The following is a 72,089-nucleotide window of genomic DNA, read 5'->3' on the forward strand; positions in this document are numbered from 1 at the left end:
TATCTAAATATAATTAATTTTTGAATAAATCTATTTACTTGAAAGCTATGATTCAAAATAGTTGGTCCGACATTCTACTGACTGACTCAGCATTCGGACCAGGTCTTGAAAAGCATCTAGAACAATACATTATAGTTTGATGTATGGGAAACTGGAACTTATGTGCTAGCTATTTTACGTGATAAAAACCCATGCTTGGTTGCAGAACCGTATTCCTGAATTCAAGTTTATACACATACCACTCATTTGTTCTGAATGTGCGTTTTTTTTTAATAATAAATGTGTTACATGTTATATATTGTTCTATAATTTAATGATATTAGCTCTTCACATTTATTGTTTTTTTAAATGAAACTGTTTGGTGTGATGATAAAAAAAAATGTTTAAAACAAATTCCTTTTCCATTTTTTTGAAAGAAAATTTTATTTTACGTATCGAAATGTGAAACAAGTGATTATTGACACCCCCCACTGGAAGGCCTCTGACAAACCGTCTATTTGCGTAAAATCATTGGTATCGATAGCCGATGACACACAAGTTAAAGGTAAATGATTCGCTATTATTAACAACAAAAGTTTTGGTGTCGTCCACACTGTTACGCGATTGCCTCTATATACACGAAGCTAGTGTGGATGAGTGGACCACATCCAAGTATAGGCTTTTTATTCTATAATCAGCAAATTATCGTACAATTGAGGTCAACATTTATAATCAACTGGAAGATCTATATTTCATATGCAGGCGCTTCTGGAAAGTTGTGGGAATGTCAGTCTTGTTAATGAGACAAATTCGTTTAGGATCAAATATAATTATATAATGCCAAGTACGCTTGATACGCATGACTAATACAATATTCTAGCGTGCCTAAAATAAAGAGTATGAGAGGCCAAACACTCAAGACGTCTGTCTAGAAGCACTTTAACAAAAGGACCAAAATCGTTGATCAGGTCAACCCACCCAAATGAGAATAATCGGTAATGGGACGTAGAACAGGAAATATGTCTGCAACCCACTGTGACACACTTGCCGAGCTATAATTGTAAATAAAACGCGTTAGAGTTAATGAGGTCTTTTATAATAATTCATCGGTGTCACCATTTTGATTCAATGATTTCCCCAGCAGCTATTACTCTGCTTATATACAAAACACTTGGTAACACTAATCGTTCGGGCCATAAGCTTTCATATTTAATAGTTTGTTGATAATTACATCGAATTGAACCATTTTCCAGGAAATAATCGTTAAAAAAATATTCAAAATTGTTATTTTTTTTTGTCTTCGGTGAGGATGTTTCCTTTCGTATTAGACCCTCAGAGGTGTAATTGTCAAAAACACTAAGAACACACTCCTCCTCTTGACCCTTTTTAGTACTTGTAAGTAAACAAAGATGAGCTTGTGTCGATTTGGTTATTCTTTCAGGTCGTATGGTCGTATAGCTCCTCAATTATTCCAGCATTTAATACATCTTTAGCTTTCAAATTTTTGGGTTTAAACTTTCCTGATGAATTTTAATCGAGAAAAGCGCTTCGTACACATTAAACTTATAGTGTTGTTTTTGTTTTGTAATTCATTTGCATCTTTCAATCGCTTTTTCAACCAGAATCGGGAGGATTGAGAAAAGAACCAGCCTGACCATAAGACCTTGGGTGTTTGAGAATAGGTACTGTACGATTCACAAGATCCTGACTAATGCAGTGGTTGTAAACCATTTTGTATATTTTTTCTAGAAAAATGATTTTCATTTCCTAGATATGACTCAGTTCATGATTCAAATGATGTATATTGGTTATTTCTTGCTAGACCTGCTGTCGTTGGAAGACCAAACTTTGTGGTTTAGCTGGGATTTGTCTGCTTTATGTTGCTGACTGGATAAAGACACATTCTCAGAACTTATGGTGGTAAAGTGATCTGCAGTCTGTCCGTGGATAAGATGTATAACACTGGTTTTATCTCATATGACCCAAAGGGCCAAATCACAGGAACTCGGTAAGCAGATTAAAATTTTGCTAATCTATGTTTTTCAATATATTGTTCGTATTTTCCGTCTATTTTTATAACATTATTAACGTATTTAAAGTTGGCATCCATATTTCTTTGTTTTCTAGCAATGTGCAGTTAACTATCCATATCCATTTAATAAAAATCTGAAAGAGATATAAGTCGCCATTTTGAATAGCCTACCCTTCTTTAATTACAAAATAATTGAATTTCTATGTGACTATATACCTTACAAAGGCACCCATGTCCTTCCTAAACGATTCTTCTATCATAAGCAGGGACCTTATTCACAAAGCATCCGTAAAGTTACCGTACCCGTAAACGTTGCGGAATGGTTGCGGAATTGAAAATTTTGAATTCACATAAGCTGCGGAAATTTCGAATCCGTAAACGTTGCGAAATATGTCCGGTAATACCTGAGAATATTTACGGGACGTCATGACTATCCGTAAACGTTGCGGAATCGGGCACTTGTGTAAATTTTAAATCATTTTTACGAAAATATTTGTTTCAGGATAAAAAATAACTTTATAAGTTTTAACAAGTTTTATTTTTACTCCAGTCTATTTCTTTACAATCATTGTTATGAAAGTGGGTACTTTGTGAGATTCTCTAAAAATATAAAAATAAGAAGCTGTGGTATGATTGCCAATGAGACAACTCTCCACAAGAGATTAAATGACACAGAAATTAACAACTATAGGTCACCGTACGGCCTTCAACAATGAAGCATATACCGCATAGTCAGCTTTAAAAGGCCCCGATATGACAAATGTAAAACTATCAAAAGAGAAAACTAACGGCCTGATTTCTGTACAAAATAATGAACGAAAAACAAATATGATATACAGCCAAAAACGACAACCACTAAATTACAGGCTCCTGACTTGGGACAGGCACATACAGAATGTGGCGGGGTTAAACATGTTAGCGGGCGCCCAACCCTTCCTCTAACCTGGGACAGTGGTGTTACAGTACAACATATGAAAAAACTATTAAAATCAGTTGAAAAGGGCTTAACTTATCAGATAGATACAAAACAAAAACAAGTAACAAAAACACTGAGTGGACGTGGCAGGGTACTTATACATCCCCACAACAAAAAGACAATAGGTACAGATTTGAGAATACATTATACTCGCAGTTACTGAAAAAGAGGGGCGAAAGATACCAAAGGGACATTCAAACTCACAAGTCGAAAATAAACTGACAATGGCTATGAAAGAAAAAGACAAACAGACAAACAATAGAACACAAAACACAACATAGAAAACTAAAGACTGAGCAACACGAACCCACCCAAAACTGGGGGTGATCTCAGGTGTTCCGGAAGGGTAAGCAGATCCTGCTCCACATGTGACAACCGTCGTGTTGAAAGCTAGTTCAAAGCCAATAACAACTAATAAAAAAATCATGCATCTAAGACTAAAATATCAATCAGTACACATCCAACATCCAATGTTTTTAGTGTAAAGACGTCATAAACAGTCAGAGAAAAACATGACCTTGTGCAATGCTAAGATACAAGTATCGACAGATTGCAGAGCCATGAATATGCATATGTATATAAAAATAATGTTTAGTTTGATTTTAATTAACTGATAACAAAATTAATATTAATACCAATAAAAACAATATTCAAAAATATAATTACAGTGTTGAATTGGTAACCTTTTAGAATAAGTTTATTTAAAGGATCGATAAGTTTACCCGGATCGTATCTAAATTTCCGGGCTCGGTAAACAAAATATCCGTAAAAATTAGGATGTGCTATGCCGTTTGAAATAAGTTTTCTACAGGTACAACCAAACTTCAAAACCAAATCTATATATCTATGGAAGAATTTAGTAAAGGTTTTAAGTAATTTGTGGTGACGAAATCCCTGACTTAATAATTTACCAGTAATACATAGATCACGTTCATTGAAATCCAAAACGTCACAACAGACACGGGCATAGCGAACGAGTTGTGATATATAATCACCGTAAGATGGTGCCAAAGAAACATCACCGTCGAAAAACGGAAAATAAAGAAAATAGGGAATGAAAAAATCGTCCCTTTTGTCGTAAATTTTATTGTAGAGTTTCCCGTGTGAAACTGAAATATCTAAATCTAGGAAACAGTTATTACCGTTTATATTTGATTTATTTACAGTAAGCTCCTTTGGGTAAATTTCGGCAATATATTTAGAAAATTCTTGATTAATTAATGAAAAAATATCATCAAGATTACGGTAAGTGTTGTTGAATTTATCAATCAAATGCAATTTAGACGGGTTTTTATTGAGTTTGGTCATACACTGTGATTCATAACGGTACACGAACAAGTCTGATATTAAAGGGATGCAATTGGTCCCCATAGGAATACCTACAACCTGTCGATAAACTTTATTGCCGAAACGTACATAAATATCACCAAGAAGAAAATTAACAGCTTCAATCATCTCATCACACCTCTAGTAAGTAAATCTAGCATATTTACCTTTCTCATTAGAGAAGAAGGCTTAAAATGAGTTGCAGCAAATATATTTGCATTCAGATTTACCAAACGACCAGTTATTAAATAGGAAAACTTTTGTTTGATAAGATTGTGTAGAAGTGTAGTGTAAAGAGTTGAAAAGTCAAAACTGTCAACAGAATCAAAAGGACCATCAAAAGCGCGTAATTTGTCTAAAACATCCAAAGAATTTTGTACGCTCCAAAAATAGTTAATTCCACTATTTTCATATATCTGATCTTTAATCATCGTTTTCATCGGAATTCATGCAATACAAATTCAAATTGCAAGATAAAATTTTAAACTGTCAATTCACAAACAGCTGCTGAACGGTAGATTTAAAAATCGCAAAGAATGTCGAATCAATATAACTAAGCTCTATAAAAAGAGGAGAGTTTGGGAAGATGAGACATGTTTAATGTAGTTTACAACAGTTACTGATGAATTATCATTGAGTACCGCTGAAGTCGACGATTGAGACAGTCTTGACTTTGCTTTAAGATGTCAACTATTTATCCATCATTGAATATTTCAAGCAAGTGCCACGATGAAAAACAGCAATACAGATCTTTATCTATGCCTATCCATTCCCATCTTTCAGGAACCTCGGTGGCAGGGTGGTCTGAGTAGTTCATCTACAGTATCATTATCCCTGTCAAAACTAAGGTTGTGTGTTCGAAACCCACATTTGACAAGTGCATTCGACTCAGAGATTGCCAGTTTTCCTGCCGAAGGTCGGTGGTTCTCTCCAGGCACTTCAGCTTTCTCCATCAATAAAAACTATATATCATAAATGTTTTTTTGTTAAACTTCGGCGGAACATGTTTCACGCATACTTAGGATAATCACAAATTATGAAATAGATAAATGATTGAACCATGAGGGTTGACAGGAAACTTTGCTTTATATCAAATCACCTACGGATCACCCGAACATGCTAAAATGGTGGCATTTTGCAAGTACGTCACCAAACGGAAGGAAAGACGGGAACAAATGTATTTCTTAAATTTGAAATAACAAGACATTTTAGTACAGAAATTCCACTTGTGATATCACTTTGATGTTATTAAAAAATATGCTGAAAATTGTTACCTAAAAACTAGACAAACCACGTCACATAATCATGTGCCTGTCCCGAGACTAGAATCTTGTTAAAGGTTGTCTTATGTCATATCTGAATGTATTTTGCTATATTGAAAATTTGGTGTTGATGACAGACCCGGTAATGTTTATGTATACTTAATAATAAATTTTATAGACTCTGGCCTACTTAGAGCTTGCCATATTGTATATTTAACTAACTACTGTTGAAGACTGTGTATTGCTCTCTACATGTCTTCATGTTATTTTTATCGTTGGATTACTGTCTTATTGGCGTATACCCCACATCTCAATTAATTCATATACCTGACCTAAAGTTACCGTATTACGCACAAAAACATTTTTAAAATAGACATGACGGAGAAACTTGACAATGAAATGTACAGACGACACACAGAGGACTCTTTTTAAAACAAGGGTTATATATTTATATATCATATTGTTGGATAAATTTATACCTTACTCTCGGCAAAGGTAGCATTTTTTATCTGAAAAATAATTAAACTAATGACTTTCGAAGTGATGTTTCAATATATTCAACATAGACATAATAACGACGAGGCTGAAAATTGAAGAAAATGTTATTTCTTAGAAAAAGGAACAAAGAAAACAACAGTGTAGACTATGATACTCAAATATGAAATTTATAAGAAATTTTTAGTAAAACTTAATTTAATCAGATTTAGACGTCAAAAGTATTGCGGAAACGTTACGTACATTACCGTACCTTTACGGACGTTTTGTGAATACGGCGTAAACGTTGCGAAGTAGATGCGGAATAAATCCGTAAACCATCCGTAAACTTTCCGCAACTGAAAATTTTACGGAACCTTACTCAGCTATCGTATCATTCAGGTAAAAAAATTCAAGTTTCCCGGCGTAACTGGCAAACATGTCGTTTTTCAACAACATATACGAAATGGGAGATTTGAAAACGTCTCGGTTGATACATTTGTTACAACAATAATCCCTCATAAATATCGAACGCAAATTTCTTCAAAACAATCATTATAAATACCATGCCACGTCCGGTCTGTGTTTATGTTTGATGTTTTTATCTGCTTTGTATCGATCTGATGAGTTAAGCCTTTTTCAACTCATTTTTATAGTTTGTTCTTATGTTGTGCTGTTACACCACTGTCCCAGGTTAGGGGAGGGTTGAGCGCTCACAAACATGGTTAACCCCGCCACATTCTTTATGTGCCTGTCCCAAGTCGGGAGCCTTTAGTTCAGTGGTTGTCGACTCGTTGGTTCATGACTGTCATATTTGTTTTCCGTAAATTGTTTTGTTATAAATTAGGCCGTTAGTTTTCTCAATAGAATGTTTTCATATTTTTCATGTCGGGGCCCTTTATAGCCGACTATACGGTATGGGTTTTCTCATTGTTGAAGGCCTTACGGTTGTCTATAATTGCTTACATCCAACTTTGGTGGATAGTTGTCTCATTGGCAATCATACCACATCTCCCTTTTTTATATTGTGTAGTTCACTCTGTTGCAGAGTCAGATTATTCTCTTATCCCTCAGCCTCTGGGTCAAATAAGCTATTCTCATCACTTGGCGTCTGTTGAACCTCGTCGTCGTCGTCATCCGTTGTTTGTTAACTTTTACCAAAATCTTCTTCTCTGAAACTACTGGGCCAGTCGGGACCAAACTTGTACACAATATTCTCCTTAGGATATCTAGTTTAAAATTGTGTCCGTTGGTCCCGCCAGACAACCAACATGCTGGACATGAAAACTGCTATAGGTGCAGATAATCTGACAAGGCTAAAATGTTCAGAATGTTGTCATCTACCTACTTTCCCTTTACAAAAATCTGTCAGACAATAGGAGTTTTTGCCTTAAGTGCCATTTTTTTCCCTTTTGCTTATAACAATGTATCTCGAAAAGTTCATTGACGTTTTTAGTTCTTTTGTGTTTTGGGCAAAAACTTTAGAAGATAGTCAGAAAATCTAAACAGCAAAAATAACCAGCAATTAAGACAAGAACAACACATATGCCAACAAAGCCAAAATAGTAAGTCCAATTCTCATAAGAGTTACTGCCTTTGAATAATAAATTTTACCAATTTTAGTGTTTTTGGCAACAAAAAAAAACAATAAAAAAATCATCAGCAATACAAGATAAGATTTATATTCTTATCTACAATTTTGTAGAGTAACCATTGTTGAAGATGCACATGGATCCAGGTTCAGTGACACAGGCTCTTTAGAGCCTCTTGTTTTATACTTTTGGTTATGATAGTGTTATTATTATTATTTTATTTTTTTTGGTTTTCTTGGTTTTCTATAAACTCTTGTTTGTAGGCCTGTAGTATTCATTTGTATTTTTCTATGATATACAGCAGGGACGATTACTATGAACTGCAGATTAACTATCCTAAGTGGTTACTGATCACAAACAAAAGTTATTAAGATTACAACACAGGCGGTATGTAGTATAGTGTCATCAGTTTATCTGACAGCGAAATTAAAATTTTCTTAATGACTTTTCTTATGTGATTGGAATTTTACATATATCAATCTGCTTCATTTTATGTTAGACTTTCTGTTATGAGCTGCGCACTATTGATTTGTCTGTTACAACCCAGGTGGTACCTCGCCGTTAAAACTGGTAGAACAAGTCGATGGTTAACATGATTTTGAAATAGTTATTGAAACATATTTGAAAATTTCTTTTGATGTTTTCATCAAGCTTATTCTATTCATTTCTGCCGTATCTAATGGTGTTCTTTAAATGAGAGTTCAATCTAAACGAAGTATTAATCCATTAGGTACTCATTTGGTCTGTTGTAGAATTGTAATGCAAGAGGAAGAAATCAAAATCTTGTTGAAAACTGTTATATTTATTCACGGAAGATAATGGAATAAAGAGGGCGGGGATAGTAAAAGCTTTTTGTATCATTTTCGTTTATGTTCGGTTGCATATCGCCCAGGATTGTGTGTGTGATTGACTTCCTTGATTTGAACTCGTTATGATGTCTCATACGAGGTCATTTCTATATTCCAAATTTTATCCTTATTGTTAGAAGATTATAGTTTGAGATTGTAATACCTTATATGATCAACATCTACTTGTGGAGATCTTCTCGACTAAGGTAGGGGTTCAAAAACTCGCCCTGTCAAATTGGTAGCATGTTTATAATTTGTAGCATTGGCTGTTGTTCTATAATTAGCAATGGTGTGTATCAGAAACGTCATATTCCTCTACCAAATAAAAACCTTCTCTTCCATTTCTAAGCATTGTACATATAAGTTTCATATCTCGAGAGATTGCAAGATCATTCAATATGTAAGGGCCCTTGAAAGAGGTCTGCAGAAAGTTGTATAGAACATATCGAATACTAAGTCTAGACTACTTCACTGACAATACTTGAATGCATAATGCTAGAGAAGACAGTGTTATGGATATGGCGTTGTAGGCTTTAATATTTCATATATCTTGCTCATAAATACGTTCAAAATAAGAAGGTATTGAATGATTACCAATTTGAAAACTGTCCATAAAGATCAAAGGACAAAAATATGAACAAATACAGGTCATTGTATATAGTCTTCAACGATGAGCAAATCCCATACCGTGTAGAAAGGTATACAAGTCCCTCGCATGTCAAAATGTGAAACAGTTGAAAAAAGAAAAGCAACGGCCTGAGTTTTCCTACAACAATAAACGAAAAACTATAATGACAGATAGCAAACCAACAACCACTGAATCTAACCCTATTTTGTCGTTTGGTTGCTGTCTCATTACCGTATATGCCAAAATCTCCGTTTGTTCATCTATCGATAAGACATTACAAAATTAATTTAGTGACATTTTTATTTAAAACTAATTAATTCTATTTCGGCACTTTTTGATTTGATGCTACAGCGCCCTAAGTATAACAAACAATGTTCTGTACAAATGAAGAAAAAATAATAAATAAATAAGCACAAGATATAACAAGTTCAAAACCTATACACTTGCGGCGATAACTTGTTTAAGACAAAATAAACAAAGACAGACAAAATAAACTTTGCTCTTTAGAAAAACGCACGGATAATCTTGACGAAGGATGCATTTTTTACTGACTGACACATTTCTGTTACGTTACGGTGAAATATTGTCTGAAATGATTGTAAAAAGAAATTGTGTAGATTTCGTTTATTAAGACAGTTTTAGAGGTCAAAACTTGTCTCGTTTACTTTGCGTTTTAATCATCAATCAAATCAGTAAAGTAACATTAAGTCAATAAACAAATATAAACAGAGATACTTTTAGGTCAATAATGGGAAGAAAATGAAAGGTGTAGAGTTGAATATTAAGAAAGGTTATTAATCGAAGATTACATTGTCCGATTTTTGAATTTCAGGATTACTGAATGTTGATTTTTTGTATCTGACCGATTATAAACTCTAGTATCATATCAGAATATTTACAAAATGCTGGAAATAAATTAAAACGCATTTACTACAAACGCTACACAAGATAATACTAATTATCGGTTTGTTGTATGAATGCTTAATCAAATTGCTCTGTAATTTTCACTTTGCATAATTATATATATAAAGAATTTCAATAAACTGAGCAGACAAAAAAAAAGAGGACACTCTTACTATTGTGAATTTCAATATTTAGATACTTTATCCAGAATCCACACAATCCTTGCTTGAGATACCACTTGGTTAAGTCATTTTGTTTTTCGTTGCTGATGTAAAACGTTTTAACAACTATATGGCTATGAAGAACTTGATCGTTTTGACATGCTCCTTCTTGTTGTCCTGGTATTACTCATGCAAACTGGATCAAGGCTACATTGTCTTTTGATTAACCCAAGTCCCACTCTATCTAAAGGTCGTTTCACAAGTCCCATGCCAACTCTATCGAAAGGACGTTTCACGAGGCCCATGCCTACTTTATCAAATGGCTTCTTGACCAGACCCATTCCTACTTTATCAAAAGGCTTCTTTACTAGTCCCATTCCAACTTTATCAAAAGGTCTTTTCACTAATCCCATTCCAACTTTATCAAACGGTCTCTTTACCAATCCCATTCCAACTCTATCGAATGGTCGCTTTACTAATCCCATTCCAACTCTGTCGAATGGTCGCTTTACTAAACCCATTCCAACTCTGTCGAATGGTCGTTTCACTAATCCCATTCCTACTCTGTCGAACGGTCGTTTCACTAATCCCATTCCAACTCTGTCAAACGGTCGCTTCACTAATCCCATTCCTACTCTGTCGAATGGCCGTTTTACTAATCCCATTCCAACTCTGTCGAACGGTCGCTTCACTAATCCCATTCCTACTCTGTCGAATGGTCGTTTAACTAATCCCATTCCTACTCTGTCGAACGGTCGTTTCACTAATCCCATTCCAACTTTGTCGAATGGTCGCTTTACTAATCCCATTCCTACTCTATCGAACGGTCGTTTCACTAATCCCATTCCAACTTTGTCGAAAGGCCTTTTAACTAATCCCATTCCAACTTTGTCGAATGGTCGCTTTACCAAACCCATTCCAACCTTATCAAATGGTCGTTTCCGTATCAAACCCATTCCTATTCTATCAAGTGGTCTTTTTCGTATTAACCCTGATCCAACTTTATCGAGGCGTTTTTCGTCATTGTCTGGTAAATATTCTAAAAAATTTGGATAGACTTCACCGACAGTATCACCGTCGTTATATCTTTTAATTAGTCCACTACCAATACGATCAATGTAACGCTTTTCCTCTTCAATTTGGTCATCTTCTGTATTTTGATCGTCTTGACTTTGGGCATTTAGTAAACTGAAAACAGGAATAAAGATAAAATATTAATGTTTATCTTTCCGATTTTCTATTTTTAATGAAAGTTTTCGTAATAAAATTAACACTGGTTCGTGGAATTGGAAGAGTGAAAAATCTAATAAGTACTGTTAATATAAATTGTTTTTTTAGTCATTGATACTAGGTAGTAGGTAGTAAGGATACCGATTTGATATTTGTGATCACAGAGTACTGCATCATCAACTATTGGGTGGATGATGGTTGGGGAAAAAAGCGGATGTTATAGATATATGATACACGTTATACTCATCCTATTGGTGACTCCAAATACAACGCATAAAGAGATGATTTCCGACAGGTTAAAAAAACTCCCTTTTTGATAGGCTATTTTTGTAAATACGAGAAACCTTTAGAACTTGTCTGAACTTCGCGCACCTAAAGCTACGCATATCACTGCTTTGAGCATAAAAATATATTTGTACGAGCAAGAACGAATTCAAAACAGGAAAAGATGCTGAAATAATATAGTAATGTTATTCAAAATATCAGTTTAACTGAAATTATTAAAATGTGATTTATGCCCCTAAAAGCCTGTGCCTTCAGTATCGTATCTTTTAACCCTATCATTTCTGATCGTATATCTTGAAGTGATGCGTGAAGTGCAATGTTGCTTGCTCTTTTGTTCATCTTGTTTCACAGCTTCGTCTGTGATGTTTTTTTCCAGAAAATGGATTATAAAGAAATGCCGTCCATTTCGTATTGTTTTTTAATGAGTAAAAGAGAAGTTGGTAAAGTTAAATCTGACAGCAACCGAAAATTGATAAAACCAAGAAAGACAATCATATATACGTCAACATTCAACGATAAAAAAAGTGTACATACTATGTACAAAAGCTCTAAATCATCTCGGTTCAGGACAGATTGTATATGAATAAACAGAGATGGAAGAACAAACAACACATTGTTTGAATACGTCATAGTCGGAAATTTTCGCAATATTTAAAAAATCTATCTATTAAAAAATGATCAGAAATATAGCTTATATCTATTCTAATGTTAATTGGACAAAAATAAATTCGGAAGCAAAGACAGCCACTTACGATAGCCTTAAATTGACACTGACACAATACACGTGGCTGGTTATATACAAATCTTACACGTATTCAACCTTCCCCTTCGATCACGAACAAAACGCACAGTAAAAAGTTACCATAGTTATCAGTCAAGGAACTAGCTTATTCCTCAACAAAAACCGTGTTACATATGACAAAATAACAGATGCAATATCTTAAGAAAGTTCTATATAATAAGAAAGTTCTATATAATAGCGTGTCAAAGTATTCATGCAGATACTGAAGGCAAGATCAAAGAACTCATAATATATTAATCATGCCTACTTTCACTAAAATATCGACCACTGTACTTATAAAAAGATTTCATAAGGGAAAGGTCGTAAATAATGCTGGAATCACGAGGTTGAACCTATAACATTTTTTCCCACAAAAGTACATGTCAAAAGAATAAAAAACGGAAGAAAATGTTAAGTATCATTCAAACCATAAATGAGCAAATCGTAGTAATATTAGTAAAATAAGAACATCAAACTCAGTTATTTAAATATACCAACGTTATGTAGCCTTTTTCAATCAGGCTTTAAAAATGATATTTTAAGCAAGTCTACATGGCATTAGACACCAAATATTATTGCAAGTTTTATTGGCAGTATTGTAAATGAATAACAGGTATTTATTGAACTAAATACAGAAGTACATTACTGATGGTCAACAACACTTAAGGTGTCTATCGCTAATTGCATATAATCGGATGACCACTTCCGAACTGCTTAATTGGTAAATTCTATATTAAGTGATTAATTTGTTTATGGTCTGAAGAACATAAAAACGTAGAATGTAACTGCACTTGAGAATTGTTTATGAATGTTGTGTAAGGTGAAGAAAAAACTGTGATTTTGTATAACCTTATTTTGTTTTGCTGTTTGACAAGACAGAAAATGCAGAGGAAATACCCGCACAACAATATTTAAGCCCTAAAATTCAAATCATACTAATAATAATGTACCAAATTAGCGGTTATTATAACATTTTAAACACATTTCAGTATTCAAATATTTCTTCCACTTAAAGTTCATTTATACAAGTCTTAATTGTATGCAGAAGAAAACCACTCATTGATATTTTCCTCTGGGTGTGATCTTTAGAAAACATTGGTCGATTATTCCCCCTTTATAATAATATTTATAACAATAATACTAGAATTTCTCAAGATAATCGGCTATTCAAAATTTGTGACAAACGGGATGACTTTTCCTTAAAAAGTTTATTAAACTTCAATTTTCTTTCCTTGATATTGTTCCTTTAGTATCTTTATATATAGTGTACATTTCTGTATTGTTTTGATGTGTGCGTGCCGGCAGTGATGTCTCCGACGTCAACGAACGCCGGTCAAATAACATAAATTGGTCAAACAGTTTACTTAATGTTAGCAAAATTGAATTAATTTTAGTGGAAGTATGACCACACTTGCAGAATTTAATAACAAGTGGTAGTCACTCTGAAAATTCTATGATTTATTTTTATTTATGAAGCAAATTGCCCTTAAATCGTCTCTTAAAATATTAGTTGACTTATTAAAAAGGATTATAATGAAACTGCTGTTGTTATGTAACTGTGTATTTTTTAGTCATTTCAATTCGCTCATTTACAATTAATGGGAGGTTAAGCTAGCTATAAAACCAGGTTTAAACCACAATTTTCGTCGTAAAATACCTGTACCAAGTCAGGAATATGGCAGTTGTTTTTCACTTGTTCCGTTGATTGATAGCACTTGTTTTTTCCCCAGTTTTTATGGACTTCCCCTTTTTGAATTTGCCTAAGAATTCTGTATTTTTGTTATACAGTTTGAAAAATGACTTACATGTTTGTTTTGTCTTGTAATTTTGAACAAGTTTGTTTTGGACATTGCGCCTAACTGTGTCTTCATGCATTGATCATGACTTTGATATATGAAATTATCTCCAAAGTACAGCAGCAATATTTAAGTACTTTCTCCTAAGCACTTCTGATTAAAGGGGGAGTATAGTGGTCATGTAACTAAATTAAACCTGGATATGTTCATGAGCCTGTCCAAGCCAGGAACATCGTCAGTTGATGTCTTATGTAAATATCTTAATGACTTTTCCCTTTTTCCTTTAAGGTATTGTATGTTTTATATTAGCAGCTCTTCAACAGTTGGTAGTTTTTTTTATGTATACAGATATTCTAGATTCGATCTATTCAGAGCTTTGACGCATATCATACATACATTTGTCTATAGTTACAGTTAGTTAATATTTTTTTTTGTAATTTTTGTTAGTCGTTCTCAACCTGGGTTGCTGCCTCGAGCTCATTGACTTATACCCACATTTTTTATTCCTATACATGTATAAGATATATGTACAAGATTTAATTGAATTTTAAAGGGGACCAGTTTCAATTCTACATTAAAAGAAAGCTTTATGTTACTTATGTTTCTTAGATTAATAAATTATGTTTCTTATTTAGATGCATGTAACTACTAGTATCGAAAACAGATAAAAGGGAAGGTAAAATATTGTGAGCGAAAACCAAGATATTTAAAAAGACTCATCAAAAGGACAATCTTACATTTTTTTTTATTTAGGCTGAGGATTCCAAGCCGACAGGGAAATTTATGTAAGATGCCATTTGTACAGTCGGAAAGTTTATATACATCGAACATAAGCAGCATCTAGTCTTTGCATACATTTTTGTTTATTTGTGTGGTCTATACAATGTGATTTCATTTGGTTTGACGATGAAAAGGCTTTTAGAAATAGAATGAGAATAAAAGAAGATACCGAAAACAAGTAGTAATAACGTGTATTTAATGTAGCTCAATATCTAGTGGTTAGTCAACCAATTATCACTTTTTTTCAGAATAACGTCAACACAGCTATAACATCATTACTAAAGGCACAAAAGAATGATATATTATGGAACGCCACAGCTGTCTTATGTGGAATATTATGGATAGCTAGTCACGATTAATCATTTGCGCAAGGTACTGTGGATTTACAATATATAATGTATAATACACGTATACTATAGTATAAATTCAATCATAAAAAATTATAATGTTGATATATTTATGTAGATAAACGTTCGAGGTACAAAACTACAGTAAATGCTAAGCAATTTCAAAGCTTTTACAATCAGTCTAAAAGTTTTTCAACATTACGAGACCCACTTTCAGGATCTTAAATATGTGTCATAAAGTTAAAGGATGAAATTCGGTTAATCATATCAAATCAATTTGGTTGTAAATATAAAAAAAACCGCTTATCAGTAGTTGAAAATAAATAATGGCAAACTCCAAGAAATACAGTTCACATATGAAAGTGAATGGAATAGAAAAATTAAATCGGATCGTCGTAAACCGGAGTTCTTCTGAAACAATGTACTATAAAGTTAACTGAACAATGCATATTGGAATAGATCTTTTTCATCTTAATTAAAATCCACTTAAATTTGACTGAAGTATTCTTCTCTTAACAAATGCATCTTCATTCTACAGATTTTAATTTGAAGAAGATGTCAACATTTGTGTAATTAGTTATTTCCATTACGGGAGTTTGCTTTCACCAACAAATGGAATTGACATTTTATTAACAGAAACGTGTAACCTCAGCACAAAGGCACTAAATAATATTTCTCTTGAACCTGATTGTTTCATAAATGACTTACAAATTCATAGTTACTTTGAAAATTATATTTTCAGGATACTGAACTAGAAAAAAATACGCTTTATCAAATTCTTTAAATCTTAATTTATTTCAACATTTTATGAATAAACAATACTAGATTGATAAAGCCATTTCCCGAAAAGCATCAAATTTCATTGAAAACTTCATTTCTTGGGTCTTTAATTGCTTTTAGAGATTTTAGAATGGATAAAAAAATGAACGTGTAGATCGGTTTGCTCTTAGATTTTAATTCTTGCCCTTTTTTCTAATTTTGCTATAACATCATAAAAAGGCGATTATGCCTGATGACGTCTAATAGAAAGAATACATTTTTGAAAAGGAATCTTAAAATTTGTCTTCCTATCGTCTAAAATTTATTTGAGACAAACAAATAACCACCGTATTTCGTGCTTGACGATATTGCTCCACTATAGCCAGACAAACTTTCAATAATCAAAACGCTTGGCAAGCCTGCATTTGAAATTTGAAAATTCTTATGTCCCGAAAGATATTATTTAATGACACTTGATGAAGACTTTTGTCGTATTTTTTGAAAATCCTCAATTGCTTGTTAAAAATAGATAAAATTAGTAATAAGTAAACCTGGTTTAAAGGATACCAAAGGGACATTCACACTCATAAGTCGAAAAATAAACTGACAACGCCATGGCTAAAAAAAAACCAAAAACAAACAAACAAACAACAGCACACAAAACACAACATATAAAATCCAAAGAATGAGCAACACGAACCCCACCAATTTGTGCAGAAGTTTAAATGACATGCTGTTCTTGTAATCAATTTTGTTTTGCAGATTTTGATAAAATATATTTTTTTTCTGAAGATTAAATATTGATACATATTTTTTCCGTTCATAACTATATATGATTGTTATGTTATATTTGAAAACAAATCATGTGGATATTATTAATAAACCAGTAAAATGCACTGATTACAAAGATAGAAATATACAAAGTGGATAATCAAAATTATATGTCAAAGTAACTAAAAGGAAACAGTAATTTACCGATGTTAAAATCTCTTAAATCCTTTTGGAAGACAGAAACACCATGATCAAAACTTGACGAATAAAAAAATACAAGACCACAAAACACAACCACACAGTAAACAAAATATTATGCTGCAAATCCAACAAACCATGGTTTAAACTTAAGTTAAAAAGAGCGAAAAGTAAACCAGATAAATCATTAATGGAACTGAAGTCACTGAAAATAAATTCTGGATGACTATGGCGTTACGCATTGTTGCTGTAATGTTTATCAAAGATAACGTTTTAAATTTTGCATTTATACACCAGTCATATCAGACACAACCAATCCTCAAAATTTGAACGCTGAAATTAAATAGTACTGTAATTTAAGCCCATTTGAGATCATACAGGCCTTGTAATATATAAAATTGTGCCAATTTGGGTAACAACTGCAGTTAATAAAGTGTAATAAAACAACTTTATTGGAGCTCATCAACACTAAAAAAGTTTTCTACTCGGAAACACAATTTTCTTCGTGCTTGATTTTTAGCTAAATTGCATACTGAATATCGTGGTAAAGAAATGTATACACTACATAGTGATAAAACGTCTGTCATCTTACTGCAAGGATGTAAAACACTGGGTTTTATCAGTTGTCTTCAAGTTAAACTTGAATGTTTATGTATAACGTATTTTGTATCCAGTCGATTTAAATAAATCATTGGGTTACCAATGGATCCACGTTAATTTCACCTTTACAGTAAAAAATACATGAAACAAACTTTTGTTGCTCCGTGTTGAAGGCCTCACTATGACTTTGAGATGAAGAACAGCAATAAAAGCGCTGTTCCTTTGCTTTTGTGTGTTTTTGTGCTGTGCATGTACTGACTGTGTGTCATGAATGAATACCCCATATCCTTTGTTTTTTCTATTAAAGATAGATTAACCAAAAACCCGTCCTCTTTTCCTAGATTGTAACATCCCCGAATGAGACTTATCAAGGAAGTGTATTTACCATGAAGGTTGCTACTAGTGGAACAGGATTTGTTGCTCCTTCCAGAGCACAAGGGATCAGGCCCGGTTTATGGTGGATTTCATGTTGCTCAATCTTGAGTTTTATGTAGTGTTTTGTGGACTTATTTAGCTTTTTCGTCGTCTTTCGTTTTTACCATGGCGTTCTGTTTAGAACACTATAGAATGAAAATAACATTATAAAACTTTCATTCGTAAAAAGCTGGATTATCCTTCACCAGGAACGCTCAAACTCAAAAAGTCCTAAGCAAAGGATGTATGAATACCCAATTACACGATAAGATATATAGCCAAAAGGTATGTTCTAGAATGTGATGAATAAACTATAAATCGATTTTTTTTGTTTGACAATATGACATCAACTACGAAGTAGAATCTGAATTTAAAATTATGGTCCAATTTTATGTGTTAGTCAGTTAGCACTCCTATGTTTTGATTCGAGCGCCGTTGAGGAGTCTTGTAAATTGGGCTTATGCCGTACTACATTGAGAGCCTGGTATCTTTCATGGGTTTTGCAACCACTAGATCGATACCACTGCTGGTGCACGTTTTGTTGCTGATGGTTTATCTGCCCAGTAGTTAATTCATTGATACGTTCATTTTCGGTACATTTACTGTTTATAAAACTTAAAAATCATTCAAAACGCTATGGTTAATCTATCCAAGGCATAGATTAGTCAGATTTTGCACAACATTTTGGACTTTTGTGTTTTAATGATCTTCAACTCCTTATGGATTTAACCTTCCAACAGTTTTGATTCGAGCGTCTGACGTACTAACTTCTAAAATGAGTTTTTACTATTGACAAATATTTTAATGAACTCTACTTCACAAGAGCAAATCTGAAGTTAATTCCCCAGAAATTGTCTGTTGGAACACAATCAACACAGATAATTGTCAATACAAATGCTGCAATCTAAGAATTTGTACATATTAGTTTGTTTTACCTCTTGCACATTTATTAAAGGAGTGAATGTTTGACATGATACGGGATTTCTGTCCGAAAATATATATCCCATCTTTTTCAATAAAAAGACACTTATCTATTAAACTTGCTTTTGGTCGTCTCTTAATTTATAACGATAGATAAACGTGTTAATCACTGAGAATCAAATATTCAAGAGTTCAGAAGGAAGATTGTCAAAGATTTGGAAAGCAAACAAAATCAATGTACTGCTGTTTGTTTTGTTTCCAATGAAAGGGAAGGAGAACATTTTTATCGTTTGTGACATGTGGTTCAACTAAAGACAATAAGATGTGATATTCGAGTTTTTTTCTCTTTTGATATAGTTATAGTAATATATGTAGCGTTATTTAACGTAGTGCCAATACCTTATTCAAAGATGCAGTTAATATATCGGTTTTGCACATTTAAATAGATACTAATTAAGCCTAATCAGCTGAAATATCCAAATATTTGTCATGGTGGTATTGCAATCTCCTACACACCCGAAAGTCTTCAAAAAGTATCGAGTTCTAGAGCTGACAATTGGCACACTCCAATTCCTTTCATATTCACCACTTAATCGATGTTATTCAATTTGAGAGGCTTTCAGTATCGCATTTATTCCGTTTTAATAGATATTTTTGGATGTTTTTTGACAGTTAAACATCGTTGTTGATTTCACCATATGCAATATCATTTAACAATCTAATACGATTGAATTACTTGATATTATACAAATTCTCCAGTGTCCGATATTAAGGGAATACACATCTAGTTTCCTCGTTTCAACAACCGTTCAAATGCATCAGTTGATGTGTTATGTCTTTCTAATGCACTTAATGTACACGCAATCATTCCATATAAAATAAAAACTGGATTCCAAAGAAAATTTATGTGTACGTTAGCTTACATTTTGTTTTGACAGATAAAATTGAGAATGGAAACGGGGAATGCGTCAAAGAGACAACAATCCGACCAAAGAGCAGAAAACAGCTCAAGACCACCAATGGGTCTTCAACACAGCGAGAAAATCCCGCACCCGGAGGCGGGCTTCAGCTGGCCCCTAAACAATAATGTATACAAGTTCAGCGAAAATGGACGTCTTACTAAACTTCGAAACATATAAATGAACCAAAATTTTAAAAAAAATACAAGACTAATAAAGGCCAGAGGTGCCTGACTTATGACAGGAGCAAATATGCGACGGGGTTAAACATGTTTTTTGAGATCTCACACCCCCTAATACCTCTAGCCAATGTGGAATAAACAAACACACAGCAATACGCACAGTAAAATTCAGTTTAAAAGAAGAACGAGTCCAATATTAGAATAGGTAACAGAAGAAACTGAGCAAAATGACAATAATCAACATAAATTAACAAAGGACTACTAGCAGTTACTAACATGTCAGTTCCAGACCTCAATTCAACTGATTGAAAGATTGCGTCTTCATAAAAAAATCAAGCACAATCCCTCCCGTTAAGGGTTTAGTATCATACCATCATAAAATATACGATATAAGAACATAACCCGTATCATGCCAACAACTGGTTTTAAAATAAATGTGTTTATTTCCGATGCAAAGACCCTATGAGTGAATCAATATTAATTACAAAAAATGACATCTTTAATGACCTGAAAACAGTATCTTAACTATATCCCTTCAGAATAAGTTTGTTTAAAGGTTTGGTAAGCTTTTGAGGTGAATGACGACATGTTTCAAAATGTAGAATACTATATACGATTTTCAAGTTTCAGGACTTTATTACAATTGACCAATGACGTTAGAAAAGCACGTTGTTATGCATATTCATTATGTTTCTGACGCACAAATAAAACGCTGAAAATGTTTATTGCCTGGTATCGCTGACAAACTACAAAAAGTAATATTAAAAGTAAAATAACAAAAATACCGAACTCCAAGGAAAATTCAAAACGGAAAGTCCATTATCAAATGGCGAAATCAAAAGTTCAAACACATTAAACGAATGGAGAACAAATGTCATATTCCACCTGAATTGGTACAGGCATTTCCTTATGTAGAAAATGGTGGATTATACCTAATTTTATAGCTACCTAAACCTCTCAATTGCATGACAGTCGCATAAAATTCCATTATATTAACAACACTGTGTGAGCAAAACAAACAGATATAATAGTTAAAAATGTCAAAAATTGGAGTACAGCAGTCAACATTGTGGTATAATCTTAATCATTATAAAAACAAACAACTATGCCAACAAACAAAAAAAACCAAAATGTTATATTGGCACTCTATAGACAAAGCACATGAGCAAAATGAAAGACAAGAAAAAAAAATGACCATAACACAACAAAACAATGGCGGGATGTATAAATACCGAACCACGCCAAAAGGATATTACCAAAAAATGGACTAAACATTAAAGGCAATGTGTTAGGAAAACAAACAGACATCATAGGTTAAAATGTCAAAAATTGGGGTACAGTAGTCAACATTGTGTAATAATCTTAATCATTATAAAAACAAACAACTATGCCAACAAAGAAAAACAAAATGGTATATAGGCACTATAAAGACAAAGCACATAAGCAAACCGGAAAGACAAGAATACAAAAAACGAAGGACAAGAATACAAGAAAAACCAAGACTCAAAACTTTCACTTCATAGATTTCTTTTACCGTAATTTGTAGAAAGTTATCAGTTTTAAGCATTTTTAGATCTGTAAATGCTTCACATCACGATTTAAAGCTTTTTGTTTCACACAATATTCACGCCATTTTGAAATTTTTACTTCGCAAAATGTCGGTGCTGATCGGTTGCCTTATGAAGTGACTGAGGTTTTTTTCGCTTGTTTTTTGTATCAGCAGCGAGAACAGATCCCAGGCGAAGGTTCTTTTGGCTTAAATGAGATATAGAATTGGGAACATGTCACGCACAGGAGAAGATATTAAATACGGAAGAAAAGAAATAAAATTACAGTATTATTCAAGACCCGATCAACAATTATTGCTTCATGTTGACGTAATTTATGATATTGCGAAGCAATCCGTACCTTTTTAGAAAGGTTGAATTTTTCCTTACAAGATTTGCTAATATTGTCTTCGTTGGACTGATGAACTTTTGATAGGATACACAATTTACTGAAACTAACTTATTTATGCCCAGTAAATTCAAATGTTACTTTGTTTTTTTCAGCACTTAAAATTGCACTTTTCAGTTTGCTTTCACAAATACATTGTCGACTTAAACGATTACTAAGGTCACATTTTATATGCTGACATGCAATCTGCACCCTAATTTAGTTTTGTATTTCAATATATATTTACAAGAACAATTTGTTCAGGAAATTATCGGAAAGGAAATGTGCTTGCGTAAAAATAGAATAATGCAGTTGAAATAATTATCGATTAAAAAATACATTTGTATACTCCATAGTTTTATTACATTAATCATTCCATCAACAAGTGAGTCAGTTTTCAATTAAATTAGTTTTGATATAAAAAGTAGTAAAATAACCAGATGATCAAATTTATTTAAGTAAAAGTTTAAATCAAAACTTTTAAAATAAAATGTTAGATATTAATGAACCAAATAAACAGTTACCGAGAAAATGGCCTATGATATTAAAAATCGGATTCCAGTCAGTAAAGAAATACGGTAACTCAAAATTAAACTTTACTGAAACCACTTAGAAGATTGGAGGGTACGTACAACATAAGTAATTACCAATACCAACTATAACAGCTATAAATCATGTGTATTATTTTTCTTAAAGAGCTTCCTAATAAAAATATAATTTGTTCGATCTATCTCATTATCTAGTTATCAAGCATGGATCACGATATATCAGCAACTAAAGATATCGACATGTATGAAAAAATAAAGGCTTTGCGTTTAAATATTTGCATTAAATATTTATATTACATAACAATCAATGCTTGTTTATCGATTTGGTGAGGTTTTTAATACTGAAACCTTATTTTTCTGAGAAGTGTTTTGTGAACTTGAATTTTGCTTTTAGGTCATGATGTCTGTTTTTCTTCAGCTTATGTTTTTGATTGTCCCTTTTTCCTTGGTAGTTTTCAAAGTTTCTATGTAAAATGCATACTTTCAATAATGTCAGGAGATAAAGAGACAGGCCTGGATTCAATAACACAAAATAACGAAAAAGGTTATTTTAAATTGAAACACTAACGCTTAACTACTTTAGTCACTGAGTGATAGACATCTAATAGGTACGCTCTATAATATCGCAAATACATAGAAATAACACTATATACCTGGTGAGTCAGGAGAGCTTATCTGGTTTAAACTTCAGTAGGAACCATCACAACAGCGAATAATTAACACCAAGTATGTATAAATACTTGAAGAGCAACAAGACCAAAAGGAATCTTAATTAAAAAAAAAGCCGAATTCCAAGGTAATTCATAAAGTGAGAATTCCATAAAAACTTACAAAATTAAACGTTATCAAACAACGGAACAAGTGAAAAACAGCTGTCATATTCCTGACTTCGTACAGGCGTTATCAGATGAAAATGTTGGGGCAAACCTGGTTTCATAGCCAAACCTCCCACTTGTATGACAGTTGTTTATAGTTCTGTTATATTGACAAAACTGGGTGAGCAACTCAAATAAACACTATAGATTAATGTGACAATAATACGGATCCAGCAGCCAAAACACACATCACAGACATACAACACAACTGACTAAAAAATTTCAAACAAACATACAAATGAATTCAAGGAAGATGCCAAAAAAAGTTGAAGTTGATAGTAAATTTGATAAAACATACTAGTTTTTGCAGTAATTTCTTATTTTACCGGCGGAAAATTTATGCTAAGTATTTAATCAGTCTTGTCAGTTCCAAAGCAGTGTCTACTGGGCTGATGATACCTTCGGGGGGGGGGGGGGATAAAAGTCTACCAAAACGATGTCGACCCAGTGTAAAAAAAATAAGTATAACGCTTCACAAATTTGTTGTGTTCGAAGCGCTTTTTGAATATACGATCCTCATGACCGTTCAAAATAAAAATTAAAAAATTAAAGGAAAGTGCGAAACAAATTTACTAGAGTTAAATGTATTTTTTCTTTCTATTTTTGACTTAAAGGGAATACAAAAGTAAGAAGCAAGCCTTATTGTATCTGTAGTGTCCCTTGTTCCAGGTTCAGTCGTAATCTTTGATTGTGTTCAGTACTGTTCTCACGGAATCAACCAGCCTGGTAACTTAACTGCCTACCAAATAGTATTTCATGAGGTTTTAACAAAAGAAATATACTGTAGCTTAAAGAAAATCAGTCTAATATGACATAATCTATTCAGCGGAATATGAAATTTAAGAATGCAGCTGACTTAATAAATGTGTTCTTCAAGAAAGCTACGCAAGTATATGGTAATCACAAACAGATAAACATAGTTATGTAGTAACAGTTCAATGAAGTAATATCTAGTGCAATGAAATATTTACTTAATGCTAGAATTATGCCAGAACTCTTAGAAATACGAGTATATTGTAGTGTTGGTAAATTATTCAACGATGCATCTGCCTAAACTTTGACCCACCATCCATTAAATTGAATAAACTTCTTAAAGTCTGTTGCAAGTTCAACACTGGAAATGGCATGAAATACATGTGGATTCTTACCAACAAACTTATATTTATGTTGCAGTTCACAAAGCAATTTTATATATTTGTTCCATGCGATTGATAAAGTGAAGTTAAAAAGTTTGATGTACTTATGGATCTTCAAAAGAAAACAAAAGAAGCTCAAAAAGATTAAAACGCATTCTGTTTCGGTTCTAAATGATTAAAATAGACAGTTCTCTTTGAAAGACACTGTTTATATACTTGACATCTTAAGTGTGTTTTTCTTCCGTGGAATTTAGGACGATTTTTTTCAAAAGATACAGTCAGTTGGAAATAAATTGACATTCATTGTTCACCACTCTTTCCATATTGGTGTGATTCAAAGCACATCCAAGATCCTTAAAAGAAGAAGGGGAAATTGTGACCCTTATGCTTTATAATACCGATATAATGTATCTAAATAATTATTGATTTTAATATAACCAGCATATTATCTAGTCCAGTGATATAGAAAAATATAACACTTATATAATCGGACAGCTTCATACCTTAAGTAATACTTAACGATTGTAACATGGTTGCCTCGATACTCTTTCAGTGACACGGTAGAGCTTATATTGCAGTGCTTATGAATGTCCATAAAAGAAATATTACAATCATTAAAATACGCACAAAACAGAATTATTCCTTAGAAGCCAGGTGGTAGCGACATATTTCCACTTTATTTAATATTCTCCTCAAAAGTGCTTGTTAAATGCCGTTGTTCTTTTAGCAAAAAATTAAATACAATTTTAGTTTCTATCTAAATGGCTAAAAAGGTTGTTATGATAGTTATTTTCAGTTGAGTAAACTTATGTATTTTCAATCAATTCATTAGTAAGTTAGTATCCTCAATCCGAGACAAATTGATTATTTGTTCGTTCTCTAAGAATGTAGCAGAAAAAAACAAGTAAACATATTGTAAATCATCAGACTATGAACAAGCCTGATGATTAAGATTTATTAGATGATTAAAAAATTTATCCATAATAATGCAAAGAATATATCTATTACAAAAAAGAAACGAACGTGATAACACCAAATTAATTTTTTTCAAAAGTATCATTAAATGCATTTTTTTCTAAAGTAGGATATAAATAGGTATTGTAATATAAAAAAGTTATCGAGACAACAAAAACAACTTTAAAGTAATTTCATTGAAAAAAGTAAAATAACAAAAATACCGAACTCCGAGGAAAAATCTAAACGGAAAGTCCCTAAGCAAATGGCAAAATCAAAAGCTCAAACACATCAAACGAATGGATAACAACTGTCATATGCCTGACTTGTTCATTACTTGTTTACTATCATCAAAGCATGACAAATTGATCACTCATTCGCTTTCTCAGAATTTGGTAACAAAAATGAATACATGAAAAATTTATAATTCGAAGAAATACAACATCATGGTGAAAAAGAAAGACGACAAAAAAAAACACAAAACAGTTTACAAAGACTACAAAGAAAATAAAAAAAAAAAACAGCAAAACGAACCCAAACAAAACCCAAGGGCGATCTCAGGTGCTCCAGAACGGTACACAGATCGTGCTCAACTAGTGGATGGCTGCTCATGGCAGGTAAAATTCAATTATAGTAGCATTTGGTGCTGTCATCATCGATGGAAAGAGGACGGGATTGAAGTTTTTGGAACATGTCCATATAAAAATAAGGAGACAATGAGACAACTATCCACAAAAGTCCAAATGAAGTGAATGTAGGCAATTATAGGCAACCGTACGGCCTTCAACAGTGAGATGAACCCATATCGTATAGTCGGCTTTAAAAGGCCCCGTCAACCATAACATGATTGCGACCTTAAAACTTTTGAAGAGATGATTTTAACTCTATCAATGAGAACCTTTGTTAAAAAAAGCTTTCTTGTAAGCAGCAACCCTCTATCAAGAAATCATGATATCAAACAGGCAAAATACTCTTTAAAAATGGCATTCAGAAAGATAAATGGAGAATTCAGTAATAATAAATGGAAATAGAAAAAGAAATTTGCAAAGCGATCAGGTAGAAAGTCATTAAAATTAGCAGTCATATGTAGAGCAGGATCTGTTTACCTTACCGGAGTATCTGAGCTCACCCAAGTATTTTGGTTGGGAATGTGCTGCCTGGTCTTTAGTTTTCTATGTAGTGTATTGTAGATTCTCGTTTATCATTTCGTCGTTAATCGTTTTGTGCCATGGTTTTGTTAGTTACACTTCGACTTATGATTTGTTATTGTCCCTTTTGTATCTCCCGCCTCTGTTTTATCTATTAACTAGATTCACCAGTGACACTCGAATTAAAAAAGTTGGGGGGACTAAATCAATAACGAAATTGAAGATCACTGAAAACAAAAAAATCCCAAAGTTTTGCCAATAGTAAATTAGAAGAAAAAAGAATAGATCACTATCAACTTAAAGATTTTCAAAAAAGGTAGATGTTTGTTAATGACAGCGAGCGATGGCTATTACTACATGAGGAACTTTTCCGACAATAAGTAAGATAACTGACGACTTGTAATGATGACTTGTTTTTGGGTAATGCACAATATTAATTTGATATTTCATCTTGCATATGCCCTTTTGGTGTGAAGGTCAAACAAACAATTGCATAAACATTTAACGGAAAAAAATATTAGTTACTGTGAAAGATTATCATTATGTTGTGCACATAATTCGTTATTAAGTAAACCATGACAAACAACTTGTCAACTTCTAACTAGCATTAATATTTCATAACATAATTGGCCGTTAACAACTTTTACTCTCAAAGACCCAATTAGCTGCTACCCAAAGTTCATTTGAATAGAAAAAGACTAAACCAAATAATGATAGAAATGTAAATGTTACAAAACAGCCTCGTCGTTCATTGGAAAGATAAATGACACGTGATATAAGGCTAATACGCAAAGACATTATATCTGTCATTTAAACGAATAGTGTTCTTTCCGACAAACAATTATCTCATTGAATATAATACGTATTTATGCTTAAAAATTGGCTATTAAAACTATTATGAAAACGCTGGTTTAATTCGCAACCATTTACCAGTGAACCTACGGATTCAGTTTTACATTATCATAAATTTGGTAATTTAAATTATAATGCAGTTGGCGCGCAACAAATAAACAGTCAGTGTCTGGAAATTATCCTCCATTTGGGAAATATAGCTTTACTTAAACAGGCAAATATAAATAATGGTCAATTTAGGTCTATGTTTGAAGGGTAAATAGACGTCTCTCATAATAAATGGGAATGTCAACACCAAAGTAGCCTTACAGCAAACACCAGCTTCTGTATCTTGAAAACTTCTTTTTTATCACAAACTTGACAGTTGTTATGCGATAAAGAATACAATCAGATAATTCTATTTTAAAATTACGTAGACACCTTCGCTTATATCAGAATGATTCTTGAATAAATAACACAAATATTCATTTTTATTATCCTCCCAAGACTCTGTTTTACGTGAATCACGCTTTCCAGTTGTTTTTTTTAACTACGAACTCACATAAAAAAAGTTCTTATAATTCAGCATCTCGTTTCCCATGCTTTTGCAATAAACAGATTAAAGGAACTTTGCAATACTTTTAGCACACTTTGCGGTTATCTTACTAAAATAACACTCTAAACAAAGGTGAGTATCTTAAACTACAATCTTAAACTACAATCTACTACCAATTTTCAACAATGAGTATGGGTTGCATTAACGTTCAAATCATCTAAATCGCAGAACCTAGGGTATGATTTAAACAATTTAAAATTCATACATAAATGATATGTTTTCTTTTGATAGACACCAATTATTTATTATATATCTAGGTCCCATGGTTGAATATAAGCATTTTTATGCGTGTACATAGTTTAAAAGCTTATCTGACAGAAAACGTTGTTGTTTCAAGATAATATTCACAAAAAAATAAGCAACAGGAAAATAATTGCATAATATTTTAAATAATTATCGCATTGAGCCTTCATTTTAGGAACTTACTTAAAGGCACATAAACTAACAAACACAAGATGCAAAAAAAAACGAGTGTAAATATCTCATTTCGTATGCAAGTTGTGTTATTGTTCGGATAAGTATTCAGAAATGAAATTTTATGTTTTTACATGACATCTGCAAATTCCAAACTGAAAATTTCGATAAGTAAGATTATGACGTATATCTATTTACATATTTCGATAGTGCATATCAGGTTGACTTCGTGTCAAATTAAAAAAAAATCAACAAGAGATCTTTTCTTTATATTGTATACCTATAAGGAATAGTGAGAGCTGATGACAATATGATATTATATCGTAACAGAATTCTGACATGCCAATCATTTCCATAAATGTTCACAAAAAATCTTGGCATTCTAGTCAATGCATTTCAATGTTTTAGCCATAACTGTCGTGTTTATTTTTATTGTGTTCCCATAAGGTTTTTCTTTTCAGTTAAGTGCATGCTGTATAATATTCCTATTTCATGGGAAATCATATTTGTTTATAAAGTCACTTGAAATTATACATTTTGACATTTAATATCAGAAGTGCATTATATTTGGCAAATATTTCATAAAATTAACATAGGGTCCATAAAACTCGTATTAAAACATAAATCATTACATGCAAAATTTAAAGTTATCAAACAAATCCCTGAAATAATGACAATATTTCGCATCAAGTTCAAGAGAGCTTCCATTAATGATGCGTCCATTGAAGATCAGATACATTATCTTCCTAATGACTAAAAATCTGATATGAATTAATTCCTGACGGCGTAATTGAATGTAAAGTTACATTTAACAAATATAAAAGAATTAGGGTATTAATCAACTGATCTAAGTAACGATATGACTAGTTATTACACTCACGCGACATGCATTCCGGTTTTGCTGTAAAACGTGAACAGGTTAGGGAATCAGAGTAGGAAAATAAAACAGTAAATATTTGCAGCATTATGCATAAAAGCAAACTAACATGAGATAACAGTCATCCAGTTCATAAAAATTACACACAATTTCGGTCAATAAAGCCCGACTTGATTCAAATATCACACGGGCGGGCGGGGGGTTTAACTTAACTTCCTAATATTGGGTATACGGGGATGTGCCAAAGATATGGATCATAATTTTGCGAGATTTTATATAAAAATTACCCTCCTTTTTAATGACATCCTATATTAAAATGCATTTACGTTTGATAACTGTATATTGATTTGGGCAATGATCTACATATCATATATAAATATGCTATTGAGAATCTTACATTATTAATGGTCAATTATTATATTAAATTAAATCAATTCATTTGAAAGTTCACCTTTCAAATAAGTTCCAAAATGAACCCCGGAAATTAGTCTCCTGATTTGATCTCCAGTAACGCATGAGTCATATTTTATATATTGTATATATATATAAAATTGAGAATGGAAATGGGAAATGTGTCAAAGAGACAACAACCCGACCAAAGAGCAGACAACAGCCGAAGGCCACAAATGGGTCTTCAACACAGCGAGAAAATCCAGCACCCGGAAGCGGGCTTCAGCTGGCCCCTTAACAAAATGTGTACTAGTTCAATGAAAATGGACGTCACACCAAATCCAAAACATATAAATGAACTAAAATTAAAAAAACATACAAGACTAACAAAGGCCAGAGGCTTCTTACTTGGGACAGGCGCGAAAATGCGGCGGGGTTAAACATGTTTTGTGAGATCTCAACCCTCCCCCTATACCTCTAGCCAATGTAGAATAAACAAACACACAGTAATACGCACAGTAAAACTCAGTTTTGAAAGAAGTCCGAGTCCGATGTCAGAATAGGTAACAATAGAAACTAAGCAAAATGACAATGCTACATAAATTAACAAGGGACTACTAGCAGTTACTGACATGCCAGCTCCAGACTTCAATTTAACTGATTGAAAGGTTATGTCTTCATCATATGAAAATTAAGCACAATTCCTCCCGTTAGGGGTTTAGTATCATACCATCATGCAATATATGAGAAGAACATAACCCGTATCATGCCAACAACTGGTTTTAGAATAAATGCGTTTATTTTCCGATGCAAAGACCCTATGAGTGAATCAATATTAATACCAAAATATGCCATCTTTAATGATCTGACAACTGTATCTTAACTATATCCCTTCTGAATAAGTCTGTTTAAAGGTTTGGTTAGCTTTTGAGGTGAATGTCGATATTTTTGTGTTTTGTATAGAATATTACCATAAAAGATTGGATGTGAAATACCTAAACGTATAAGATGTCTGCATGTTGATTTATATTATTATATATATGTATAGGTCATTCTTTCTTAAATATTTATATAACTATAGGTACTGAATTTCAGTGAATGTTATATTAAAATGGGTACGTTTTTGGAGGCAAAAATGGAACACCCCTACCATAAAAATATCGAAGTTACCCCCCCCCCCCCCCCCCCCCCCGAAATATCATCTAACACACTACCAAGAAATTACTTGTTTCTGTAATTATCGATAAACAATGGTAAAAATTAAAGATGTATCTAATGTCAAACCTGTAATAAGAGTTGACCATGGGGACTGGCCTTTCATGGAATACTCAACATTTAATGGAGTATATAGACATTTTTATGTTGTGTAAGATAGAAAAGTTAATAGAAAAGGTCAAACATTGTTGCTTTACATTCAACTACATAATTACCAAGGATACAGATATTCAAGAACTGAAGACCATAATAAAGCGTCGGGATGATTTGCTTTACCTACAAATAATCGAATTCTAATTACCACTTACATCTTGAAAATATTATAAGAAGCGTTACCAACATTTTTTTTCTTGAAATTTGATATGAATTGAAACTAAAGACAACTTTGAATATAAGGGCAAAGGCACGTAACTTTTGTTAAAAAATGTCATTCATTTTTATTTCGTTTTGGGCGAGAAAAAAATATCGGTCTCTTGAGAAGGCAATGACGTCTTTAGTTAACTAGTTGATTTTCGAATTTTAGGTTCGATGTGGTGGGATTAAACTAATTTGAAGGCGCCAGCCCTCCCCCTAACATGGGACAGTGGTGTAGCCTTATTTGATGATGTCACATTCGAGGAAATGACGGGATGTTTCGATACTGGCAACAACCATAAACGAAAGGTGATTTGTGGAAATATTTAGTACTGTCTTTGTATTTGTTCACAGTATTGTTCTCATAGTGTTGTGTGATGTTATAAATTCCTATTTGATAGTGATCGTGACGATAATTCCATTACAACTGTAACTAACTTTACAGAAAATCTCATTAAAGATACCAGACTTGTGTCTACGATAGACGCGCATGTCGTCTTCATAAGACTTATCAGGGGCGCTCGAATCAAAATAGTTGGAAGGCTAAATATAATTCGATGTTGAAGAGCACCTCAAATACAGATGAAGCATGAGCACTCTTAAATGTTAAGCAGAAGGCACAGGGATGATGTCAATTAGCATTAATATTAAAATTAAAGAATACCTCAAATACTAATAACATGTGTGTTTTCATCTATTCATCTTGATGATAACTTAAAATTCAAAAATATTAAGAGTAAAATATCTAAACAAGGGAAAACAAAAACCCAAAGTTTCAATACAAATTGATTGATTGATTGATTGATTGATTGATCGATTGTTTGATTGATTGATGCATAGCTAAGACGAGAACAAAAACATTGAATATTTGAGTATTTATCCATCCAGGGGCTTAGCTCTTTAAGTATGAAGGCATGTTACTAGAAAAATGTCTTGCTGTGACAAAAACATACGAACGCATTTTCGTCAATGTCTCTGCTGAAAAGAGTGCAGTTGTCAGTTCTCATTTACAATCAATAATTGAAGACTTTTTGTTTTGTTTACAAAACCAGATGAAATAGTGCAAGTGATAAATATTTTATCACACCACGGAATAAATCAATACTTAAGACGAATTAAACTGGGGTTCAAAATATGACTCGTGAAGCAGCATTTTAAATTTTACAAATAAGGCAACAAAGTTTATCAGTGTTACAATCTCCTAAAATCATTAATCAGATACAAATCAAGGCACAAAAAATCTCATGAACTCCAACAGGAGCGAGACCGGATGTGTTGACAGGGTAGAGTCTTCTACTATGCATACATCACCTTACATGCGATACCACACTCAGTCAGAATGTCACAATAGGGAATATGTCTAGAACACAATCGGTAAATTTACCAATCAGACTACTAAAACCTTATTTTAGATAAAAAAACTTGGTACAATAACATTCATGAAAATGTCCACTTTAGAAATGTTAAATTATTGTAGATCTGAAGATTATAGTGTATTTTCGGTTCTATTACTTAATTCATTCGAAGCCAAAATGTAAGTGGACAACAGTCTAGATATGTTTTACTTTGGTCAATGTTGTGTAAGGAAACAGATCAATGAAGTGATGACGATGGACGAAATATGGACTCGAAAAATTAGCTTAAATTATAACCATATCTTTGATTTGAAAATATCATTTACATATATAATTTTTTTTCACAGAAATGCGTTTTACCTCTTCTTGTCTAGGTAATGAAGCAGTCGATCTACAATAAAATATCAGAATCTGTACAGACTTTCTTAGGTTAAAACTACACAACTGCTCATTTTATCCTCTTTCATTGGAGGTGTCTCATAGACAACCCTACCACATTGTCTATATTTCATTTCTTTTTCTCCAAAAATTAGACTAATGCTCAGTGTATCAGTTTAGAACCAAACTGTAAATGTAAATATGTCTCTAGACATTTTTCATATGTTTTACCAAAAATAAAACTTGCTATACTATGTTTAGGTATGTATTAAGGTTTTCAGAACTTTAATTTGGTTTACCGAGTCCATTATTCAGACCAAAAAAAAATTTGATATTAAACATCTTGTATCCAGAGCCCTTCTATTATTTCTTTTATTATTTTTCAATTGTATCACAGAACTGCTTGTATTAAAAATATGTAGTTAGGGTTTTTGAAGTTTAAATTTAACTAATAAGGATCAATTTTTATTTTGCAAAGGTACATTTTATCTCGAAGAACTCCTGTTTCAAATTCGATTGCATATCTTTCATTGTAACATTAAACTGTTCTTTCCAATATGTGAGTGTGTAATAAGGTTGGTAAATTAAGCGTTTATCCTTACTAGAGGATACATTTTTTGAATGAAAAATACAAAATTAAAATTGAGGACCTCTCTAGTATTGTTATTTTTTTCCTTAAAACATTTCGATGCTAATAGAACTTTTAATTTCAGTGTGGAAAAAAGCAATAGTTATATAGCAAGCGTCAAGTTTATGAAAAACTTGGATAGTCGTAGTTTTTATTAAGTCTCCAAACATAAACTTCACAAACATATATAAACATGAAAATTAACAGTAAAATAACATTAGCTTTTAGCTTAATCAATTAAACATATACAAGTGTCATGTAATAATGAAGAATTATTGTTTACATTAATACTATACATTATCAATATATATTATCTAAGATTGTATAACTCTTATAAGATACATGAAATATTAACGAAAGTATTAACAACTAACAGTTAAGTGTGAACACGGCCTAACTGTATCATAACATTTCTAGTTATCAATTGTTAATACTAAATTGGCAAAAGTCATACTTTTTTGGTGGGAGAATTGGATTAGTAATTAGTTTTAAGGGACATATACATTCTACAGCAGTCAAAAGTGGCTTGTAACCGTTTGTAAGGAATGCATTTCCTTGAAATTTGTCCTGTGAGGAAAAGACCATGACTATATTTTTTTCAATCGATAAATTGTTACTAACAATGCTTTGATTTCGCTTTCAATTTCTTTTCCTATTAACTTATAAATCGTCAGAATTCATATGAAGAAAACTTCAATATAATCATCACAACTGTAAATTATTCATTTAATTTTGTATAATATTGTCACACTTGAATATTCCATTAAACCCAATCAGTAGTTTATGTTTACAAAGCCAATTCAAGAAACAGCTGATATTAGTGTTATAGTTATCCTAACCGGTTGATAGATACTATGATATTAGCATAGAAGTCATAATGACCATCAATATTTAATGAAATATACGAAAATATTACTTGTTTAAGAATTTGTTGCGTGTAATGAATTAATAAACAACGTCTTTTCCAGATTACTATAAAGCAAAAGTCGAATTACATCATATTAAGAAATAGATAGGGCTTAAAAAAGATAAAAAGGAGATAATGTTGAGTACTTTTTGCGTATTAATTGCATGAGTTCAAAAGACCTGCAATGGATATTTGAGCAAGGAAGGGTATATATGTAAAATCGAAAAGTAAAGTTTTACTTGAACATGAAATGAATAAAAAACAACTAAAATTATAATACGAATACAAAAGCATAATATCAACGCAAAGGGGTTCGCTCCGTTTAGAGTTCCTGCGCTTTTCTCGGTTTGTATATTCCACATGAAGTTATGAAGTTTACGAGTTAAGAACATCGGTCAACTAAGGCTGCCTCTTATCAATGTGACTAGTATGAACACAAGATGGCTTAATTTTACTTGGTACGTGATCATTCTAACGAACCGGAAACGAAATGTTTTATGTTGAACTTTTTAGTATTTTGTGAATAAAAGGAAATGTTAAATATACATCAATGAGACAATAACCCAAACAAGACAGCCAACCAAAACCAAAGAAGGAAACCAGGAGAATATCTTATAAAGGATGTTAATTTACCACACTACAAACATTTTAGTGTATTTAGAATGTAGTGTAGTTGTACATTCTTGTTCCTGTAGTGCACTCTTGTTCTTCTTCAAAATGTAACAATATCAAGACTTTTATATTAAAGTTCAGCAGCTAATTTTGATCTAACAAATAAATTGCAAGAAATATAACTGATCTGTCCCGTGAAATCATTATTATCTGCTAATTACGGTCAATCTAATTCATAAAAATTTCTACTTTTAAAGAAGTTATGAGGACAACAATTCTAAATAACTACTTCCAATGGCTGCGATATCGACTTAAAATGTGTAACAAAAAGCTTGAATGAATAAAAAAAAATTGTTTAGTTTATAAAATAGTTACATAAAAATTGCAAAAAATATATCCGGAAAACCAGATACAAAGTATCTAATTATCTTACCGTTGACTGCATGTTTCTCTCATTACTTCCTTATAATCTGTATCATAAATTTGATGCTTACAATTAATTTCGATTGCTAGTAGTAAGAGGATTTGCATTTTCATGTTTAAATAATGTGATTCTTCAGGGATAGTATTACCTTGAAGCCAAGGAATTTCATATTCAAGCATAAACATGGTCGCAATATGAAAACAAGATTGTTCTTGGTGAAACGTAAAGCGGTGATGTGTTCAAAATTATGAAAAAATACTTCGGTATGCTTTACTGGGGTTACGACGGTTAAAAGAAAATAAACAAAATATCTCTTCATATAATTCAAACGTAGCCACTACTCACAGACCAAAATATGCACTTAGAATATTGTAAGAATTGTGTAATAAAGCAAACAGTTTCAAAGATGCATTAACACCATTTTTCTTTATTTTTTCTTTGTTTTAATCTTAAATGTATAGGTCAGTATTTGAGATCGGTGTTAACAAGAACATCACTATTTATTCTCGTCAATGGACATATAATTAAATACCATAATGATAGTGAAACAAGATTATACAACAGTTTTGGGTGTGTAATGAAAATACATCTGCAGTAATGGAATTCTACTGCAATATTTACGATTCATTTAACACTAAAACTCTTTTTGCATCGTACAAAAGAGACACGTGCTTTAGTATTTCCGATTCATTTCATATCGTATTTTATTTGACGATGATAAAGAACGGCATAAGACAATGAATCAAAATAAGATATCTTGTACTTGAAATTATGTTTCTGTTGTAATTTACTAATATTGTAGACAAACAAAATTTTTCGAGTCAATCTTTCATTCAAAATGCTGCATTTTTAAGATTTGGAAGTTTGGAAATGTGAAATCTCCGCATATGGAATTTTGAATAAAAAAGTATTGAGATTAGAATTATCTTTCCACACTTTCAAATGAACATTTAGGCAACGAAACAAGCATAGAAAAATTAAGAACATATGAAACATCTAATACTGTGAATGAATGAAATAAATCATACGATGTGGGTAGTTATCTATCGTTGAAGACCTTTGATTGTTTGTTTTTCGTTACCTTCTGTTTTTAGGTAGCTGTCTCGTTTATCTTTATCCCAATAGTGTATTTCCATGATACCGATGACAATATATCTCTTCAACTCTTTATCTACGGATAGACTTGACAGGTAAAGAACTTTGAGCTTGATTGCAGTGACTTTAAGTTTGTTTGTACCTGTATTTATTTTTTATTCATCGGTTATATTGTTATTATGTAAATTGAAAGATTTTTTGGTTAATTGATCCTGTTGTGAAAAATATTCTTGGAAAACAATCGCTTCCTCTTTTCTTTAAAAATAAGATAATTTTTCCAGATAGTTGGTTGCATGATTTTGATGTTTGGATAAGTACAAAATAAATCGATAAATATATTTCTGTCAAAAATCCTTCTTCTTTCATCGGCAATATATTGTTTATGAATTTTTTTTAAGGATGTTCGCTACTCTGTTTCAAAATAACAAGACTTTTAAAAGACTGATATAAATTGATAGTGTACAAATAAAGAAACTAAAAAAAGCAGAAAAAAATGAAGGGTCCGTGTGCTTGTTTTCGAGATATAAGCCATTGAAAATTTTGCGGGAAATAATTATCTCTAGATTTTTCATACATTTATCATTGGCACCTTTTTTCTTTCAAAAACGATGAAAAAATAACAAGGATTTTATAAGATTTTCAAAGATGACATTTTAAACTATATGTAATCAAATTATGGAAAGAAAAGTAGGGGTTAATGGGCAAATTTTTTTAATGGCACTTCATGGGTAAAACCAGAGGATTCCGAACATCTGACAAAAATTCAAAAACCCAGAGGAGCGAACATCCTTAATCTATATTGATAGAAACTATACTGAATTTACCATACACAAAGTATGAATAAAGTTGATTTTCGTTTGTTCATGACCGTTAAGCGAGTTGTATGAAGGGCTCTTCTGTCATTATATACTTGTTGAGACGTTCGCTAGAGAAATGTGTTACAGTTTGTTTGCCATCCCAAGAGCAACGCGTTACCGTTGGTTCGCGTACCCTAGAGCAACAAGTTGATGTTGGATTGAGTACCATAGTGAAAGGCGTACCAGTTTTTGACGTTGCCTATAATAACGCGTTACAGTTCCTTCGCGTGTCTATATTTTTTATTTTGTCATAGGGGTGAAAGGTTTTGGTATGATACATGTTACCTATAAGTATCTGCTAAGCGTCAACGCGTTACTCTTTGATATGTGAACTAGCTGTTATGCGTTTCTCTAGCGTACGCTAACTAACTCTTACGCGTTGACCTGGGGTACGGGAACCAACATCAATCTAGGGTACGCAAACAAACTGCAATGCATTTCTATAGCGGACGTGTAAAAAGTTGTATTTTGACCTGAACGGCCCTTCATACTACAGCAACTCGTTGCTCCAGGTTACGCGAACATTATGAACGCGTTTCTCTAGTGAACGTGTAAAAAGTTGCATTGAGACCCGGAGTTTAACTCATCATAATTTTACTCGACTTCAATCAAATAAAATCCCAAAACATGTATTTTTCTTCCTTTAGAAAACCACACAAGAACATACTCAAGATTAATTTTCATTTGCCTGAAACGCTCCAATATTTGATGCATCTATACCATACAGACGCCTCGTTTCCTGTTATTCATATATATCCGTATGTTTGTTTTTCCACAGTAGAAAAGTACTAAAGCTCTGGCGAAAGAAAGGCCAAAGAATATCAAACGCATAGTTGGATCCACAAATCGAAGGAAAAATAGACAAAATCAAAATGAAATGAGAATAAAGAGCATGAAATCCAAAAGGAACAAGACCAACTTATAGCCTTCTGCTATGAGAAGCGTCATCGACTGTGTGGATCCAAAAATAAATCCAGTTTAGGTCAAATTTAGGACGCACTCAAAAGTTGGACAGTGTGCTATAGAAGTATCGATTATCTATTTCTCCTTATAAGGTTATGGGTTAGACTAAAAAATTCAATAGTTGAGTAAATCAAGCATTCTTTCTTCAGCATTTTTCTTACCCGTTATATTATTGTGCTTTTGTTTGTTTTTTGTTTTTTAAATTAAGTTTTGTGTTTTAGTATAGGCTCATAACTTTATTCGAAAACAAAAGCATTAAGGAGGATATGTGCGTCATAACATACATAGCCATCACACTGTTGTACGCAGTTCCATGATCAATGTTTGTCCAAAATTCAAAGCTTTACAAACCACCTAGACTTAACCAACAAATAAAGTAAGGCAATGAAATATTCAAGTCAAAATTAAATGTGGTAATGTTGACATTATCGATATAAAGATTCCATTGATACGAAATTTTATGAAGATATTTTCATCCTTAGATTACCACGAATTTAAGCCAAGACTTACGTAAATGCTATTCCATTTTTTTTTTGTTGAAAAAAATTGATGAAAATTATTAAGAACTGCTCTTAATTTTCACCACATAATCATATATTTGATATTGATCAAGTAATGCCTTGTAGTCTTACATTATGTCTATATATTGTCAAGACATACGACACGATCACTTTATTCCTAACAAGTAAATGATAACAACAATTGCAATATAGAAAAGTAATTCAATAATCCTCTTGAAAGCGAAAACGTTTTGCTTTGAAAACAGAAGTTGTTCTGTAATTTTCAGGGTAATTTGAACATCTTGAGCATATAAATTGATTTGCAACTTTCGAGTATTAGTTTTTAGTATAATTGTAACTCTTTCCCAAAAAGAGAGGAGAAAAAGATTGTGTGAACGTGTATTTTACTTCTAACTGATTTATAACAAACCTTTCTCTAAAATTGGCCGCATCTAAATTTTGAAATTATAAAGAAACTAAGGTTTCAACTCCATCAGGCAAAGTTGGCCTTAGATAGATTTGGCTATTTTTTAGATTCTTTTTAGTTATATAGCACTTCAACTGTTTCGGCTCTTATACATCCTTGGCTTTCAAATATTCGGCTTTGAGCGTTCTTGATGAAGGTAAATCCAGAAAATCGCTTCGGACGCATGAAATTTATAACGTGTTGTTTTCATTTTTTTTTCATTAACACAGGATATCAAACAATAGCATCATTAAATTACGACAGATATGGTTACTGGCTTTAATGATTAGAAAACTAAGCAATCAAGCAACCCAAGTCCGTACTTCGCTTCCACAAGGAAAAGACCGGAAATTATCAATTTGTTGTGGTAGCCTATATTGTACCTTATGTAGGACGGGGTCAGGTGATAGTTAGTATCGAATGAAATGAAGAGTTTTATTATACAGAATGAAATGAACATGTACAGAATCAAATTGGAAAGCCTCAATATACGACTTTAAATTTAGTCGTGGCTAAAAAGTAAAAAGTGATACTTAAAGAACGCCCATTTCACACAACTAAAAAATAAAAAGTGATACTTAAAGAACGCCCATTTCACACAGCTAAAAAAAGAAAAAAATGAGACGTAAATAAATCTCATTTCATAGGCTTCTAGCATATCATATCCTGGTCAATTCCCTCTTATGGTTCTGCTGAAATTTTATTTGGATAACACTTTTCTTATTATTATGATAAAATGAATTCATATATATCAGTGAACTAAGTTTGTTGAACTTTTTCCAATGAATGTGTCAACAGGCTGCTGCAGAACTTTTTCATCTGTGTGTGTATGGTTTCAAGCACAAGGCTTCTGTGTGTTCTGCATTGCTTCGATTTAATTACGATAAAAGTTAATAAAAAAATTACTATCGTAGGAGAACGTATTTACGTCAATTGGTATTGTATACATTTAGAGGCAGTGATTAAAAATCTTAGTCATATTAAATACTTTGTGCCTTTTGGCAATGCACAATTTTTCCAATGAATGTGTCAACGGCTTACTGTGTTTGCCAGGCACATCGGAATTACTTTGTTGGTAGTAATTTAACCACAATTATATAATTCGATATTGACTTTTTTTAAGTTGTCATTTCTATTTAAATAAAAAAAAAAAAGAATAGTTAAAAGTATCTATTAACTACATTTCGCATTCTTTTTTTCTTCTTCCTATTTTTAATAGATACAAGACCTGAATTGTTAATAAATATCTTCCAGGAAAACAGAAATCAATAAAAAGTTGTAAAATAGTATATCCGAGGAGATTTCTTCTGTCACTTGACATTTCATAACATTGTTACAAGCATCTTGTTACATTTGATGAATGTGGATACAATACAATCAGTGTAAAACAAGTCAATGAAGTGAAAAAATAAAACGTTAGTATGAAAGGAAAACTAGCCTTGATAATAAGTATATTTCACATATCTGGTTTGGTATGAACAGTGTCATCATTCAAGAAATAACAAAATTTATCAGGAATTGTAATCAGGCTTAGCTTTAGTAGATGTCCCAAATATTTTTATTTTATGTCTACTACTAATCGAAGGTTTTGCAGGTAAACCTGATATGCCATGCGAAGGATGACAATTTATGCTTATGCAACTGTTTGATTTTGTAGGGAGTTCGAATTGCCTAAGTCTTTCTTATTGGCTATACGTAAACATACGTTTTGGTATTGTAAAATCTGTCTCGTTGCTTTTTATTTGTCTCGTTTGTTTACTGCCTCCTGAATTAGATTTTCTCATTCCCTCCTAAGCATTGGTATAATTAGTATGTTGTGTGTATAATTTAGTCAAAGTTCACTAAGCAAATTTATATAAGACCTTCCTTTCTTATCTGAAAGTTGAATTTGATAAGTTATGAACTGATATACAATATATATTTACTTTTTATAAGAACAATGACTGAAAGCAAATCAAAATAGTATAGTCGAGTACTTTAGTATATTGGAAGCTTCTTTTTATACTACCAATATTTTCTAGCTTTGTTAACCATGCATAAAGTGTTAATATTAATGTAAAAAGTAGTAAATAAATATAAGAAGATGTGGTATAAATGTATATATGTTGCTTGTTATTTGCACTGGATTGTTTGAAGAATAAAATGTTTAGGTGTCAACACATTATTCTTATATATTATTGCCGTAACATAAGCAGACTTAGTATTTTGAAGAATTTCTTGTAGTTACATTCAGATGGAGATTTAATGCAGGAGGTCGTGCATCATTAAGTCATTGTTCTTCTGAAGGCTATCAAAATGATAGTTTTAAACATATACTCAAATTTAAATACGTCGGATATCTCTTTTAAAGATAGTTCTTGTTTATTTATAAATGTTGGACTGCAGCGTTATAAAACCATGCAGTTGTTATCTTTTGAATTAATTAAATTACTGCAAGTAAACTTACTTCTTCTGTATTTACTATATATATATAAAAATATTAATTTTTGCGAACCATTTAGGTCACGGAAATTCCATTTTTTGCCATCAGTAAGGAGAGTTGTACAAATAATGTGAATACACAGAACCCCGATCAAATTCATCTTTTGCTAAAAATATTTATCATTTTCTGTTTTATATCTCCTAACATCATTCCATTTTTCTCTAATTTCGATTAAAATATGCCAAAACCTGCAGTAAAAATAGATGTATGCCCCAAATAAACATTCCCCGATTGGTTGAACTACCATGGCGTCAATGTAAAGCAACGCAAGCCTCGATGTAAAGCACACGCTTCCCAAGAGTAAGGAGAGTTGTACAAATAATGTGAATTCACAGACCCCCGATCCAATTTATCTTTTGCTAAAAGTGTTCATCATTTTCTGTTTTGTATCTACCAACAACATTCCATTTTTCTATAATCCCGATTTAAACATGTCGAAACCTGCAGTAAAAATAGATGTATGCCCCAAGTAAACATTCCCCGATTGGTTGAAAAGCTGTGGCCTCGATCTAAAGCAACGCAAGCACACGCAAAAATTTTCGTTGATATGTTGAACTTCGACCCCGGGATTCAGCCGATTCACAAAGAGATTTTCTTGCGCTCAAATGTAATTCTAAGTGAAGTATACTGGTAAAGTAAAATTATATTCTTTTACAGAAATATTTACACATTTTATCATTAATGTATTGTCATGCTTCTGCATATTTACGCTGAGCTTTAGTAAACTATAATTCTATACAAATTTTGTTACGTCAAGCATTAAGAGTAAGAATATATGTCGCGCCAAAACAAGAAAATAATCTGTGTCACCAAATAAGTTTATCAGCATCTTTCTCAAATTTTCCAACAGAAAATAGCGTTATTTATAGAGAAATTTTGGTGAGTATTACTTATTAATGTTAAGGTTCTCCAGAGGTGGTTCTCTACACCTTCTTGGCGGTCAATTTAATCCCATTTATCAATTATCCCCGATGGCGATGACACCCAGTCAATTTTAATTTGTGTCATGAGTGAAAATCTTATCTATTTGATGAAATAACTTCTTCATTACCTGTACATGCAATATTTTTGTAGTTTTTGATAACCGTGCACATTTCCATTGCATGTCCGCAAGATAAATGGGATATGCATTTGTGAATTGTGCAAGTACAGTAATATTGTGTAATAAGAATAATGACGGAGGATAAAAATGTGACGGTCAGTGCGTGATCACGTGACATTATTATTTGTAAACAAACGGGCTCCCCATGTAACACGTGTCGGAACTATCCATACAAGGTGCAATCAATCTTATATTTCACTATTTGATGATATTTCTGTGTCTGTTTGTAGGTTTTGCAGATCAGATGTCATAGTGTAGTTTCATAGACAAAAAAGTACCATGATTGTTCCTGTTCAGTAGTTGTGATTTTTTTTTATAAAATTAGAAGGTAAGTCTATATTAGTCATTATTTAAATTAGGTCTGAAAAAAATGACTCAACTCTCCCCAATTTTTCCCCAATTTTTGAAACATGCATAATTTAAAGAGCATTTGCTTCCCTTGAACCCTCCCCCCTACAAATTGCCTAAAACTCATACTCATAGTCCGAGATTACTCTGATGTCCAACATCTGTATTTGCGATTCCGGCATTTTAACTCTTTATTTTCAAATTGAACACACTCAGCCATTCAGCTTATTTGCATCATAAATGAACGAGGTGTTAGATTATGTTTTCCTATTGAATAAGGGTCATTTTCATAAATCAGCTCTCATAATGCATTGTAAATTACTTTTTCTGTTGGTCATATCACAATCTTTTAAAGTTAAAGTAAAAATGCCAGTATTGATGTGTCAATGTGAAAACTGTCCAAATATGAGAAAATAGCGGGTGGCAGGTCGATTAAACTTACTTAAATGGAGAGAAAAATGAACTAATTGAGGCTCGATTTATATAGATTATGTTTTCCTATTGAATAAGGGTCATTTGCATAAATCAGTTCCCATAATGTTGGTCATGTGACATTCTTATAAAGTGAAAGTTAAAATGATCTGGTAATGGGGGTACTTTCATGACGAATAACGGTAAAAAATCTTGCCAAATGACGTTAACGGTAATTTTTGATGCATGACGATAAAATGAAGACTTTCTTCAAGACGATAAAAAAATCGACAGATTTTGACGAATCACGTTAATTTTTTGCCAAAAATAACGGTAACAATAATTATTTGAGACCTCTGACGAATCACGATAAGGATATGTTAACATATTTGACGCTAACGGTAGCCGAAAATGACCGTTAGACGCCTGACGGTAAAGGGCATTCATACCCTCTAAAATGTCAGTATTGATGGCAGAGGCGGATTTAGGGGGGCCCAGGGGGGGGGGCAGGGGGCCGGGCCCCCCTTTTGTGGGCAAAATTTGGTTGATTATATAGGGAATCACTGAAGCATGACTGGAGCGGCCCCCTATTAGGCAGTTAGTGGGCCCCCTCTTATGAAAATTTCTGGATCCGCCACTGGATGGATCAATGTGAAAACTGTCCAAATATGAGAAGATAACGGGTGGCAGGTTGATCAAACTTACTTAAATGAAGAGAAAAATGAATAAATTGAGGCTTGATTTATATGGATCCAGTCGCAAGAAAATCAACTTGTCCGAACTCTAAACTCACTTGTCCGAATTCAAAATTGAAAATCTTACATATTGAAGGTATGTACCAATAACACTTGAGCTTTGATCGTACCTAATGAAGCCAGGGAGCAATTTGCTATGTTATATGAATTTATTTGTAACTAAATAAAGAATACCACATCAAAATTCATTTTATTATTTCAGAATTTATTTAAAGATGTATTATCTTACACATTAACTAGAAATGTTTTACAATTCTACCAGAAAAAAACGTAAGATATAAAACGTATACATCTTGAAGAATTGAAACTTTTAATTTGAAATTCAAGGTTTTATATATGTAATATAAAGATAAGAAGATGTGGTATGATTGCCAATAAGACAACTCTCCACCAGAGACTAATTTCCATAAAAGTTAACAACTATAAGTCCCTGTACGGCCTTCAACAATGAGCAAAACTCATATCGCATAGTCAGCTATAAAAGGCACAAAATGACAAATATAAAACAATTCAAACGAGAAAACCAACGGATTGATTTATGTTCAAAACAATGAATGAAAAACAAATATAATATACAGCAACAAAAAACATTCACTTAATTACAGGCTCATGACTTGAGACAAGTACATACAGAATGTGGCGGAGTAAAACTAGTTTGCTGGTGACAACCCCCCTCCCCTTAACATGGGACTGTGGTGTTTTGTTTCCATATTTAGAATACATGAAGAAATATAATTTTACCTAATGTAACATGGAATAGTGATATGATACAATCGTATATTCCCAAATGTTTAGCAATACTTATGGAAAAATTAATTGAATAATAATCAAGGATCAACTATCAGGCGAGATTGCTTCACTGATAAATAAAAGTTTTACAATTAATAGGTTCGTGTTATGCTATTCCACTATTCTTAAATATACATGAATATCGACAATCTATTTGCATTATAGAAAACATGACGTACACTCATCCTACAAGTTCCGCCAACAAAACTTACAAATTTTTACGACATTTTTTAATTACCAAATAAACAGCTAACTCAACGGGATACATTCGAGAAAAAATATAATTTTTCAAGATAACGACCGTGTCGTAAAAGCAATGTTACCCACTAGCTTTCAAAACTTCCAATTTAAATATGTTCTTCGGTTTACAATGCCAAGGGAATATAAAATTTGATATTTTAATGGTATAACTTGTGCATAACAAAGCAGGGGGTGCTGAATACCTCAATATACAGACTCATTTAGCGTCTACATCATATTATATATTCTATGATAGAGGGGATAAGTTTTTACAAAACCATTACTTAAAAAGTTGGCTTGAATATCAAATTTAATGAAGACATAAGTTTTAATAGTTCATTGATTTCCTCCACAATTCAATATGTATCTAAAGCACAAACTTGTATATAATATTTACTGAAATAAGAAATAGGTTGATGATATCTTCCTCTTGACTTTCATAGCTCTTTCAATATAACTTGTTTTGAAAGCCTTTCTTTTGCATTGATATATCTAAAACCTATTAAGATATATCTGGAACATATCTACCATCTTCATATTGAAGCATACAACCTTAAGATTTCCCCCTGTTTAATATCTTTATACCCATATATACAAATTATACACACATAAATAAAATTAAGAAAAATTCATAAAGAAACTTGGATTTTATGGCTTACAATTTAAGCTGACTTTGTATTGTATGTATCTTACAACGACCTTCTTTTTACTTTATAGAAAACCGAGGCGATCTATTGTCTGCTGTATTCTTATTCGTACTTATTTAGGGAAACCACTTTTTTTAGTAAGGAAATATGACATTTGTTTTCTATTAGTTATGTTGGTTGATACAGTCTAACGTTTGATATCGTCAGTTTTTATGGACTTTCCCTTTTTGAATCTAACTTCGAGTTCGATATTTTTGTTATAACAAAATGACCCTGCTTTTTATGATAATTGTATTATAAGAGAGGCGAAGGATACCAAAGGGAAATTCAAACTCATAAGTCGAAAAGAAACTGACAACGCCCTGACTAAAAAAGAAAAAGACAAACAGACAAACAACAGTACACAAAACAACATAGAAAACCAAAGACTGAGCAACACGAATTCCACCAACAACAGGGGTGATCTCAGGTGATCCGGTAAGCAGATCCTGCTCCACATGTGGGAACACGTTATCATGAGGTACATTTTTATAATTAGAAAATAATTTCGTCTTGTATTTAGGGGTACTACTATCGATTAACTTATAAAGTTTGAATCACAACAAAAAGGTTCACTTATTCTATATATATTTATTGTCAGTACTAAAATTGTGTACATTGAAGCCTATCATGCTATACGTGAATGCCCGTCTATCCAAGCTGCATCGGTGGTCTCGTGTGAGCGTGCTCGCCTTGAGTCCGGGAGGTCATTGGTTCGATCCCCGGCCGGATCAAATCAAATACTTCAAAACTGTAATTTGCTGCTTCTCTGCTATAAGCAGGCAGAATTAAGGAGTAAGATCAAAGACTTGTTGGGCTCGAAGTCAGAATAATGTGTCCCAGTATGTTGACATGTCTTCCTGCGGACTGTTATCTTAGGAATTAGCACGTTAAAAATCTGGCACAATGTGTCATTCTACACACAACAGGGTTCATATTATTATCGCATTAACAGTTTTTGTCCTAAATATGCATTTATATATGTTGCCACTTGGAATTAACATCCATCCCTTCTATCCATTCTACAGAAACATATAATTCCAAATGTTACTGCTAGGAATAACAAAAACAAATGTTGATAAAAAAGAATTAATATTTTTTGTTGGAACTTTGACTCCCCGAGAATATCATCAATGTAGTAGTCATAGCTTTGGAACTTAAATGAGTTAGTGCATTTATTAAAAGAAATGATTAGTCATATAAGTGTTAACCTTTATCTTCTAAAGATTAAGAATTCAACTCTGGGAGGGAGAAAAGCTTACTTTGGACGGCTTTTGCCTGTCCCTTATCTGTCCCTTCGTTTTATTACTTTCAATACTTTATGTTTCTTTTGCTTTCCAAACGTTTTGGTTTCAAAGTTTACGTGAGCGTTTCGAACACCACAAAAAGATATTTGTTGTTGTTTGCTACCTCTACGTACACGTGTCTATGGATACCACTGCTGGTGGACCACCAGACCCTAAGTTTGTTATAGCAGTAGTCCTACGACACTGACATCAATAATAACATTTCTTCTTAAAGTTCGCTCCTCAAACTTTAACCTCAGGGAGTTTTATGCTGTTCGTTTTACACCCATATGACTTAGTTGCCTTCAATATGACTTTGAGCATTCCTGTTATATTTTAATCTATAAAAATGTTTCGAATATTAGAAATTATATATTAGATTTATTTTTACAATTTTGGATTTTTAGTTTCATCTTTACTTTTTTGTTAGCTATAGACTTAGAAAAATATCATAAGGCGTTGTGTTGTACAAAACCATTTCAGATTGCATGGTTTGTTTGCTCACATTAGTGTTTTCTTACTGAAATTATTTATATTTGAATAAAGTTATCTGTTGCTTTGATTTATTTACCGAGAAGAAACATTCCGGAAAAATCACTCCTTCATGAATTAATAAAATGTGTGTTCTACCAATATCGTCCTGGTTCATTTATGGACATGTTAGATCATTAATAAACGCCTTCATTTAAAAACATCTTTATATCGTTGCGAATCATTGAGGTTTGCGTGTATAAAGTATAACACGAATTCATTTGTTCTACTGAATATATTCTTTAACTAAACGGAATAGTAAAAAATAGTAAAAGAAACAAACGCGTTATAGAAGTACAGTATATTCAATATTCAGCTGAAAATTTGAGTTATTATATAATTAAAAAGTAGAAGCGTAAAGACACTAACAGCAACTGAATTACAAAGCTATGTATCGAACAATCTTTAACCGTCTTCAGTAATTTTTGCTTGGGGAAAAAACGAAGTTAAAAACTTTAAATGTGTGTAAACAATACATATAGGAAGCCAAATATACCCTCAGGGACCATAGATAAATGTTAATCATTCTGTATTTTCTTTCTGAATCAACCTTCATCGGTTACTCAAATAGCGGAAGTTTGTTAAGATTTGATGCATACAGAACCAGGTACACCAATTTGGTTACGAAGCAAAACAATATTGTTTAAAAACAAATTTTCTAATATCAAAATGATGGAATGGGATACATTGGTTATATTTTAAGAGAAGAATTTACTGTGAAGTTGAATTTGTTTGCATAAATTAATACGTTTAATGGCAATTTCTTTTACATCTTCTAGATATGTTAAACAAATTTAGATAGTAGATACTTGGTTCGTGCAAAAAGAACCACGATGGCCATGTATACTTCTTAATAAGTAAATGTATCTCAATATCTAAGTACATTTAATTCAAACGAAAGATTTTGTTAAATCTCAGTCACACTGACTTGATGACTTAGACAAAGCTTTACTATCAGAGCGTCATTTACAATCACCGTGAAATGGCGAAGTGATTCGTTACCCAAACTAGTGAAAATGTGATCTTAAACGTAAACAAAACACACTGAGTCTTATATAACAGGCTTAATGTGAGTTTTGCAATTGCACTGTGTACATCTAGCAATTAAATGATCATGACTTTGTCTTTGGATTACACCTGATATATTTTTGCTTTTTCCTAATCAGTAGATCTTTATAATTGACGTTTTGTAGTTTGTTTAACGTTCACAAGTAAATGTTTGTGGACAAACAGTTTTTTTTTTCTATAGTACCGACATATTTGAAATACTATGTGTTAAAGAAATGGAATATATACTTCTTTCGCGAAAAAAAGTGCAAAGTTTATATAACACGCTTTATTGCAATCGTGACCTGAAGATGTCATTTTATATCATGATGATGATATTTTGTTGATGACTATCTTAACCCCCTCCCCAATTCTGTTCTTTTCATATATCACAATTCGGGATTCATTGTGTTAATTATTATATTCTATTTTAAAGAAGGATATACGTACTTTGAATGAATATAAGTCCATTCATCGAGATTTAGAAGGGAGGAGTTATTTTCTTAAAAACAAGTTTACCTAAACCTTCCACATATGCATGTGAAGGCAACAGTAGTATACCGGTGTTCAAAAGTCATAAATCGATTGAGAGGAAACAAATCCGGGTTACTAACTAAAACCGAGGGAAACACATCAACTATACGAGGAAAACAAAGGAACAACAGGAACACTGAAGTGCAACAAAAACAAACAACAACATACATAGAAACGAACTATTTGATAACAACTGCCATATTCATGACTTGGTACAGGACATTTTAAGAAAAAATAGTGGGTTGAACCTGGTTTAATGGCTAGCCATGTGCCTGCCCCAGAAACGTCGTCAGTTGTTGTCATGTGGCACATTTTAAAGTTTTTGTTATTTGGAGAATTTTATTTATCAAATTTGTTTGCATATCTTTGATGATATAGTTTATTCCCAGCTTTAATAGACCCAGAACGCTTTAGAGTTTTGCATTTTGTACAGACACATGTTTGTTCCTTAAGACTGTTTGCCTTCTAGACGCCTTTTGGTTCGTTTTGTCGTTCGGTTAATGTCTAATTAATCTATATTCCGAAATTCATTAAACGTCGTTAAGTTTTTTCTTGAAATTTCATATTTTCTTGTAAAATAAAAGAGTCAGATCATCAGATAATTTGATATGTGAGTTAAGCAGTAAGGGTTTTCTCAAGCACATCATAACAATTTTTTGGGGGAAACATGAGAAATGTACTATCGTTCTATCATTTTGTTTGTTTAGGATAGGACTTGCCTATTATTACCGAATGGTTTTCTTTTAATAACATAGTATAAAAAAAAATTGCAGTTAAAATAAAAAATATATAAAAAAAGGAAAAAGGTTTAAATATTTTATTTGATTAAAAACAGCTTTACTTATTGTATAAGGACAAGAGGACAATATGAAGCATATTCTAGTGAAACATAGACCAAACGTCATAAGTTTCGATACGCATAGTTTTGAAATAATTCTAAACACCCCAGGTTTGCAATAGAACGTTTTGTATGTTTTCAGTTAATGAATCCTATTGCTTTTAGTCTAATTTGACTTAATTCATATCAGTAACTGAAAATTTATATCTAAGCATCTAAAATTCCAACATAATCTAAGATATTTTTTTGTTTCACGGTTCTGGCTGCTGTTTTAGGTACTTCTTGTAAAAAAGTCATTCCACAATCACGTTACATGCACTGAAATCGCTAACATACGCCTATTCATGGGCAAAGTTATCGACAATTACAAATTAATTCTCTGATCATGAGTTTTTATTTCCTTAATAAACATTAAAAATTTAGATCCACAGCTGCAGTGTTTGATGTTCTGTTTAAATATTAACAAGCAGCGCTGTATATTGATAGTTTAAAACATGGTATCCACTTCAATATCTCTTGAACTTATTGTAGTTTCGAATAAATTCAACATAGATAACAGGATTTAATGTTGGTATACCAGACGCGCATTTCGTCTTCAAAAGACTCATCATTGAAAGAGAGGCGAAAGATACCAATGGCACATTCAAACTCATAATTCGAAAATAAACTGACAACGCCATGGCAAAAAATGAAGAAAACCAAAAGAGAGACAACATTTCACAAAAACATAACATAGAAAACTAAAGACTGAGCAACACGAACCCCACCTCATTCGAATAAAAAGTAAAAAAGGCCAAATAAAGTACGAAGTCTAAGAACATTGAAGACCGAAATGATCTTTATCCGTTTTAGTTATAATTATAACATTTTTTTTAAATATCGATTTCACTGTATTTTCATATTTGAAACAAATCCATTCTAATATGAATAAAAAGAAATATTGGGTAATCTTCAATGGAACGACAACCATAAAACTCAATAGAACCAGAAAAGGACATCCCAAGGCAACATACCATTGCTAAATTGAATTTGTTTTGAAAAGATGCATATATATTACCATTGAATTAAGACAAATGTATTTATATATATCTTTCTTTTTCAAACAAATGGAAAATACCTCAAAAATGAAATATGATAAATTGGTACAGTGTACCACTAATGCATATACAAAATACAATTATCATTAGACTGTACCATATTGATAAAACATAGCATATTCAATACAGGCAAATAAGAATTATTCAGAAATGAATCCTACCATTAATTATCAACTTCACTAATTTGTAATTCTTAGTAGTTCAAATTTCAAAATGAGATGAGCATTAGAAATGTGAACCAATAAGTCTTTTGTAGAAACAAAAAAAAACATAGTGTTTGATATCCTATACTACAAAATAAGATATTATTAGAAATAAATTCTAAACAACTTTAAACTATAACATACCTTAAACTAGACAACAAGCCTAAATAAACGGTGAAAAATTCTGCCAATCTTTTCATGCTATTTCCTAACCGGTTCCAATGTTTCGTTAAATAAGAGTTGTTTAAAAGTGAATGACTTACGGAAACTGTCTCTTTTTATAAATACGCGCAAAGATTCATTTATCGGCAATCTGTCAATCACTTCATATACAAACCATATTTGTATGAAATAACACTCCCACTTGTATGCTCGTTATTCTGTAACTACCGTTTTGATCATTCTCATCCTAATTAATAAGTTCCCAAGAGATGCATTAGGAGGACTGTCGTTTATTGCTTTAACTGTCCCACAAATTGATTAAAGTGAAAACTCAGTTAATGATTTTACCTACCTGTTGCCAATATTGTATTTACATATTTTCTTCTGATTTATATCAATTTTAAATGATTTCTTTTCATTTAAAAGCCCAAAATTGCTTATTTAAAGTCTTGTTTATTTCAATTGTCTACTTGTAGTTCGAAATTGATTTTTAATTCCTTTTCCATTCATTTCAATTTGTGCTGTCAAAAATAATTATAGTTTCTTGGAATGTGAATATTATTAAGAAATAGGTGCTTTAAAAACAAATGAATGATTTTTAAAAACAAATGAATGATTTCTTTTGACACAAGTATAATAAATGAATATCAAATTATATACTAAAGTAACAAAACGGAACTGTATTCATAAAGACCTTTTGATTTTAATACAATAAACTATAGTGTTTTTACGGTTTTTTCCCTCTTTTCTTTGAAAGTGTGGTAATCATATGTAATCCTTATTCATTTGTGTATTTCATTATGTTTTTTTTATAATACAAGGATTTATCTAATGTGCATATCACCGGATAACTGCTAGGATGAAAAAGGCTTATATAGAATTCAGAAAAGAATAAAACTGATTCTTGTTTTACATCATAACTATAAATGTTCAAATGAAAGTACACGATCAAGGAACACAGGATGTTTCGTCAAAATGGCCTTTTTCATTAGATGACTATGGATAAAAGATTATGGGTTGTTTATTTCTGTCAAATATCGACCCAGAAACATAAAAACAAAGCCATCTAGAGCAGTACAATTGCATAATTGACATGTCGTATGATATAAACGTAAGATTCCATTTTGTGTTTTGCCTGCAATTGCTGCTGTCAGTATGAAAAGGTTATGTTGATTGACAAATAACTAAGTCCTTTTATCAATAAAATACGGAAAAATGAAGAAAAAAAATCCAAATTTTGTTGTGGACATAATAACATTCACGGTGCCTACTGCACCAGAGGCGAATTTCGACAATTAATTTCTCTTCAGTGATGCTCGAGGCCAAAATATTTGAATTTCCAAAACATATACAAAAATTAAAGAGTTGATAAAACTAAAAAAAGGAAATGTACTCCTTAATTTAATAAAAAAATTGAAATTTTGTAACAGACATGTCTTTTGATCATAAAAAAAGCTGTTGTCCAATTTTCGTTTTTTAATAACAGACTGAACCTTAATGTTGATGCTGCCGACAACGGCATATAAGATCACAATGTCTCGCTTCTGCTAACAAAATGCGTAGGCTTCACAGAAAAACACTCTAATACAAAAAAAATCACTAAAACGAGCGTCACTAAGATTATCTTATTGACAACATGTTTATTACGTTTGGAGGACGAGTTTTTCAACGACAATCAGCATTCTTATGTAAACCAACTAGGCTCCTATTCTTGTCTTCTTTTTTGGGAGACTTCATATTCCGCTGTAAAGATTACACCCTTTCACTGAATAATTAAAAGTCTTTTCGTCGTTTTTCCTTCGTCTTGGTGTTACGATTTTTCTCGACTTACGATTTTCGATTGTCCCTTTGCTATTGTTTGTGTGTCTCTTTCGAAAAGTTCTTTAATTTTCACTTTCAGATATATATTGATGATGTCATGTTATTCATATTTTAGTTATTTCTTGCAACTCATATATCCCAGTGAACATGATGTTAAGGATACTGCAGAAACTAAATGTCTGCTTCATATCACGATCTTTACCTTGATATTAACACAGAAGGACGACTTCAAACTAGAATTTATGACAAACGTGACAATTTAAACTGGCCAATTGTCAACAACCTATTTCTCAGAAGTAAAATATCCTCTGCCCCATCGTGTTGTGTTTACCTATCTCAATTGTTACGTCACGCTTGTCTATATTCACATTATACAAACTTCATTAGCAGAGGTGTGCTTCTTACACAAAAACTGTTCCAAAAGAGTTATGAGAAACACGACTGAAATCGACACTACATAAGTTTTACGGTCAACATCACAAATTGGTTGTCTGATAAGATATTCCTCGTCTCATCGCACCAGCGACATGTTTTCTCAATTATTGTGTGTTACCTTGGTTTGTCTTCTTGATATACTTTAAAAACTTGTACATCGGTAAACTAATGTTGCCTTAATTTAAGGTTGAATAATAAATGTACAATCTCTGGGACCGCTGATAGTGTCCGATACATGTATGATACTGTTAAGTGTTTCAAAAGAACAACTGCCAGTTTGCAATTGAAATAAAAATAGGAGTTACTAAATAACGTTCTTATGTTTTTGTTACTATGCAAATGAATCTCGGAAATGAGAGGCAAACAGCTATCTGTGCTGCTTTTTACCTCTGAAATACTTGTTATTGTTGTTTGCTCTTTCGTCGTTTTTATTTTTGGCTATGGCGTTTTCTCTTATTATTGGACTTGTAGATTTTTATCACTTCCCCCTTGGTGTGTTTTTTCTGTTTTTCAATAGAAATAAATCTTTAAACTAATAAACAGAAAAGTCATTTTTTTTATGTCAACTTTATATGTGAGAATGAACAAAAAAATGTAAAAGATTACAAGGGACAATCAATATGGATTTGATGGTCTAAAATACAGTGTTACATTGTTCGAAATACTAATTTTCTACCCTCGGAATAGATTACCTAAGCTCTATTTGGTTAAACCTTTAGGAATTGTTTGGTCCTGAATGCTCTTCAACTTCGTTCTGTATTTTTTTGCCTTTTAACTTTTCATTCGAACTTCATTTGAAGACGAAACGCGCGTAAACATTTATAAGCCTTGATTCTTTGATGAGCTTTTTTACTGAGCTGATCAGCTACAACAAAACAAATTTGCAGCTGTCAAATTTCCATTAGACGGCGGTTACTCTCTACCAATGGGTCATTGGTGGACAACTAGTGCCAAATAGTGCTAGAAACCTATTAACTATTGCTATGATTTGAATTATACATACTGGCTCTAATATTTTAGATAAAAATTATGCAATGTACTAGAACTTCAAAAATTATTACATGACATAGGAAACACCGTTGTGTAATTTTTAAAATTTGAATTTAAAAAGTGATAGTTTGAATAGGTTATGGTTTGTAACCCTGATTTGAATAGGTTTTGGTTTGTAACTCGGATTTGTTTTTTCTCAATAGATTTATGACTTTTGATCACCGGTATACTACTGTTGCCTTTATTTATGGGAAGATATTAGAGACAACATTTGAATCTCCTCATAACCTATTCAAACTGTCACCTTTTCAATTCATATTAACTTAGACACTAGGCGAAGTCTTAACTTTAAGATTTTTTCAACTCAGCCATTTTGTTTTGGTCTAACCGTCGTGTAATTTTTAAAATTTGATTTGAAAACGTGACAGTTTGAATAAGTTATGAAAAGAAATTAGAGACAACAGTAGCGAGACCGGTCATGGTCAAATTCTTTTGCAATGAATGCATCATCCGCCATGCAAATCCACACTCTGTCAAAATGTCACATTCGGAAAAAAGGATACAACCGATAAATTTACAGATCATACAGATTACAGATTATTCTTTTATCTGTAGATCTTAGACTGCGAAAACATGTCGCTAGTGAGTTTAGGAACAGATGCATCGTATAGGTTAACAATTCGTCATGATAACCGTAAAACTTATGAAGTGTTGATTTCAGTCGTTTTCCTCGTTCCTCTGTCGGATCAGTGTTTGTGTCACACCCCTGTTAATGAAGTTAGTATAGTGTTACCATGTCGGAGCGTAACGTATTTATTGAGATATGTATACGTCATACGATGGGCGTTGAGGGTATGCTATTGTTGAGAGAGAAGAGGTAAAAAAACATGCCCTAATTGTACTTTTTTTTGTGTGTACCTTTGCCTTTTCAAAACATTTTTTACCTCTTAAAGATTTGAGGTTTAAAGTCTGGAAAAACAAACTACAAATTTTGAAGTTAAGTGTCTACCGCGAAAATATATAAGATTAGATCCTTCGAAAATTTCTCGATACCCTGTATAGACAAGTGAAAACTCTGCCAATCTTCCTATAAGAATGACAGCTCAAGAGTAAACTTTCATCTGATAATGACTTTTCAATAGTGTTTCTAGATGCTGTTTTGTTTATATCTAATAAGCGAACCCAACCGAAAGCTTCACCAAAGGTAATGAAGCATGAAATATAGAAAAGGTTGCCTTTCTTTCGACAGGACGCCCTACTTTCGACAGGATGCTCAAAGATTCTGCTAGAGTATAATTCCGTTCACATACCAAGGTATGTGGCTGATGCAAAATATCCAAGAAGTTAAGTCTGATGCAAAACTAATAAATTTTTAACTCTAAGTCTTATAAATAGTCAGTAAATAGAACCATACGATAATGAAGGGATTATCTATCACTCACATGTACCATTGTTGCTTAGAAATAAACATCTTATACAAAGGATTATTGCAGTCAACATTGCATATTTGTTTTTTAATCAATGCAAGTGTTAAATCCAATGCTTGACAAAAAAAGATCAATATATAGTTCATTGAACGCCATCAAATGAAATAAAACATAAATCTCAGAGTTTTCAGATAAATAACTTTCAGTGAAAACAATAAAACACTTAATATATAAAAGATCAAACCATTAACATCCAATTAAGTCTTTTAAATTTTAACAACTCATATGTTTTCTTTCACGAACCAAGTTTTTTAAATTTTCTATTTCTATTAAACTTTGTTTTTTGTTTTTGTTTTTAAAAATCCCACTGAGAATATCATTTGCTTTGTTGTTCGCACGTATTATTGACTAGGTAAGTTTATAGCCAGTAATGGGTCAGTGATCAGATAATTCACACGCTATTCACACGAGTTACCTATGTTAATTGGCAATCAATTTCAATGTAGGGATCAAAATCTAGCCTGTATTTACTGATGTCTAGCATGCATGAAGAAGCTGTCCAACATATCCAGCTGTCCAACATATCCAATTGTATTTGCCATAGAGCACCCAAACTTTCGAATAGTTTTAGCTGGAAATCAATTTTAAGAATCTGATTTGTTGAAGTAAATGAGTAAATCTTTACTTCAACGTGTTCTTTTATGAAAACTAGTGATGATCTTTTTTTCTATTATAAGTGTGAATGCTTTCAAAAAATTAGGAGAAACCCATATTGGTATATTCTTTGATGGAAGCTTCAGTGTCTGAAGTGGCAAAAAAAAGGTTCTGCACATCGTTCATAATAACATACAAGAAATTCAAAAATGTAAGAAGTGAAATTTCTTCCATAATCATTAAATGTTAGAAATATAAAACTTAACAATTCAATACTTTACGAGTCTATAAACAGACGGACAGACAAAGGAACCATTTATTTGCAGGTCATAATCGTTACAGACAGAACATAAAATGGATAACAAATTACATTGCTTAAAATTTCATATACATAATAAAAAAGCAAAAATATCTGTATAGCGAAAGTACTCTAGTATCATTTTAGATAATAAAGTATAACGAAGGAATATCACATACTTTTTTCGATACTTGCAATTGCAGTGTATGAAGAAGGCGAAAATTGTTATCGTGTTTGAAATTGGTTATTAATGTATCGTAAGCTCATTAAGTTAATAACTAATGTGATTGACGATGTATATGTTACAGGCATTTTCTAAATTTAGGCATTTTGTAAAATGACTGAATTTTCAGCCAATTTATAAAATGCACAATCTTGACAGGCATTATATAAAATGACTAAAAATACCTAGTCATTTTGTGAAATGACTGAATTTTGAAACAAAATCCAACAAATTGCCTGTTCAGTTTCAGGTAATTTGTAGAAAAGGGATATCATTGAGATGCATATGACAAAAAGTAGACAACATCTTGCAAAGAAAATAACTAATGGTTCGGTAGAATTAATTTATTCTTCAAACACCAGCTGGGAAATTTTGTATGTCATACGATATGTTCTTTTTATTGAAACTACGTTAAGTATGTACTCACTATGTATTTTTAGATAGTAAATTTATGATTATTTTGTCAAAATGGCAGAAGGGCAAATTGTTCTTTTAATAGAACAAAATTTACAAACGAATTTTAGAAAATCCAGATTCAAAACAGTGAAGTGAAACATATGAAGCAGAGAAAAAGAAGGTTGTTTTAATTGACTGATTGGTTTGTTTGCTTTCAGTAGCAAATATTTCACACATTTTTAAGACGAGAACCATTTGGTTATAATTCATATGGGTTATTTCTGCAGTGGATTAACCTTGATAAAGGACAAGAATTTCGACTGCCGCTTGAAATGAAGGTATTTTGGATACGGACAGAAAATTCCACCTGCATAACGAGAGTTCTAAACGTGCAGAGAGTGTTGCACTTTACTAACATGCGGCAATATATTCTATGTCCCCATTCAGAAAGAATGAAAATTTATACATCCACATCCAAACACCCTTCTATAACATGAGTTTCGCCATACAAGGCCGTGTTTGGTTGTGATGCAAAGATATGAGTATCTTCGTCTTCACTGCCTCAAGGACATTCCGGGGTCTTTGCAATCTGATGAATTAATGAGACAGTAGTTAACTGTGGTTAAAATCTCAGACCAAGAAGAGACAAATAATGCTGCATTAACAGGGTGGGGGTCTCCCGTTATAGCTACATCACCCGTCATGGGCAGATCTGCTTCAGTCCGTTTACAGCTATAAGCCAAAAGATACAAGTCAAACTAATCATGATAATGTACTTTGAATCTTTTGGGAACATATGAAAAATCAAAGTACTGAAGTACTGAACATCGGATGACCGCAAGTTCTGGTGAATGGTCACGTCACAAGCACTTGTCTCAGAAAAATCACATTTCTATACCTGAAAGTAAGGTTAAGGTACATAGATATATTTTTTGAGACAAGTTCCTGTGTGGATGATGAATAAATGACAGGGAATTCAACCTCACCGTAATAATTATTATATTGTAGTGATATAATGATTTGTTATAGTATACACTGGTTTGTTGTTGATATTATATTAATATTTGTATACCAGTTATATATATATATAGCAGATCATCTTAATAACTCTTCTGTAATAATTCGTTTTTCTAATAGATTGGGTTTGAGTAGGCATGCATATTTTCCCGTTTTTGTTGCAAAACGTTCTCTAGATATTCTTCCGCATGCGTTAACACAAATTTTCGGTATCAATGATTTGTTTTTGATATATATATTTCTCACGACAAAACATTTTCATACATTTATCTATGTTCCTAAAAATTATTTTCATGAATATATATTGATGAAATTAATGTATAACAAGCCATGAGGAATGTTATTTTACACTCGATAATATCCGCGTAATTATACGAAATACGTTCGGTTATCAGTCAAACGGCAAGGAAATTTCTGCGGAAACATAACACCGGTATGACCTCTCAAGGTCACATCCGATGTAAGAAGATATGCATGTGTGACTTGTGTGTTTATTGCGAAACCATATGTTGTCGAACGTTAAGTGTTTTATCATGCAGAAAAGGTAATGAAAGAGCTAAATATGTCATGATCCAGGTTTCTCCATATGTGGTCAAAGTGCTAAAACTAGATTTTACGCCAATCAATGTATTTGCAAAAAATTAGGACAAATATTGTGTCATCCAAAAACATTTTAAGAAATAACAAATAATTGTCGAGTTATGTGCTTGTGTGAATTTGGAATAATTCAGTAAAACTCTTAAATTGCAAGCTTTAGCATTCAGTAATTATCATCAATAAAACTGCTCTGTTGTTTAAAGCTTTCAACTGTTTTTTTAACATTTCATTCTATAACATAATTTCAGGCATTTTGTAAAATGCCTTTCAATTTTTCCAGGCATTTTGTAAAATGCCTAGAAAAATTAGTCATTATGTAAAATGCCTGAATCTTGCTCTAAAATGCCTAAATTTTAAAGGCATTTTACAAAACGCCTAAATTTAGAAAATGCCTGTATCATATATATCAAATAAACAATGCATATAAGTTAGAATTTTTATACAAATCGCGTATTATTGGGATCTACATATTTGTCAAATAAAATCGTTAAGTTATATAGGCAGCCAATAATATACAATAAGGAGATGTGGTATGATTGCTAATGAGACAACAATGCACTAAATGACGTGGATGCGAGCAACTATAGGTCAACATACGCTCTTCAAAAAGGAGCAAAACCCACACCGTATAGTCAGCTATAAAAAGCCCTAAATGTGAAAGAATACAAGCGAGGAAACCAGCGGCCTGATCCACGAATTGCAGACTCCTCACTAGGGACAAACACATAAAGAATACGTAGGGAATGAATTTGTTTGTGATGCTCAACCCTCCCCTAACCTGAGACAATTGTGTAACAGCACAAGATAAGAACAAGCAGTAAAAATCAGTTAGAAATGACTTGACTCATTAGATAGCCGTAAAGCACAAAAACAAAAACGACAACTAACATAAAGACAAAAACACATAGCACATATTTAAGAGTACTTGCAGTTATTGTAATCTAGTACTTGGCCAATTACAACTAATAAATCGATCATGTTCTCGCAGACAAAAAATATTAATAAATGATAATGCTACAAAATAACAAAAGGAACATAGCTATGAATGCGCCCACTTGTTCTATTCATGAACGTCATAGTGTTAAAAGTAAATTTGGGTATGAATAAAGGAGGCGTTTTGTAAACCGCCAACTTGCAGCTTAACAAATAAGTGTAAACTAAAACAAGGCATATAAAGGTCATCCTATGGTCATCATATGGTCTTTAAATATATGCGTGTGTAATAACAAACCTTTCTTTCACTCAGATTGTAGACATGTTGAAAATACATTAAGAGATGACGATATACATTTGTCGGAGTTTAAATGGTGTTATGAGTACCAAAGCATTCTACTATTGTCTAAGTAAATGGAATAATGAATGATTCAGGCCGGGGCGGAGGGGGAGGGGTATGGTAAACAAAAAATTGACATTAATTACTTGTAAATAGAATCAGAACTAAAGATGACAGAAAAAGTTGTATAAAACCAATGTTAGACTAAATCGATTCGTATAATGTTAGTTAATTGTTGACGTTCTTTATCATATTTCATAGATATTTATAACTACATGTTTACAATACCAAAACATTGAAGGATACAACTATAAACAGAAACAAACTAACGTTTCTATCAGGAAACGAATAAAAGACATGCAAAAAGTTCGGTACCTAAATTTTCATTTTTCTGGAATTGCAAATTTCATATAGATCAAATTTAAAAAAAAAAAGAAACATTCTGCCTGAAAATTAGTTTAAGAATTTCAAGAATGAAAGGGCTTGTATACAATTAAATTTTTCACTTTATCAATATTTTTAATGGCAATAACTCCCAAAATCATTTCCCATCGGCACCGATTTTCAAAGTCTATATATGTATTGCTGATACCAGAAGCCCATTACTAGTACTAGTAATGAACTTCTGCTAATACAAACCTTTTCTCTAAATTTTTAAAATAAAATCCATTAAATTGACAGGGTTTGATAGTTTGGTAGCTTAATGGCAATACAAAATCTAGCAAAAAAGATTACAAACGCACTGTTTTGAATTTAATAGAGATATCGCTAGTATAAATTTCTCTCATATATGATTTTTTTAAATCCACCAAGAAAAATGTTTTAAGGTGACAGAAGCCTGTAAGGTAACATAAAGTGGCAAATTATGATGTCTTTCGAAACTGTAAGGTAAAAATGACGCCTTGTTCTCTTAGATTTAATTTCAAGTGATCCAAATATTTGACAGAATTATCATATCTGAACTAATTCTTCCATGTATGAACCAATGTTACGTCAAGCTTTTGATTTCATTTAAGGCAGACAATTGATATTATTTAGTAGGGAAGCTCTTTCAATATTAAGAGTTGATTCCAGTGGCAACATATATGCCATTAGTGTAATCTCTCCTTTTAGTCTGACTGCTCATTGTCATCTGCAAGTTATACAAGTTAACTTGATTCATACATGCTCAATAGTAGAATAAATAATGATTTCACACGTGTCAAAATCTTTTGAATCTCTCGATTTCGCTATTGTTGTCTATTTTTGCCGTATGTATTTGTATCACAAAATAATAGAATCAGACTTTGAATGTCTATCACCAATAAATACACGCAAATTCTGTAATATCATTGATAAAGCTGAATCCTCACTAACAAATCCAACAATTAATGTAAAATACATATCGTGATGTCTGTAATTGAAAAGTGACGGATGAAAATGAAAGGAGTTGCACGAAAGCTATAACAACATGGCGGAAGAAGTAGAACATACAAACTAGAAAATAAAAGAAATAACAGGAAAAAAGACGAAAATATATTCTAATATGGTATATATATACAACGTATGACATTTTGTCAACAATGTACATCAAAAACATGCGACTAAATTAGTTCCTAATGTTAGAATTTTTTTTAACAGCCGTAATTAATTAATATGTAACTATGTACTTTACAAAAGTGGACTATTTGTAAAGGATATCTGAAGCTTTCATAAAAATTAGGTGCACAAAGGCTATAATTTAATCTTATTATACAAAATACCTTAAGAATTTTATCTATTTAGTTCTTTGAAGGTGTATTTTGGTCATATATCTTCTCTAGTATTTAAGTGACGGATGAAAATGAAAGGACTTGCACGAAGGCTTGCACCATGGCGGACGATGTAGAGCATACACACTAGAACAGTGGGTTTGATGACATGACAGGTCGGATATCATCAAAGCTTTCAAATGATTGTGTTTGATGACATGACTGGTCGGATATCATCAAAGCTTTCAAATGATTGGGTTTGATGACATGACTGGTCGAATATCATCAAAGCTTTCAAATGATTGGGTTTGATGACATGACTGGTCGAATATTATCAAAGCTTTCAAATGATTGGGTTTGATGACATGACTGGTCGAATGTCATCAATGTCTTCAAATGATTGGGTTTGATGACATGACTGGTCGGATATTATCAAAGCTTTCAAATGATTAGGTTTGATGACATGACTGGTCGAATATCATCAAAGCTTTCAAATGATTGGGTTTGATGACATGACTGGTCGAATATCATCAAAGCTTTCAAATGATTGGGTTTGATGACATGACTGGTCTAATATCATCAAAGCTTTCAAATGATTGGGTTTGATGAAGGTAAATCCAGAAAAGCGCTTCGAATGCACGAACTTTATAAAGTATTATTTTCTTTATAAGAATATACAATATCGTTTCAAAATGATAAATATTATCGATTGGAAAAGATAAATCCTCTCTGTTATACTTACAGAATTAAATACACGTGTTGAATAAATTAAAATTGCAGTGCATTCAATGCGCAATTCTTGATTTATCTTCGTCTAGAAGGCCAAAAGAAAAACTTGAGCGTGTCAATTATTTATTATTGCATATAACTATATGAAAGGAACAGTAAAGGAAAATAAAAAAAATCTTCTGGGGTGAAATTAGGCTTGGTGGACTTTATTTAGAAAAAAAAAATCAAATTTGGAGTAGGACCAATTTTCCCTGAGTGTATTTCACACCGGGGCCAATTTTAAAAGTCTCTCAATTTTTCTCTCGAATTCATTGTATCACAGCCAAATATGTGTACTTTAAGGTTCAAACGCAAGAGCATGTCAAATATTTATTATTACATATGACTATATAAAAGGAAACGTAAAGGAAAATAAAAAAAATCTTCTGGGGTAAAAGTAGGCTTGGTGGACTATATTTAAAAAAAAATCAAATTTGGAGTAGGACCAGTTTTTCCTGAGTGTATTTCACACCAGGGCCAATTTTAAAAGTCTCTCAATCTTTTACTTGAATTCGTTGTATCACAGCCGAATATGTGTACTTTAAGGTTCAAACAATATTTTGACTTATTTCTAAACAGGTCATCATCAAATTCAAAATATACGACGAATATAACCGATTGGAAAAAATAAATCATCTCTGTTGAACTTACAGACTTAGATACACGATGATTAATTTTAAATTTCAGTGCGTTCAATGCGCAAATACTGAGTTATTGCCTGAAGAATACTCAAAACCGCAATTTTGAGAGATTTTTGCAAATTTTGATAACTTATCCCATAAATGAAATAGAAGGACATCGTTTACAAAAAATTAAATTATTCTTGGAAGTAAAACTATGTATTGTCTTTCAGATACACATTGATGTTTTATTATGGTAGGAAATATATTTGATGGAAAATTTGACAAAAATGTGTTTACTTTCAATTTGGTATCAAAATGCCTTCAACAGCAACATTTAGCGCAGAATAGTTTTTTGCTTTTATGGAAGTATGTAAAATTGTGGAACACAATTTTTAGTATATGATATAGATTCTCTTATATTCAATCTCAAGTGGGATTTGACAAGTTTTAGATTTGACCCTGTGAATGAAACGGCCTCTACTTCTTTATCCGTTAAGCATTTGTAAAAATGTACATTTTAAATTTGAAGTTATGACTGGTCAGATGGTTCCATCATTGACATGTAGTCTTAAGCAATCGTATCAACCTGTCAAATCAAAGTAAATTGTATCCTTGGCTTTCGTGTTTTTGGTTTTGAGTGCTAATGGTGAAGATAAATAAAAAAAAAAGCGCTCCGGACGCACCAACATGATAAAATGTTATTTTTATCTACTGAGACTTCACATATATAGCTGACTACTTTAACAGTCAAATGTATAGTATATCATTTTTAGTATATGATATAGATTCTCTTATATTCAATCTCAAGTGGGATTTGACAAGTTTTAGATTTGACCCTGTGAATGAAACAGCCTCTACTTCTTTATCCGTTAAGCATTTATAAAAATGTACATTTTAAATTTGAAGTTATGACTGGTCAGATGGTTCCATCATTGACATGTAGTCTTAAGCAATCGTATCAACCTGTCAAATCAAAGTAAATTGTATCCTTGGCTTTCGTGTTTTTGGTTTTGAGTTCTAATGGTGAAGATAAATAAAAAAAAAAGCGCTCCGGACGCACCAACATGATAAAATGTTATTTTTATCTACTGAGACTTCACATATATAGCTGACTACTTTAACAGTCAAATGTATAGTGTGTGCATTTTGTAATCAACATACAATATTACTACAGCATTATGTAGAAATATTTCAAATTTAAACTTAAAATTAGAGGAACAAAATAAAAATAGCGGACAAAACTACAACGATACCTTATACAATTTAGATTTGCCATACATACCAGATTGTTAAATCTTTCAACAAGCCATATTTTCAAGCTAAATATCAGTTTAGAACGAATCTTTACAAACGTAATGACTCAAATTTAAAATTTAAAAATTATAAAGGGCTTTCCGTTTTGAAATTCTCTTGGAGTTCGGCAATTTTTTTATTTTACTTTTTGCGGTTAGTGCGTTTAACGTATAGATAAGTATCAGTGCTTTCCTGATAATATCAATGTCAAAATATGAAGCCATTTCTTTGGCAAGGGAGGTGTAGGGTGTCCAGCGGCTAATATCTTACAATAATTTAATACTAAAAAAATCAGACAATTTGTTGACTTTTTCATTTAAGTGTTCCTGGATCAAAAAATAATTTTTGTAGCATGTTGAGATATCATCTGGTCAAACCATTAAATAAAAAGTTTAGCAAACATGTTGTGCAGTTTCACCATTGTTCCATGTTAGGCAAAACCGCCAAATTCTCTATGTGCATGTTTCAAGTCAGTAGCCTGTAATTCAGGGGTTGTCTGATCTGCTGTCTGTTATGTTTGTTTTCCATTTATTGATTTTGCTATAAATCAGACCGTTAATATTTTCGTTTGAATTGTTTTACGTTTTGTCATGTCGGGATCTTTTATAGCTGACTGTATGGTATGGGTTTTGTTCATTGCTGAAGGCCGTAAGGTAACCTATAATTGCTTAAATCCACGGTAATTTTGGACTCCGTTGGATAGTTGTCTCATTGGCAATCATACCACATCTCATCCTTTTGCAATGATATAAAGCCACGTTAAAAAACTATCCAGTTTATAATTGTTGAAATTAGGTTTTTCCAAGTTAATGATGACTGAATAAACTTATTATAACTTTACACGTACTTTTCACGTCGTAACATTTCCTTTGAAAAATCTTGAACTTATTCTCTATGTAAATTTTTGTTAACAATATTTTCAAATTGATCTTACAACTTTCATATTGTAGGAAAACTGACGTGAAGACGTTAAAACGTATGTTCCAATGGATTACACCCGTCAAAGGATAATCCACAAGACACTGTCTAACACTCAGTCTATGTTTAACGGAAATAAAAAAAGTTTTTACATTATAAAGAATTTACAATCCATTTTGGTACAAAAATCCAAAGTCAACAAACTGTCATTGCTGGTTCTAGTATTCTAATGGATGTTCTAAGCTCGTGTAAACTAAGCTCGTGTAAACTAATCTTGAGTAAACTAAGTGCATGTTTTCCTCTTCATATAGACTAGAAGAAGTTTTTAACCTATATCTGCATGAACCTTTTGAAATGACAATGCATTTATCAACTAAAATTATACCCCCCCCCCCCCTACAATCACCCCCAAAAAAAACCCAAACTGACAAAGATCAAAGTAGTGAAATTGGATGCCAAATAGACCAATATCTAATATATTTATTGTAGTAATTGTCGATGGACAGTTCGTAGTCTGTAGTAATTATCGATGGACAGTTCGTAGTCTGTAGTAGTTGTCGATGGACAGTTCGTAGTCTGTAGTAATTATCGATGTCGATGGACAGTTCGTAGTCTGTAGTAATTGTCGATGGACAGTTCGTAGTCTGTAGTAATTATCGATGGACAGTTCGTAGTCTGTAGTAGTTGTCGATGGACAGTTCGTAGTCTGTAGTAATTGTCGATGGACAGTTCGTAATCTGTAGTAATTGTCGATGGCCAGTTCGTAGTCTGTAGTAATTGTCGATGGACAGATCGTAGTCTTACAGTAATTGTCGATGGACAGTTCGTAGTCTGTAGTAATTGTCGATGGACAGTTCGAAGTCTGTAGTAATTGTCGATGGACAGTTCGTAGTCTGTAGTAATTGTCGATGGACAGTTCGTATCTGTAGTAATTATCGATGGACAGTTCGTAGTCTGTAGTAATTATCGATGGACAGTTCGTATCTGTAGTAATTATCGATGGACAGTTCGTAGTCTGTAGTAATTATCGATGGACAGTTCGTAGTCTGTAGTAATTATCGATGGACAGTTCGTAGTCTGTAGTAATTGTCGATGGACAGTTCGTAGTCTCCTTATGTATTTGATACCTTATTTCCTAAACAGCAGTTGTTTCTGTTTGAATGTGGAAAATAAAAAAAAAAGATCTCTGTATGATATCAACCATGTGAATTTGGAATTGATACGTAAATGAATTATTCTCCTGAATCATCGGACAAAATGAAGTAAAAACTTTATAAAGATTGCACAGCACAAATTTTTGAAAATCAATTTGCATGTGTTCGATGTGCATACCCTCATTTACCATAACAAGTAATCTTCATCAGGAATGCTCAAAACCAAAATTCTTGATTGAATGGTTGCCTGTCGTTTCTTTTACGTCCAGTGTAAAGTTCTGTAAAGTAAAATTACTTGCAGAACCATAATTATTCGGGATGTACGGTGAAAATAATTACCGTGGCCTCTAAGATTTACAAAAAAATAGTGAAATCTGAAAACGGAAATAAAAGACTGACATTTAAAAAAAACCTCAAACCAATGATGCACACATTAAAGGAAAGTTAATATAAAAAATCCTTAAAGTATGAACAGTAAATCCAAAGCAAAGGTGTTTCGTCAATTTCTGCAGAACCGAAATTCTGTCATTAGTAGAGATAAATTTGCATATGCTTATATATAATTAAAACTGCATAATACGTAGGTCTTTTGTTGTTTATCAAATATTAATAACCGTTCCCCATAAGCTTTAGCTCAATATTACCCATATATAATAAACATATTAACACGTATCAATGGATGATTGTATTCAATAACTCTGAACAACAGCGTTGTTCTCGTCAATACAAACGAACTGTTAAAATACTCTCTTTATAAGCAAAAAAAGTGGAAATATTGTTATAATAGCTGATTTATATCATTGTATATTATCAGGTTATTGGATATCTGTACCTAGTTCATTGCATTAATTAGTCCTTACATTACACAAAAGTTTCATGCTACTACAAGTTTTGTACATGTGGGTGTTATATAATGTAGCCTAAAATTTTTTAGCTTGAAAGAAAGTTATATGCGTTTTAGGAAAATCAAATCGTTGATATTTTGATGGACAATAATTCCGTGTCAATCACGCCTTATTTTGAAAGCAAATTTATGAATCTCAGTTTATGGGCTAAACTTCATGAAGACCAAAGTAACAACACTAAGTAGACTTTTGTATCCACTCCTGTGGATATTTTAATACACGATATTTTTTTTTCTAATTTAACCAGATCTCCGTAAATGTTGAATATAAGTAACAACCTCAGTGGTGCAGAAGAATCGGGATGACAAGTAGTGGGTTGGGGCAAACTTTTGAAAATGACGAGCAAAAAAAAGGTTTTCTTTGCAAAAAAGGGAACAGGGGCAAAATAAGTTCACCCTTGGTTCTATGCAAGGGATCAACCTGGACAAACTCTTGCTAAATAAGTGTTAATACAGTTTTGTTTTTGGCTGTTCTGTTAAAGATCTTTTATTTTGATGTGTCAACTCCTTTGGTACAATTTGGTTTTCCAAAATAGTTATGGATTTCGATTGTTCTACATGACAAACTCTTGCTAAATAAGTGTTAATACAGTTTTGTTTTTGGCTGTTCTGTTAAAGATCTTTTAATTTTGATGTGCCAACTCCTTTTGTACAATTTGGTTTTCCAAAATAGTTATGGATTTTGATTGTTCTTCATATAGTCTATTTTACATAGGTCGCGCATACTGAATTTGGTAGCGTATTTGAATATTGATATCACATTACTCAAGAAGGTGTTCTGACAAAAATGCTACACAAACATGACTTTCCCTCCCGTATATTTATCTTTATTTGATGATGATCTCCCATTTGCTTCTTGTATGTTCTAAACGAGCTTGATAGTATTGATATCTCATTTATCTAAACTTCTTTTAATAGTAGCTTTCATTATTTTGATATAGATATCATTTAATGTTCAAACCGTTTACTTATGGATAAGAACCAATTTCCTCTGTAGTTGTTTTGTTCGCAGTGTCAAAATCGGAAGGTTGTTGAAACTTAATTGAATTTAAACATATAACAGAGTCAAAATCCATGAATTCAATTTGTTATTCAGTTGCTGTACGTAGAATATTATTGCATTTTTTACGTTTAAAAAAATTTGGACAGACATCCTAACTCAAACTTAAGTTATTTTACCTGACAATATAATGGTTTATTCCTGGTAGAATTTTGATTTTTGCTAAGAATATTATTTCAATTTAATGTAAATTGTGATAATCTGATTGTAAGTATATGCGTTTTTTAACACTGCACTTTGCTGACTTGACTTGACTCCTACGGCAGTAAGTTAAAATTTCTGACCATTTGAACAGTTTGATTTGATGAAATAAATTGCAATTTGATCAGAATTTCCCATGAACTGCAATAGGTGGACAGCAACACTTATAGGCAAGTCACAGTAATGTTAATACTAAATTTAAACACATAATGGTTTATTAATTGTTTTAAGTATTTCTACAATTTGTCGTACAGGACTTTATAATTCTGTCTGGATTATTAACAAACATGTCACTTGCACAATAAACTGCTTGACCTCTTTTTACCCTTTTGAGACATTCCTTTTATCATCCTTGTGCATTTTCTATTCTTTCTATACACATAAGAATAGAATTGATTAACAGGACAATTGAAAGAATAAAACTAGTTGAAATTACTTGGCATTTTCCAACTGAAAAGACCGCAAATAATAGTATCTGTTCAATCAATACCCGATTCATCACTTATAAAGTTAAAACATATCTTTATAAAAAAAAACTTCTTAAATGATTTTGTTTTCAGGAAAAAGGATGTAACTACCGGTCTTTTCTTTATTTCGATGACTTTCGAATACGAATATTTTAAATAAACATTAATGATAACGATAATACAGCAGTTGTTTTCTAATTGTAATCAAATCAAAGCTACAGGGTTGCCTATTTCGTCATGTTATCATAAAAAAACCCAAATATATCTGTTTTCTGTATTTGGATATTTGAAAATCAGTAATACATAATTCCTAAACCAGAATCTAACAAAAGTTCTCTTTGCTGATGGACTACTGGACATTCCTTCAATTGAATTTAAAGAACAACATTTACAAATTCTTTTTATCTTTTTCAGTCTTTTTATAATGACACTGCTCAATAGCTTATTTATGAGCATTGATTCTCAGTTGTGAGAGGTGCTTTCTTGAATGAAAATATCTTTAAATTTGAAGCAAGCTCGTAATTTACACTTTTTCATCGTAGTATTCTGTAAAAGATTATCTTTCCAAAATTGCACATACCTTTTGATTATAACCATCTTTAATCTCATTGACGTTGAGATTATTAATATCTTAATTCAACTTTTTTTGCAATAGAAAAATACCATTTGGATATTTGAAAATCAGTAATATTTAATTTTTAAATCAGAATCTAACAAAATTTCTCGTTGCTGGTGGACTCCTGGACATTCCTTCAATTGAATTTAAAGAACAACATCTACAAATTCTTTTTATCTTTCTCAGTCTTTTTATAATGACACTGCTCAATAGCTTATTTATGAGCACTGATTCCCAGTTGTGAGAGGTGCTTTCTTGAAAGAAAATACCTTTAAATTTGAAACAAGCTCGTAATTAACACTTTTCATCGTAGTATTCTGTAAAAGATTATCTTTCCAAAATTGCACATACCTTTTGTTTATAACCATCTTTAATTTAATTGCAATAGAAAAATACCATGATTATATATTACCATTCTGGTGCATATAAATGCTATATGAAAGAGTTTGACTTTTAGGCAAATGACAGACACTTATTCATGTTTTTGAGTCTATAATAAATGTAATAACTGAACAAGCAATATCAATATGTAGTGGACTACGACAAATTTCACGTGAAAAATAAAATTTTACATGCATTTATATCCAAAAGGAAATTTACTCTATTTTGCTCATGTTCAAAAGAATTAATATTCTTTTATTTTAAATTACTAAATCCGTGTAATAGCATAGGGTTCGTTGTATGATAATAAATATGTAGATTATATTTGAATCTATTATTTGGTATGATACTACCAAAAAAAAAACACCGTTTAGTTTGAAAAAAAACAAACTTTTAGAGCTACTTTGTATAATTCATTTCTAGCAGTCTTAAACGTATCAGTTGCTTAGAAAACTAAATCAAGATATTTATAGTACTGTTCATTTTCGATTAAATCCCCTTTGAAATAGAATTTACAATAAATTAACTTTCCTCTTTTATTGAAACATCTATGTTTGTCTTCTATGAATTAATCTTAATGCACTATGTATGAATAAAAAGAGATGTTGAGTTTACATCAATAAGACAACAACCCCGGTAATACAAACGAT

At 32.1% G+C, this 72,089-nt stretch overlaps 1 protein-coding gene across 1 annotated transcript; it reads right to left on the reverse strand.

Annotated features, from left to right (window-relative positions):
* Positions 1–9,403: 9,403 nt before the first annotated feature.
* On the reverse strand, positions 9,404–52,394 carry LOC127738411 (uncharacterized). Its single transcript, XM_052249653.1, has 2 exons — positions 52,176–52,394; positions 9,404–11,369 (listed from the first exon to the last, which is right to left on the reverse strand). Exons 1-2 carry the CDS (start codon positions 52,229–52,231, stop codon positions 10,316–10,318), a joined length of 1,110 nt encoding a protein of 369 aa, XP_052105613.1. The 5' UTR covers positions 52,232–52,394; the 3' UTR covers positions 9,404–10,315.
* Between the last annotated feature and the right edge of the window lie 19,695 nt (positions 52,395–72,089).

This window comes from Mytilus californianus, unplaced genomic scaffold (genome assembly GCF_021869535.1).
Source record: "Mytilus californianus isolate M0D057914Y unplaced genomic scaffold, xbMytCali1.0.p SCAF_4, whole genome shotgun sequence".
NCBI lineage: Eukaryota > Metazoa > Mollusca > Bivalvia > Mytilida > Mytilidae > Mytilus > Mytilus californianus.

Coding starts and splice junctions, on each gene's coding strand:
- LOC127738411 (XM_052249653.1), bottom strand. CDS start 52,231: ATGAAAAGATTGGCAGAATTTTTCACCGTTTATTTAGGCTTGTTGTCT. Junction 11,370..52,175: donor GGCTTGTTGTCTAGTTTAAG/GTATGTTATAGT, acceptor TCCTGTTTTCAG/TTTACTAAATGCCCAAAGTC.